General features: G+C 33.1%; 1 protein-coding gene across 1 annotated transcript; it reads right to left on the reverse strand.

Moving 5' to 3' along the window:
• Positions 1-21870: 21870 nt before the first annotated feature.
• LOC143047267 (NADP-dependent malic enzyme-like) lies at positions 21871-59284 on the reverse strand. The gene is made up of 13 exons (XM_076220292.1): positions 59133-59284; positions 57373-57495; positions 53613-53896; positions 53045-53120; positions 52492-52653; positions 51290-51393; positions 38168-38277; positions 36538-36635; positions 35643-35756; positions 28375-28486; positions 25805-25947; positions 24061-24231; positions 21871-23791 (listed from the first exon to the last, which is right to left on the reverse strand). The coding sequence occupies exons 2-13, from the start codon at positions 57460-57462 to the stop codon at positions 23537-23539; spliced, it is 1719 nt and encodes a 572-aa protein (XP_076076407.1). The 5' UTR covers positions 57463-57495; positions 59133-59284; the 3' UTR covers positions 21871-23536.
• Between the last annotated feature and the right edge of the window lie 4605 nt (positions 59285-63889).

Genomic DNA, 63889 nt, shown 5'->3' on the forward strand with positions numbered 1-63889 from the left:
TTCCATTGGTGCCATATAACTATTCAGATGCCGCAACAGCATTTCAATAAATGCTATACAAGTAGCTCTTACGATTAATATAAACGGTGGCTAATATTCCACTGTTTCATAACAATCAAGACTTTATTTTTAGAATTTAACTTCTAAGAACAAACGTAATAAACCTGAATTTTATGTTAAAGTTAGTCTCTGGTAAATCTTTTGGTGAAATTAACCCCTTGTTTAATGGGAACTGAAAAGCTAAGTGGCTGGGTGGTTTTTTTTTTGTGTCGTTGGGTTACTGCATCATTATCGTGTATAATTCTTGTTTTTTTCTTCTTCATAGAAACTTACTATAGTTTTTTTATTTGATATTTATTGCCTTTTTAATGAACGGGAGTTTGCTCGATTCTTTAGTTTCAATCTATATTGGTGTTTTGTGATTATAAATTGATTTAGTTAAACATTACTTTGGTCACATTATCTTCAGCTTTTCCCGTGTCCCATTAATCATAGTCTGTCCAACCTTCAACAAGCATGCGCATCCTCTATAGTCACGTTACAATGCAGTTGACGTCAGCGTGCAGCAACAGGGAGCATTTCGGGATCGCGCAAAGCTCGATCTGTTGCATGAGATTAACGACGTGAAAAACTGCAGCATAAAAAATGGGAGCTAACTGTGGTAAGAATTGTAAATCAGGCAGAAAACAACAAGAAAAGGAGATTGCTTTGATGAGGTTTGTACGGAGACTCAGACGTATCTTTAATAAGAACCGAGTTGTGCCCTTTAGTGAGCCGGGATCTGTATCAAGTGTTATAAGTAACGCAACAGTTATAACACGAGATAATAAGAATAAGAGCAGACGTCTCTCTAAGGAAGAAAGAAAGTTTCAAACGGCACTGATCAAGCCCTATATAGATTTAAATTCAACACCACTTTTAGATGTTGAGTTCAACAACGATGACATGCAGGGAAAAGAAGGAGAATTAAAAGAGGCCAACAAAAAGGAGACAATCATCGATATAAAAACATATTATGCAAAATTTGAAAAAGATGTAGATGAACTGTTGGCTTGTACAAATGAAACACCAAACAGAAGTCGGAGACCGAAAGCAGCGAAGGGTGTCAGAACATGTATGACTGTAATGTTGGCAGCCAACTCAAACATGGATATCATATTACCAGGAGAGGCCTTTCCATCCTTAAACACATCAACTGTCTCAAGACCACAGTTGACAGCCCCTGAGCTACCTACCAAAGAAAAAGTTTACTTGGACAATTGGATTGAGCACCAGAACAAGAAAGATAATTTGAAAAAATAGAATGTTATACTTTATTCCTACGTTTGTCTAAGTTTGTATATAATTGAAAACAAATAAAATGTTATGCTTTATCCCCTTGTTTGTGTAAGTTTGTATATAGATATAAGAATATGTGGTATTTGTGACAAGTGCGACCATTCTCCAAGTAAGTCATCATTTGCAAAAAAAGTACACCATTATATGTCAAAGTATGGTCTTCAACACGGAGCCTTGGTTCATACCGAACAGCAAGCTATAAAGGGTCTCAAAAATTACTAATGGAAAATCAATCAAACTGGAAAACCAACGGTCTAATCTATATTAAAAGAAGACATGACTTTGAGCAGCAACCTTACATAAAGATAAGCACATCTCTTCGTAAAACAGAGTTTGTGGGAGTAGATAAAAAGTTTACTACATTTGTTCGTCAGGCTGTCATGTACGGTTGATATTAAAAAAAAAAGTGGTATGCTTGTTTATAAAACTGAACTCTCCACAATAGACAAAATGACACAGACATTAACAACTATAGGTCACAGTACGGCCTTCAACAATGGGCAAAGCCCATACCGCATAGTCAGCTATAGAAGGTCACAAAATGACAAACGTAAATTATTCCAAACGAGAAAACAAACGGCATATTTTATGTACAAACAAATGAACGAAAAACAAACAAAAGTCATGTAACACATACACAAACGACAACCACTGAAATACAGACCCCTGACTTTGGACAGACACATACATGTGTACGTACAGAATGTGGCGGGTTTAAACATGTTAGCGGGATACCAACCCTTCCGCTAACCTGGGGCAGTGATGTAAAAGAACAACATCGAACTATAAAAATCAGTTTAAAAAGGGGCAACTCGTCAAATGGATACAAATATAAATACATCTAACAAAAACAGAGTGAACGTGGCCGGGTACTTGTATATCCCAACTAAGTACTGATATGAGAGTACTTGCAGTACTGACAGCTATTTCAAAGCCACTAACAACTAATAAGAAAATAAATCATGCATCTAAGTTTTGCATTTAGGTAAAGATTAAAACAAACTGTGAGAAAAAAAAGAATGATTTACTATTATTGGATAGTTATGATTGTCCTTGAAAAAAAAGATTCATCTTGATGACCTAAATTAATTCTTGTTTAAGTTTTGCATTAAGATACAAAATCTAATCAACTACAAGTCATAGAAGAATGATATCTTTTAAATCGCACATCTTTGATAACAAAGGACCTTGAAAAAAAGCTGGTCGCCTCGACCTCCTTTTTACGCACAATTAATTCTGATTAACATTTGTGTTAAGGTCCAGCTGAAAGCAACAACACATGAAAGAGCATTACTGTTACTGACCATTTCTTTGATTTTATTGATGGTCCGCACAAAAATTTTGTCACCAATACTGAAGCACAAAAAAAACGACACTCGTTATAATGTCATTATATAATTGTAAAATTGTCGAAACAATTGGACTTTTATGTATAGCATAGTCCTAATTGTATACTTAAAAGGATTTAATACAATTCACAAAATAGTTTTTGCACTAAAAATTGCTGTGTCATGCCTTTTTTTTTAAATAAAATTCATTATCGTATATATATTTAAGTAAAACATTGGTTTTGCTCATTGTTGAAGGCCGTGTTGTGACCTATAGTTGTTGAATAAATGTGTACAAAACAACAGCAGATGTTTCCAATTTCCACATACAAGTAGTAAGTATGAAAAACATAAACAGTCATTTTTTTTTATAAGAACACTTTCCAGATGGAACAATTCAATTAAAATATTGATCTCTGATTACATATGACGAAATCAGAGATCAATATTCTAATTAGATTGCAAATGGAATATACTATCAGACAATATCGGTGTGCCAAGACAAAAGAGAGCTTTAAACTTTTGGTTACACCGTTTCCATTGGTGCCATATAACTATTCAGATGCCGCAACAGCATTTCAGTAAATGCTATACAAATAGCTCTTACGATTAATATGAACGGTGGCTAATATACCAGTGTTTCATAACAATGAAGACTTTATTTTTAGAATTTTACTTCTAAGAACAAACGTAATAAACCTGAATTTTATGTTAAAGTTAGTCACTGGTAAATCTTTTGGTGAAATTAACCCCTTGTTTAATGGGAACTGAAAAGCTAAGTGGCTGGGTTTTTTTTGTGTCGTTGGGTTACTGCATCATTATCGTGTATAATTCTCGTTTTTTTTTCTTCATAGAAACTTACTATAGTTTTTTTATTTGATATTTATTGCCTTTTTAGTGAACGGGAGTATGCTCGATTCTTTAGTTTCAATCTATATTGGTGTTTTGTGATTATAAATTGATTTAGTTAAACATTACTTTGGTCACATTATCTTCAGCTTTTCCCGTGTCCCATTAATCATTGTCTGTCCAACCTTCAACAAGCATGCGCATCCTCTATAGTCACGTTACAATGCAGTTGACGTCAGCGTGCAGCAACAGGGAGCATTTCGGGATCGCGCAAAGCTCGATCTGTTGCATGAGATTAACGACGTGAAAAACTGCAGCATAAAAAATGGGAGCTAATTGTGGTAAGAATTGTAAATCAGGCAGAAAACAACAAGAAAAGGAGATTGCTTTGATGAGGTTTGTACGGAGACTCAGACGTATCTTTAATAAGAACCGAGTTGTGCCCTTTAGTGAGCCGGGATCTGTATCAAGTGTTATAAGTAACGCAACAGTTATAACACGAGATAATAAGAATAAGAGCAGACGTCTCTCTAAGGAAGAACGAAAGTTTCAAACGGCACTGATCAAGCCCTATATAGATTTAAATTCAACACCACTTTTAGATGTTGAGTTCAACAACGATGACATGCAGGGAAAAGGAGGAGAATTAAAAGAGACCAACAAAAAGGAGACAATCATCGATATAAAAACATATCATGCAAAATTTGAAAAAGATGTAGATGAACTGTTGGCTTGTACAAATGAAACACCAAACAGAAGTCGGAGACCGAAAGCAGCGAAGGGTGTCCGAACATGTATGACTGTAATGTTGGCAGCCAACTCAAACATAGATATTATATTACCAGGAGAGGTCTTTCCATCCTTAAACACATCAACTGTCTCAAGACCACAGTTGACAGCCCCTGGGCTACCTACCAAAGAAAAGGTTTACTTGGACAATTGGATTGAGCACCAGAACAAGAAAGATAATTTGAAAAAATAGAATGCTATACTTTATTCCTACGTTTGTCTAAGTTTGTATATAATTGAAAACAAATAAAATGCTATGCTTTATTCCCTTGTTTGTGTAAGTTTGTATATAGATATAAGAAAATGTGGTATTTGTGACAAGTGCGACCATTCTCCAAGTAAGTCATCATTTGCAAAAAAAGTACATCATTATATGTCAAAGTATGGTCTTCAACACGGAGCCTTGGCTCATACCGAACAGCAAGCTATAAAGGGCCTCAAAAATTACTAATGGAAAATCAATCAAACTGGAAAACCAACGGTCTAATCTATATTAAAAGAAGACATGACTTTGAGCAGCAACCTAACATAAAGATAAGCACATCTCTTCGTAAAACAGAGTTTGTGGGAGTAGATAAAAAGTTTACTACATTTGTTCGTCAGGCTGTCATGTACGGTTGATATAAAAAAAAAAGTGGTATGCTTGTTTATAAAACTGAACTTTCCACAATAGACAAAATGACACAGACATTAACAACTATAGGTCACAGTACGGCCTTCAACAATGGGCAAAGCCCATACCGCATAGTCAGCTATAGAAGGTCACAAAATGACAAACGTAAATTATTCCAAACGAGAAAACAAACGGCATATTTTATGTACAAACAAATGAACGAAAAACAAACAAAAGTCATGTAACACATAAACAAACGACAACCACTGAAATACAAACCCCTGTCTTTGGACAGACACATACATGTGTACGTACAGAATGTGGCGGGTTTAAACATGTTAGCGGGATACCAACCCTTCCGCTAACCTGGGGCAGTGATGTAACAGAACAACATCGAACTATAAAAATCAGTTGAAAAAGGCTTAACTCGTCAGATATATACAAATATAAATACATCAAACAAAAACAGAGTGAACGTGGCCGGGTACTTGTATATCCCAACAACAAAAAGACACTAAGTACTGATATGAGAGTACTCGAAGTTACTGACAGCTATTTCAAAGCCACTAACAACTAATAAGAAAATAAATCATGCATCTAAGTTTTGCATTTAGGTAAAGATTAAAACAAACTATGGGAAAAAAAGAATGATTTACTATTATTGGATAGTTATGATTGTCCTTGAAAAAAAAGATGCATCTTGATGACCTAAATTAATTCTTGTTTAAGTTTTGCATTAAGATACAAAATCTAATCAACTACAAGTCATAGAAGAATGATATCTTTTAAATCGCACATCTTTGATAACAAAGGACCTTGAAAAAAAGCTGGTCGCCTCGACCTCCTTTTTACGCACAATTAATTCTGATCAAAATTTGTGTTAAGGTCCAGCTGAAAGCAACAACACATAAAAGAGCATTACTGTTACTGACCATTTCTTTGATTTTATTGACGGTCCGCACAAAAATTTTGTCACCAATACTGAAGCACAAAAAACCCGACACTCGTTATAATATCATGATATAATTGTAATATAATTATATTAATGGAGAACTACTCTTATTGTTTTAACGTGAATTCTTCTCGTTGTTATTATTGGTGTTCTAATTCTTCTCACATACAAGCTTGTCTATAGTCGTTCGGTGGATTTCTGTTGGTTTTTTTGGCAACTAAATACTTTTCCATATCCCATGTGATAATCAATGCCGGAGGTGGACAATTTCATATCTAAATATTTTTCGTTATCTGATACGGTTACAGTTGACGGTGGATTTTATTGTTTTTTGGAGGGCTTCAGTATATGGACCACTCACGGGGTAAAAATTGGAAAATTGTCGAAACAATTGGACGTTTATGTATAGCATAGTCCTAATTATATGTGCATATAACTATTCAGATGCCGCAACAGCATTTCAGTAAATGCTATACAAGTAGCTCTTACGATTAATATGAACGGTGGCTAATATACCAGTGTTTCATAACAATCAAGACTTTATTTTTAGAATTTAACTTCTAAGAACAAACGTAATAAACCTGAATTTTATGTTAAAGTTAGTCTTTGGTAAATCTTTGGTGAAATTAACCCCTTGTTAAATGGGAACTGAAAAGCTAAGTGGCTTGTTTTTTTTGTGTCGTTGGGTTACTGTATCATTATTGTGTATACTTTTCATTTTTCCTTTCATCAAAGTATGCTCGATCCTTTAGTTTCAATCTATATTGGTATTTCAGTGGCGGATCCAGGGGGGGGGGGGGGGTTCCGGGGGGTGCGCACCCCCCTTTATTTTTGCCGATCAATGCATTTGCATCGGGACATATGTTTTGCACCCCCTGCACCCCCCCTTTGCCCTGGGTTAGCACCCCCCCCCCTTTCGAAAATTCCTGCATCCGCCCCTGTATTTTATGATTATAAATTGATTTAGTTAAACATTACTTTTGTCACATTATCTTCAGCTTTTCCCCGTGTCCAATTATTAAAAGTCTGTCCAACCTTCAACAAGCATGCGCATCCTCTATAGTCACGTTACAATGCAGTTGACGTCAGCGTGCAGCAACAGGGAGCATTTCGGGATCGCGCAAAGCTCGATCTGTTGCATGAGATTAACGACGTGAAAAACTGCAGCATAAAAAATGGGAGCTAATTGTGGTAAGAATTGTAAATCAGGCAGAAAACAACAAGAAAAGGAGATTGCTTTGATGAGGTTTGTACGGAGACTCAGACGTATCTTTAATAAGAACCGAGTTGTGCCCTTTAGTGAGCCGGGATCTGTATCAAGTGTTATAAGTAACGCAACAGTTATAACACGAGATAATAAGAATAAGAGCAGACGTCTCTCTAAGGAAGAAAGAAAGTTTCAAACGGCACTGATCAAGCCCTATATAGATTTAAATTCAACACCACTTTTAGATGTTGAGTTCAACAACGATGACATACAGGGAAAAGGAGGAGAAACAAAAGAGGCCAACAAAAAGGAGACAATCATCGATATAAATACATATTATGCAAAATTTGAAAAAGATGTAGATGAGCTGTTGGCTTGTACAAATGAAACACCAAACCGAAATCGGAGACCTAAAGCAGCGAAGGGTGTCAGAACAAGTTTGACTGTAATGTTGGCAGCCAACTCATACATGGATATTATGTTACCGGGAGAAGTCTTTTCATCCTCAAACACATCAACTGTCTCAAGACCACAGTTGACAGCCCCTGAGCTACCTACCAAAGAAAAGGTTTACCTGGACAGTTGGATTGAGCACCAGAACAACAAAGATAATTTAAAAAAATAGAATGTTATACTTTATTCCTACGTCTGTCTAAGTTTGTATATAACTGGAAACAAATAAAATGATATATGCTTTATTCCTTTGTTTGTCTAAGTTTGTATATAGATATAAGAATATATGGTATTTGTGACAAATGCGAGAATTCTCCAAGTAAGTCATCATTTGTAAAGGTAAACCATTTTATGTCAAAGTATGGTCTTCAACACGGAGCCTTGGCTCATACCGAACAGCAAGCTATAAAGGGCCCCAAAAATTACTTATGGAAAATCAATCAAACTGGAAAACCAACGGTCTAATCTATATTAAAAGAAGACATGACTCTGAGCAGCAACCTAATATAAAGATACAAACATCTCTTCGTAAAACAGAGTTTGTGGGAGTAGATAAAAAGTTTAATACATTTGTTCGTCAGGCTGTCATGTACGGTTAACTGATATATATATATATATATATATATATATATATATATATAAAAAAGTGGTATGCTTGTTTATAAAACTGAACTCTCCACAATAGACAAAATGACACAGACATTAACAACTATAGGTCACAGTACGGCCTTCAACAATGGGCAAAGCCCATACCGCATAGTCAGCTATATTAGGTCCCAAAATGACAAACGTAAAACATTCCAAACGAGAAAACAAATAAACGAAAAACAAACAAAAGTCATGTAACACATAAACAAACGACAACCACTGAAATACAGGCCCCTGACTTTGGACAGACATATACAAACAGAATGTGGCGGGTTTAAACATGTTAGCTGGATCCCAACCCTTCCACTAACCTGGTACAGTGATGTAACAGAACAACATGAGATCGAACTATAATGATCAGTTGAAAAAGGCTTAACTCGTCAGATTGATACAAATATAAACACATCTAACAAAGTGAACGTGGCCGGGTACTTGTATATCCTAACAATAAAAAGACACTTAGTACTGATATGAGAGTACTGACAGCTATTTCAAAGCCACTTACAACTAATAAGAAAATAAATCATGCAAATTTTGCATTTAAGTAAAGATTAAAACAAACTGTGAGAAAAAAAAGAATGATTTACTATTATTGAATAGTTATGATTGTCCTTGAAAAAAAAGATGCATCTTGATGACCTAAATTAATTATTGTTTAAGTTTTGCATTAAGATACAAAATCTAATCAACTACAAGTCATAGAAGAATTATATCTTTTAAATCGCACATCTTTGATAACAAAGGACCTTGAAAAAAGCTGGTCGCCTCGACCTCCCTTTTACGCACAATTAATTCTGATTAAAATTTGTGTTAAGGACCCAAATGAAAGCAACAACACATAAAAGAGCATTTCTGTTACTGAGCCTTTCTCTTATTTTATTGATGGTCCGCACAAATTTTTTGTCACCAACTGAAACGAAACGACTGTTTGTCAACCAGATATAGATAAGGCTATTTAATTTGTATGCTTTACTTGCATAATTGAAATAAAAGTTTACCCCAGCTCGACATAGTTATTTTTATGTAAAGCAGTGCATTTTCCCCATCTTGAAAACAATAAAATTGAGAACGAAAATAGGGAATGTGTCAAAGTGACAACAACACGACAAAGAGCACAAAACAGCCCAAGGTCACCAATGGGTCTTCAACAAAGCGAGGTAGACAGACTGTTGGAAATGTAGACACAGCTTGCATGGTAGACACACACACATATATATATATATATATATAATATTTTTTTAAAATTTGCAAACTAGATTTCACATCAAATATTATTTGATGTGAAATGTAGTTTGCAAATTTAAAAATATTATTATATACATTCTGTACACCGTGTTTATTTACTTTTGCTATATATATATATATATATATATATATATATATATATATATATACAACTCGTCTAAACATCAACCCAACAATGTTAGATCTGTAAATTTGCTTTCGCAAATTTTTGGTTCTTCCCTCGCCGGGATTCGAACCCATGCTACTGTGATATCGTGACACCAAATCGCCTGCACTGCAGCCGTCCCGCTAGACCACACGACCACCTGGGCTCTCAAAAAAAGAGCTTTCGCTGGCCGTGTGTTACCTTTCCACGTCAGTTTTATATATATATATATATATATATATATATATATATATATATAAGCATGGGTTCGAATCCCGGCGAGGGAAGAACCAAAAATTTGCGAAAGCAAATTTACAGATCTAACATTGTTGGGTTGATGTTTAGACGAGTTGTATATATATATATATATATATATATATATATATATATATATATAACAAGTCTAAAAGGGTACAACATCACCATAAAATAACTATAAAATGAACAAATATTAGATATTTCGGATAACAGATATATCCTTCATCGGTAATAGCACGATGTAAATTTAATCATGTCAATATATTGAAATTAAAACACTTTCAAAATCTTGAAATTTATACAATTTAGGCGAACTTCACAGACGCTGGTACAATTTCCAAACACGACAAAAAGACTGCCAAAATAAAACTAGTTATTTGCGATGTGAACTGGCACAACTCTAAATTTCCAAAGGTGGTGACAGCTAAGGTGTTACAACAACTGCATGGATAACAGTCCCCAAATAAAAAAATAAAAAAATGCCCTAACCGATCCAAGTTGGTATAATATTTCAAATTTGACAACGGTAGGGCAATTACAATAGAAACTACATATTTAAGCCGCCCAAACGAATAGCAGTTTAATAATTAATAGAAAAATAAGTGAAATTTTATTTAATAAGGTAAAATAATTGAACGTGACTACGCACTTGTACATCCATCCCAAATGAATGGAGCCCTGTAATTAAAACTGGTATGATTTATATTAAAAATCTTCAAACTTTAAATCCAGTAAACTGATGGACACAAACATAGACTGGTGGACATATACACAGACTGGTGATCACGTACAAAGCCTTGTAAAAATGTTGCCTATAGACTAGTGAACACGGGGACAGACTGGTGAAAATATGCTGGTTAACATGTAGACAGACTGGTGGAAGTATGCTGGTTAACATGTAGACAGACTGATAGAGGTATGCTGGTTAACATATAGACAGACTGGTGGAAGTATGCTGGTTAACATGTAGACATACTGGGGGAGTATGCTGGTAAACATGTAGACAGACTAGTTGAAGTATGCTGGTTAACATGTGGACAGACTGGTGGAGGTATGCTGGTTAACATGTAGACAGACTGGTGGAAGTATGCTGGTTAACATGTGGACAGACTGGTGAAGGTATGCTGCTTAACATGTAGACATACTGGTGGTAGTATGCTGGTTAACATGTAGATAGACTGGTAGAAGTATGCTGGTTAACATGTGGACAGACTGGTGGAGGTATGCTGGTTAACATGTAGACAGACTGGTAGAAGTATGCTGGTTAACATGTGGACAGACTGGTAGAAGTATGCTGGTTAACATGTAGACAGATTGGTGGAAGTATGCTGGTTAACATGTAGACAGACTTATGGACACATAGATGGACTGATAAGAATGTAGACAGACTTTTGAAAATGTAAATGGACAAAAAATTGTCAGCATGAAATTCAAACACTGATCGGTAAAAATAATCAGACGTTTATATATTTGGAAACATTTTAATATATATATAATCCAGTTGCGGAGCCAGTTGAAAACTATTTTGTTAACACATACGCACTATTATTCAAAAGCAAGTTAAATTTTAATATTTTCGATTTTTTGAGCTATGAGATTGACTTTGTCATATTGTATAACGTTTAACCAAATGTATGATGCAACGAGATTTTTAATTAGTTTTTTATAACGCCGTTAAACAATCTGAGATTTTATTCTTATGCATATACACATATGCACTATAGACTGTCACTTACTGGTTTTAGAAATAATTTCAACTACATGTTTAGGTATGATTTAATTTCAATAAATGGATGCTCAATATTTCTATTTTGTTTTCTCTTTGTTATAAATTCTTAATAGTTATTGTTACTTTTACTGATAAAAGTTTAAACGGTTATGTGTGTCTCAGATATTGTTAGATGTTTTCTTATTAAACTACTGGTACATCAAACATTATTAGATTCTTTGTTGTTGACAGTGAACATTCTCATAGTACTTTTCAAAAGTAAATATTTAAATTTCAATTTTTACAAAACACCTGCAAAAAATAAAGGTAGCTATATTGCTTGGTACCGGTAAAATAGCCATTTCTACAGAAATAGCGGCTGATGGAGAGTTGTCTTATCTTCCTATCTGTTTTGCCCGCTTGAAAGGGGATATTTCAATCAGAGCCAGCAAAATGGCAAATTAATTTGCTCTATTTCCGGTGCCGACACAACAGATATAATAACTACCTTTAATTAAACATTCACAAAATCTTTTAGGATTCTCTCGTTTCCAGTCAATCCTCGACCAATGCATGCTTCCACATCCTCTACAGTAACGTTACAATGCAGTTGACGTCAGTGTTCAGCAACATCGAGCATTTCGGGATCGCGCAAAGCTCTGTTGCATGAGATTAACGACGTGAAACACCGAAGCATCAACGTAGTACGGAGCCCCGCTAGGGACATGCAAAGAAAAAAAAATATATTGTGCGCACAAAATAATATAGTGTGCGCACAACTTAATTATATTGTGCGCACAATTTAAATATATTGTGCGCACAACTTAAACATATTGTGCGCACAATATGATATGGTGTGCAATAGTTCTTCTATATTTGGTTGTACGAAACGATTTTAATGTCTAAATGTCACCAAAGTTGTTTTGGGTGTTTTGGTGTATTTCTCGGATACAATAAGCATTTAGCTAGATATATTTGGTGAACTTTATTTGTTTTATGGAATGATTGTAATGTATAATATATTTGTCTGACCTTGACTTTATTTTCATGGTTTATTGGTCAATTTTAAATATCTCAGAATTGGTCTATTTTTTTTAGATACGATAGTAAAGGTGTAGTTTAACTGTATTTAATGTACAAAATAATTATAAGGCGCGCATGTTTTATAAGGTTTGTTTCTCAAATACATTTGGTTCTTCAAAACAGCAGGAAAATCTCGCACCCAAAGGCGCGCTTCAGCTGGCCCATAATCAAAAATATGTACTAGTTCAGCGATTATGGACGTCCTACTAAACTTCTTAAGTGTTTCTCGTTTCTCGTTTTTTTATATAGATTAGGCCGTTGGTTTTTCCGGTTTGAATGGTTTTACACTAGTAATTTTGGGGACCCTTATATAGCTTGCTGTTTGTTGTGAGCCTAAGCTACTTGTTAAAGACCGTACCTTGACCTATAATGGTTTACTTTTATAAATTGTGACTTGGATGGATAGTTATCTCATTGGCATTCATACCACATCTTCCTTTATCTATCCAAAATATATAAAAGAAATTAAAATTAAAATTCATAGAAGACCAAGTTAACACAAAGGCCAGAGGCTCCTGCATGACCTTGGACGGACACAAAAATGCGGCGGAGTTAAACATGTTTTCTGAGATCTCAACCCTCCTTTTGTACCTCTAGCCAATGCAGATAAAAAAAAACCTAGCAAAACCCAGCAATACCGACAGTAAAACTCAGTTTAAAAGAAGTCCGTGTCCGAGGTCCGATGTCAGAATAGGTAACAAATGAAACTAAACAAAATGACAATGATACATAAATTAACAAAGCACTACTAGCAGTTACTGATATGCCAGCTCCACACCTCAATATATTGTTAGGTTGCCGGGAGAAGTCTTTCCACACTCAAACACATCTACCGTATCAAGACCACAGTTGACAGTCCCTGAGTTACCTACTAAAGAAACAGTTTATTTGGACAGTTGGATGGAACGCCAGATCAAGATAGATAATTTGAAAAAATAAAATATTATACTTTAATACCTTGTTTGTCTAAGTTTCTATATAGATACAAGAAGATGTGGTGTGAGTGCGAATGAGACAACTGATCTCCCGTTACGTTATGCATGATTTCCTTGTTTGTCTAAATTTTAGTGCCTGCTTGCAAATACCTCTTCGGAAGTTTAGCTTTTATAACTGTCTTGCCTCTCCGAAAAAAATGTGTATAACCCTGCCACAGTAACATATATCTATCCGAAGTATGTAGTCTATATATAATTCAGTGGTTAAATTTTCTAAGTCATATTTGTTTTTTTTTTCGTTTATTGATTTTTACCAGGCCGCTCGTTTTTTGTTTGTTCGGATTGTTATATCGGGGCTTTCTGTAGCTTGCTATGTGTTGTTGGTTTTGTTCTTTGTTGAAGAGTTGCTAACATCTTTATAATTTGGTCCCTGGTGGCGATTTTTCACATTTGCAATCTTACCCGATTTTCTTATTTCTATTAAAAATATCCGTGAACGAGACATAAACCTTATAAATGCTTAAGAAATATAACACAATTCGAAGCAATGAGATATGTGTTACAATGATTGCCAATGAGACAACTCTCCTCAAGAAACCAAATGGTAAAGTACATGTAGCTCTTTTTATTAATTTGAAATGGTGGCTAATATATAACAGTGACACTTTTGTGTAACTTTTATTACATTATAACATTTATATATAGATGAAATGTTATAATGCATGACTGTTGATCTTTATCTTTAACTTCGATTTATGCATAAAATAATGTTGTTTTCAGAAGCAATCATCGAAATCAGTTCTATTTTATTCAGAATGGAAGATTCTAGATGAACTAGATGAATTTATAAGTATAATAAACAAATGTACTCTAAATGCATCATAATAGTTGCGGAAACAATCTACTTGAAACAAGGGTGTATCCCCTTAAATATTTTTAACAATGGATAAATGAAGCTGCATATTTATTTTCTCACGCAGATAAACAATTAGTTATTTAACATGTAATGGAACTAAATGTTTGGATGTCGGAAGTAACTGTCAATGTGTCTGTAATAGTGGTAAAATGCTTGCTTTTAGCAAGATATATAAGGGTAGAAAATTTGAACACCTCTAAGATGGAATGACACAACACCAGTCCATAGATTTAATCACATAATAACACTGTCACAAAATGAAAAGATAGGATAAATGAGTTTTATCTCAGGAAGAATATTTTATTATATATTGAGGTTATTATGGTAAAAACTGATGAACAACTTGCTACTAAAAGCTGACACAAAACCAATAAGATAATTATCTCTACTTGAACGATGATGCATATAAAAATTCTAGTTTTGATTGATGGTTGCTTAATCAACGTCCATCGGCAAGTATTTCATGTATCTTCAAGACGATATAAACATAATGCATGATTAAATTACAAGACAGAGGATACTTGTAATGAAATAGGAAGAGTAAAATTGATGTTTCGTTGCTGCTCGAATTATTTATCATTTAATCGTTACCTCTTTTTGTTACCTCTTAGACACTGACAGGTAAAAAAAATCCAACCGAACCTGAATTACTAGTAATTGTAGCCATTGAAATAAGAAGATGTGATATGAGTGCCAATTAGCAATTAGACAATCTACATCTAAAACACAAGTTATGAAATTTTAACAATTATAGGTTAAAGAACGGGCTTCAGCACGAAGCCTTGTTTACCATTTTTATTATTTTTTAGAATATATGAATATTTTTGCTCCCCGCTTTAGTCTGACTGAAAGAAACAACCACTTATTGCAAAACCAGTCTGCATTAAATAGACGTGCAGATCATTTCGAGGTAAAATTAACTAAGAAACGTTAGGTCTCGCACAATAATTCGATATATCAAACTTGTACAAAATGTAACTACTAGTATATACTATAAGACAAATCTGCCACATTTCCGATTTTTTCTACTGACTGTAATACTATCATTGACATGGTCATTATTCTGTTAAGTTTGTATGTAGCGGCTTATTTCGATTAATTTAAGTCACCTTTTCGCATTTACATCTAAAATGGGTAAAAAAAAAAAAAATCCACAATTTTAAATACTATGTTTTTTTTTAAATGGAGACATCCTATATATCACTGCATGTGATACACTGAAACCAGTCTCAATATTCTTTTCCCCGTGCTATGAATTCAGCAAAGTCCGTGCCAATGTTTTTCAGACTTGTAATAAGCAAAATTCAAGATATATCTTGCTTTGAGCCTCTTGTTTATTTTTGAATAAACGACAAACTTTAATATTGATATCTGATCAACTATTTTCACTCGTTTCGACTTGTCATTTAAACTCCACACTTATATTTACATATTTCAATTTAATATATCTATTTATATCTATTGATTTCGATATACACAAGACATATAATTCGCTCGCATAAATGAACCTTCTGCGTAAATAAATGTGTGTCTACTAGTACTACTACTGACAATTTAAAGAATGGATGGTCATTTGTCTGCACGCTTAGGTACAGTGAGATGTAGCAATCACAGAGGACAGAGACCGGAATATTTTTGTTGTGAACAACTCATCTGTAGCCTTTGTCAGGTAGGACATTCAAACCACGAATCACTTTGTACAATTGAAACGAAAAGAAACGACATTCAAGAAAGTGTACCTTATTTTCTAACGAAACTTGGCGAAGTAAGAGCTAATACAGATCGGCAAATTTCGAACTACGAATCCATGCTCGAACGGAACTCAAGAGAGCAGACGAACAACAAGAAAAATATTCATAAAAGGATACAAGGAGTAATTGATTATTTAAAGAAAATAGAATCTTCCCTAAAAGAAGACTGTCAAAAAAGACACGAAAAAGTGAGTGAAATCTTGAACAAGATTATTGACGAATGCAAAACAACTTTGATTGAAGTTCAACAAATAAAAACGTCTTGTGACCGGATTCCATCGTTTAACTCTGCTTTAGAAACTGTCCGTGTTGGAGTTCGAGTAAATCAGCAGTTGGGAGAACTCGATTCAAAAGACAATCATCAACCTCTACCACAAATCCCAGAGTTCATATCTCCTCACAATCTGCCAGGTAATGGATTACTCAGAAAAATTATTGGAACTATGAATGATGGACTTGATATGGATTCTGATTGGACAACTGATGAAAATGAAAAATTTGAGATCAAAGAAAAATTCGAATGGAAGCAGAAACGTATAGGAATATCACCTCTAGGAAGAGATAGGGCGTGGTTGTATCCTATGGATACCGGTGGGAATATTTTCTTAATTTCACAAAAAGGTGAATTGGTAAAAGAAATAAAAAACGAAAAACGCAGAAAAATAGAGAAAATTCATACAACGAATCGTATGAATGCCTGGGTAACAGACATAGAAAAATGTAGCATTAAAGTATTGAGAGAAACCGGCGAACTTGAACATAGATTTCATGTTGCACCTTTTCACCCATTTGGAATATGCCCCACAAAATCTGGGGAGGCAGTCTGGATTTGTTTGGCTGATAAATCATCGTTTATTCCAGAGTTGAAAGGACGGACAATGGTAGCAAAAATGACCACTTTTGGGGAGAAAGTGTGCGAAATTGAATCTCCTGGCGGCAAAACACACTTTACATTTCCGTATAGATGTACTGAAAATATCAACGAGGATTTAATTGTCGTTGATCGAATCAAAGAGACTAAAGGACAGATTTTTATTTTTGATAAGAGTTGCCAACTAAAATGCGGTTACATTGGAACTTCTGTTGATCGGGAATTCGACCCACATGACGTTTGCTGTAACAGTAAAGGGAACATAATCATTTCGGACTATTCTAATCATGCAATACACATTTTGTCACTAGATGGGGTTTTAGAAAGACTTTTGAAAATGGACTCAAAGGAATTCTTACATCCGTTGTCAGTAGCTACTGATGATATTGACAGGGTCTGGATAACGTTTCACGATGGGAAATACAACGTAATAATTATCAACAATTATGTTAATTTCCTTGAAAGAGGAACATAAAATAATAATGTAATGTTCTAGTAAAACAATTAATATTTGGCCTTATTCGGAACATATATAGTGCAATTTTAATTATTCAATTAGCACCTAAAATACCCTTGATAACTTTCAAACTATGTTTTTGTTGTTGTGACAATAACTTCCCTGCATCCTGTTAATTTTTTCAAACATTATTAATTGCAATTCCTGGTACAATTCTCAATAATAGGCCACATTTGAGATCTTCTACTTCAAATATATAGTGGCCGCTTTCAACAAACTGAAGAGTATGTCACAGGATGATAAATTAAAACAAGGCATATTCATTTTATAGCTGGCTATGCGATATTGGCTTTGATCATTGTTGAAGATCGTACGGTGACCTATAGTTGTTAATTTCTGTGTCATTTGGTCTCTTGTGGAGAGTTGTCTCATACTAGCAGAAAGTGTGTTAAAAAGAATATGTCCCCGTCTTAAAACAGCTAGATGAAAACAAGGGATATAAAAGGTTCCTCTGTACAACTTCACAAATACTTTGAAACTATATACTGTTGACCAGTAGTCTTTAATTGGCGAATCAAATAGTTTTGTTTATTTGGTTTGTGCTGATCTGTATTTTCAATAGTTTTTCTAGCGATTTGTGAATTTGTTTGTCAAGTCTTTTTGCTGTCATAGTGATGCCAATTTTTGGAGAGTTGTCTCATTGGCAATCATACTACATTTTTTTATATTCAGAAACCCATGGTACCTTCATATCTTCCACCTCTTTTTGTTTAAGTGAAAACATAATACTTTGTTAACTGATATTTGGAAGACTTATATATATATCATTATGAATCATAAATAAAAAGTTTTTAAAACCTGACAAGAGAGATAACCATTATTAACAATCAAATATATACTGCATGTTTATTATTCCAAGAGTAAACCAGAACTGTGTCCTTGTACATTATATGGAAAACTTTATTTTTCTGTGCTTGCTACTAAGATTTCATAATTCAACAATTTTCATTTCACTGCGATGTGCTGTTCTTTTATTTTAAATTGAGATATATGGAAAAGAATGCGAACAACCTATGACATGTTCATCATATTATACAAATTTGAAATCATAGGCGGATCCAGGGGGGGGGGGGGCCTGGGGGGCCCGGGCCCCCCACCATTTCGTAGGAAAAATTTGGTTGATTATATAGGGAATCATTGAAGCATGACTGGAGCGGGCCCCCCTTAGGTCAGTCAGCGGCCTCCCCCTTAGGAAAAGTTCTGGATCCGCCACTGGAAATAGAATCGTTTGGTTTCCCACAGACCATTACTGTACCGATGAGTGTTCCATATTTTTGAATTAAGTAATGTATATGTTCAATTCCCCGTTTTCGACCTGGACATGTTTCCTGAGAAGGGCAAAAACAATGCACCAACTTACTACATAAGAAATTAAAAAAACAATTAAAAGATCAACAGACCAGGTGGTTTAGAATTATAAATCGATTCTTAAAAGAATCAAGAACTGAACAAAAACAAAACAATATCTTTATATATATAGGAGGATTAAATAATGTTTTGATAAATCGAAGAAGATAGGGATGATTCTGAAGGAAGACTGTACATATTAATAACGGTTTAAACGGTACCAATTTTGCTGCACCAGATGCGCATTAAGACAGTGATGCTCGAGTTCAAAATATTTGAAAATCCAAGTCTTATTTATAAAAACTAAACACTTATAAAAGTAGGATTATTAAATGCAATTCATCAAATACAAATATTTTTAAAAAAGGTTGCAATCATAAAATTGTCAGTAATGGAATAAAGGTCAACCAACATATATAGGAAATTGAAACAAAAGAAACGTAAATCTATGCAGGCGCGGATCCAGAGGGGGGGTTCCGGGGGTTGGAACCCCCCCTTTTTTTTGGACGATCAATGCATTTGAATGGGGACATGTAATTGGAACCCCTCTTTGTCCTGGGTTAGGACCCCCCCCCTTTTTAAAATAGCTGGATCCGCCCCTGCTATGTATCAACCACATATAGTTTTTGAAGTAAAAATCATGTATTAGAAATAAGTGATTTGATGACTTTAAGAAGGTGTATGTGCTTTCCGTACAAATGTTTCCCTATTTTGAAAGAACTCAATCAGTAAAATATCAAATGATAAAAGAGATAAGTGTATATATAGTTCAACAAGCCAATAACTAAATTTTAGCAAAATGTGTGACGTAGCTCTCATACATATGAAACTTGACCTTAAATGTTATAGATGTAAGAAGATGTGCAATACAATGTAACTGTGATGGGACCACCTAATGTTGACGTATTTGTCCGTTTGATTGGTTTCTTATTGATGTTTTCCCTGCATTCCTCTGTATCCATAACAAATTAGACCTGACCATTATTAAACCAGGACAAATGTCTAACACCTCTTAACTAAACATTGCTGTTCCTATGGTCAACATATCAAATTGATACAAATGGATATTGTTTTGTTCTGACGTTTGTGCTATTGTCACATCTTGTTATCTACTGACAAATTATCCATATATTATGGTGTTTAATTTCTTTTAATTAAAAATCGATGATGTTATATATATGGAATCGATGTATTATTGTTGGGTTTATTATGTATATATACTATATACTTTTAATGTAAAACAAGGCGAGATAAAAATTCGGGATGATTTAGATCCAAAAATGTTATTTGAGACTATTAATTAAAAATTAAAGATGTCACACTTTTAAAACAGTTCCTTTTCTTTAATAACATCAGAGACATATATATTTGTATATATTGATAACATTGTATGCCCAAAGCACAATCATACATGCAAGACTTATTTGGCAATACGTTGTTTCAACCCATATATTTTCCTTTAAAATTGGAGCTCACAAAAGACTTACAGCACACATAAATAAACGAACTTTGATTTTCAACAGTCTAAAAGATGTTTACTACATCATAATGGACTGGAATCAGAATTGTAAGGAATTACAACATGGGATTTAGTACTTTAATATCAATTCAGCAAAATGAACGTATATATGCATTAATATTCACACCAACCCTAAGTTATCCCAAAGACATTTTAAACTATATGTACCGTAATAATCTAGAATCCTAGTTCTTTTTCGATAGGTGAATATGCTGTTTTATTCAAAATCCAAAACATATAGAGAAATATACATTTGTACTCAATTTATATCAATATGGAATAATCTTTTACATCTTATCTGTTTCTTGACATTACTATACCAGCACCAAACGTCCATTTTGACAATGAACGTTTCTCCAATTGTGTTCCAATACGCAATTAAGAGTCCAAATCTAATACAAAAGATTGAAGGACAAATAAAACAAAAAGGACCAAAAAAAATCTGATATGCAGGAGAGAAATGTAAAAAATAAAATATGACAACAGCAAATTTCATTAACTAGATATCAACAGTTGTATTCCAGAACCAAGTACAGGCTACTTGGCTTGTGTTACACTCAGGGACTAAGGGTCTACCAGCAGAGCTATCTACTCAATAATATCAAAAAAATTTACAGTACCAATTTGACTGATTCTTCAGTTATGCAAGAATCTAAAACCTAAAAGAGCTGATAGCCCTCCCTCCCCCCTAAAAAAAAATCCTATAGATTTTGACTGCATGTAAAAGAATATTCCATTCAAATAGACAGAAGGGGAGGCAACCAAAAGTATTCCTTTCATGAAACCTTCATGTATGGGGTTACATGTATAAAGGAGCCCCGACAAAAGATACCAGAGGGACAGTCAAACTCGTAGATTGAAAATAAACTGACAACGCCATGGCTAAAAATAAAATGAAAAACAGACATATAATAGTAGAGAAGACACACATAGAAAACTAAAGACTAAGCAACACGAACACCACCAAAAACTTGGGATGATCTCAGGTGCTCTGGAAGGGTAAGCAAATCCTGCTCCAGTGGTTCATTTTGTTGACTTTGTATATCTTCATTTACTGTGGTATCGATCATCAAGCCAAAACTACTAGTTCATATGTTTTATTAACTGAAAAAATAGTAGTAAAATAACATTTGTTTCTTGAATTGGAGACCAAGGATGTTTTAACTTGTTTGGTAAAAATTGGTCAGAATTTATGATAACTTTATTCAGAATTTATCTGAAATTACATGCTTGCTTTTCAATAAGTGTAACAACTACCCTTTCCAGGCAACTTTAGTAAGGTTTTAATGCATATTTTTTTCATTTCTCCCCTGGATGAAGTTTGGATTCTTTACTGACTGCTCATCCAGTCATAACAAGACTGGATACAAGGGTCAAATAACTAAAAGCATATATCATAACTACTACATTTATCAACAAAGAAATAATTAATAATAGCTACTAATAACAAAAACAGAGAGGATAATACTACTAATCTGAGAGATCACAGAATATGTATATATATAGAATATCAAATACAATAGAATATCATAAACAATATTATATATTAGGAATATTCGAACCAATTGTCTTTTCTTGATGAATACACCAAAAAGTGACCAAAGGTAAAAATAAAATATTTGACAAAGGCTTAACATTTCAATAAATATGTTTCATACTGTCTAAATAAAGGGAGGGTTTATACTACTAAAGGAAGTCTGGATGATGACACATTAGGAATGTAATAAAATTAATACATTGTTTGGTCGGTGGTTGCTAAATTATGCCACCTCAGCACAAAAAGGGTATATATCCATGATATTAACAAATCCATAATGAAACAGATACACATCACAGAAGAAATAGGATGATACATTGTATGCACACAGCTGCATTTAGAGATTGTGTGATAATCCTAATGATATCTATGTTATCTTATCATCTTATAGTAACAAAATAGTGAACTTTGCCACAAAAGAAAATGTCATGTATGATTTGTCATATGCTGATTATGTGGTAATTATTAACAATTGCTGCACACACTTTTTAAAAAAAGCAAGAAGAAATGAGACAAAAATAGTAAATATGCATGATGGAATAAAAGAAGTTGTAGGGTGTAAATAATTAACATAGCAACCCATCATAAACAAAACCATAAATGATAAGGAATTGTGATTGTGATTTCTTTATGAACATATGGTCTTTGGAATTTGTATTTCTTTATTTTTATTTTTGAAATGTTTATATGCCTTTGGTATTTTTGTAATTCTTTTCAAAATGTATAAATGCATTGCAGATTTGTAAAATAAACATGAGAACATTTTTATTCTACATTTAAACTGACAACAACATAAATATTACATCTTTTTTAATTTAAAAACTTCAACAACAAATCAAGTCAATGATTTCAGAATTAACTTCATGAACATTACTACAATAAGCATGAACATTTGAGATTTCTAGAAACAACTTATTTTTGCAGACTTTTTTTGGCATTTAAACATTCTATTTGATTGTGCAGCAATTTATGTTGTCTTTTTTTAAAGCTTTGTTCTTGTATTTATATAAGACCAGCTCCATGTTTGACATAGTCATGATGAAGCACATATATATTATTTTTATACTTGAAAGTTTGTAAAATGAATTGCTAGTCATAATTAGTTGGTTAGCAGTGTTACAATAAAATAAATAAATATTGTTACTGGCACTAATACTGCTAAAACAAAATTAATATTTGCAGACTTTGAATTTTAGTTACAAACAAAAACAGACTTAGTTAATTTCATCAAAACATAATGTTCTTACATTAAAGTTGCCACATACAAAACAGTATGTGGCTTGCACATATAAGTTGCAATAGCAAAATGCTGTAAATGTTTGTTTATTTTTTCAGTATCCAGTTTCCACAAAGTAAGTCACAGCATATAAGCTGCTATTAAATTTTCCCTATCTTTTTATAATTTATATTCCTAGTATTTCGCTATATCTAAATGTATTATACATGTTAATCACTTTGAAGATGGTACTATTATTCGTACTTCTGATGTTCTATGGCAACCCAATATCAACTACACTTAACCCAGCATTATAAATTGCTGCCTTTCACTGCCGGCCAGTCATACATCTGTGGTATAAAGCTTTCATAATCTGTACTATACTGGTATGCCCGAATGGATTTATCAATGTCTTCAGGTTCAGGGTACTTTAAAGCTAAACCATTTTTGTAAGCATATTGAGTCAGTCCTACGGCTAACTTTGTAGAAACTTCTCTGATCTTAGATAATGGAGGATACACTCTTCCTTGAGCAAGTTCTTCATCTTTCACCATTTCTGATAACATCTGTAATAAAAAATAGGTTAGTTAGAACTTATTAGTAGAAATACAAAATCTTAAAAGAGGCAGAAATCTGAAACAATTCATGATATTGGTAAATTTCCAGAACTGAAATCGTGCAGATGTTTCCTCTTTTTTTTCTCTCACATGTTTGATATTCATTTTAGTTAAAAACATGTTCAAGAACTGCAAAGTAGAGGTTCATGAACTGTGTCTCATTCATAAGGCTAGTGAAAAATATTTACAAAATTCAAAATAAAAATAGCAATGCATACCTCTGCTGACTTAAGAAATATTTCCTCTGTAACTTTTCTGATGTCACTAAGAATGATAGCCAATGCCAATCCAGGGAAGATATAAGCATTATTTCCTTGGCCTGGTACAAGTGTTTTACCATTAATTGTTACTGCATTGAATGGACTTCCACTGGCAAAAACACATCTTCCCTGAAATAAAACAATCCAATAAATTTAACCATGTCATATGTTAATGAGCTTTTTAGATTTATAAAATCTTGTCATGGGATTGCCAAACTATCCATCAAAGTTTAAATGAAGTGGATATTAGCAATTAAAGGCAACCAAACAGCCTTCAACAATGAGAAAACCCCATAGTGTAGTCGGCTAAAAATGGCCACTGACAGGAAAAAATAAGAAACAATTCAATCGAGAAAACTAAGTTCTAAAAATATGAATAATCAAAAGTGAAATGCTGATCCAGAATATTGATTTTAAGGTTCTCTGATGAGCATCCAACAATATATTTTATCATGAGCCTTAAAGTTTTATAGTCATTCCTCAAATATAATTTGTTAGGTACAGACAATAAATTAAATTTCTGGGCTTCCAAAAAATTTTTGAGCCAGCCGGACATTTCATATCTGATCCCGATTTTAATCCCTTAAGACTTAGTCACAAAAGGCAGTTATGGTAATCAGATGGCCATTCCAATGATTGACATTACATTAAAAAAAAAACGATTTTAAACTTTACTTTAATATGATATGAATTTGGTTTTCGGATGTAACTGTTAAATTGGCAGTGCATCATTCAAAGTGTGCACATCAGCATGCTCATATCTGCCTTAGACTTTTTATTTGTGCAAAATGACAATGTCAAAAACTTAACTTTCGTTTTCAACCGGATGTTGACTTGACAATGGTAAAACATGGACCATAAACGGATACGTAAAATCCGTGTACGTGTACAAAGCACGACTGAGAGAAAAAGCTCTTTCCACGTTATTTCTTCAACAAAATACTTGAATTGAACGTTAGATACAGGTATCAATGATAATTTTAGCATTTTTGAAGAAATGTGGGGTGCATTATTAAATTTCCCACCTGTGCACTAGCGCACACGTGTTCTAGTTCATACGACGTAGTTCTGACAATTTTTTATTTAAAACCTTTTAAAATTTTTCATCAAATCATGTTGATAAACTAATTTCTAATAATTTTAATCTTTTGGACTAAATAAATTAGATACAAACTGCTGAAATGTAAGAAAATAATTGTAAATAAACGGATCAATTTATACGATGTCCGGTACTGAACATAGTTCACCTGTCACCTGAACAGGTAGATTTCAGCTGTCCAACTACTAATTAGCCTTGATTAAAATTAGAAAGTATTGAAGTAGGTGTTGTTTTGATAGTGATTAATCATCATGTCACATTTATGACCGGAAATGTGTTGATGTTAAAGGCAAAAGGTTGGGTCAAAAAGATCGTGAATTATGTAAAAATGACCGAAAAAGCCTTCAAAACTAAAAAGTATATGACCGTTTCATGCTTTGCCCAGCCGGACTTTTACCGGACATTATACAAATGACCGGAATATATGACCGTTTTGGAAGCCCATAAATGATAAATTGATTACCGCATTTGATGCTTACTGTACCGTACAGTAGGCATCAAATGCGGTAATCAATTTATCATTTACATCATTTTGATTAATTCTAACATCATAAATCATGTGAGATACCCCATTTCCTACCCTCTGAACTAGTACTTTCTCACCTGTGTAGCTGTATAAGCCTGTTCTGCAGTACATTCAGCTTTACTGGTAGGATTACTCAGGGCAAAGATGATAGGTTTATCATTTACCTCTCCCATAAATTTTAATATTTCTTCTGTGAATGCACCCGTAACTGCTGCTGCCCCTGTTAATAATTATTGTAGAAATACAGTAGACTATTCAAAACAATGCTTAAGGTGGTACCTAATACTACAGGGAGATAACTCTGTAAAATAAGCAGAACATTTTAATTAAGGGTGCAATCAACAGTTTTTTTCTATGACGTCATATTTTGAGGGACCATGTATAAGTGACCCTTAGTGGTGGACTGATTAATAAAGATACCTGTATAAAACTAGATATCACTGGAATCAGAATGTTCTCTAGTTTATAATGGAATAAAAAAAAAGTGTACTTTTAATAGTATAAAAAAGTTTTATCCAGAGAAACTGGGAAAAACATTGCCTAATTTAAGCTTAAAAAACCTGAAATCAGGTCATGTGCACACCCCTGAAGACATGATACCTGCACATTTTTCATAATCAAAGTTGTATGAATTTCATAGATTTTTAACTGGTCTTTCAAAAAATTCATGCTTCAGGCTACGTTCGCCTGCTCCGTAAAGAGCTACAGTGGCTGCAAATAAGTTTTGAATTTTCACTGCCAAAAAAACAGACTGTTTACAGTGTTGTCTCCCCTCAAAACATGAATATTTAATCTAATTTTTTTAATTATTTTAATCATTCAACCTGTTTTAATTGAAGTTAATTAACATATCTTTACAACCAAATACAAAAAACATGATACTTTTTCACCAATTATGTTGATAAAAAGGGACTTCCCTCCATGTTTATTTTTAGTTGGGGAATAACCCCTAGTTTTTTATACGAAACTGTTTATAGCACCCTAAGTTGTGTTGTAAAAGGAATATTAAGTTTCTCAATGATCAAAATTGGTGTTTGTCAAACTGCTATATAACCAGTGTTTTTTTTCTGACAAAACGGTTGGTTCAAAACTTTTGAAATTTTTTGATATTTTTGTTAAAGGGTTAAGGGTCAAAGTACTTTGACCAAATTTTATGATAATTAAACGAGCCGAATAAATTTTAGTGAAAGTGTTGGGTACCACCTCTAAATTATTTCTTTTATTTTTTTTTGCTTTTCTCTGACCCTATTTAAAGGATTAGGGGAAGTAAGTGGTATTTTTTGCTGCTTATTGAACGGTTAACCAAGAAATTAGTCACCATATTGGGTCAATAACAAAAGAAGCTGTTTTCTCCATGAGTACCTGTCTATATGGAACAAATAGTTTCAAGGTGATTAAACAAGGATATTCTACGCCAAGGTATAGAATGCTTTTTGTAACTTTGGCTTTTCAGTGCTCTTTAATTTCATGCAGAAGAAAAGAGACTCTGGCATACATGATTATCATTGATAAGTTTAGTATGATCAATAAATACCCTGGCTCATTGTAATATCACTGACAATAAAAAAGGATTTTCACTTAAAAGTTTGCTACCTTTCAGGAAGTTTATCCTTTGAAAATGGGAGATGATAAGTTTGCCTTAATGCAAGTCAGAAGTTGTTATATGTCATATCTTTGGTGTTTTTTTAACACATTGTTTTTTAATAATTTGTTTTAACTTTTGTGTGACCTAAGGCCTTGACTTTGGGGAACTGTAAGATGTAAGATAAAATTCACAATTTATGGGTCAGATTATAAAAATAAATAAGAGAATCTTAAATAAGCAACCTCATTTACCCAACCACCTTGTATAAATGGGGAAGCTTATAGTGACCTTATAGTGGTTATATGTTGCCTGCTTTAGTTTCTGTTTACTTTCTGGTGTGATTATGTTCTAGCAATATTATCCCACACAACACTATTGTTAGTACCCATGACCATAACCTTAGACAATGTAACCTTAGACAATGTGACCTTAGACAATTTGAATCTTATTATTGTGACAAAACTCAATATTGTTACAATCATATAAGAAGCTATTAAGAAAGCACCAGAAAACTGCTCTTTTCACGAATTTCAATCTAATTTTAGCAACCTAGAATTTGACCTTTGACATTGTGAACGCATAAGTAAAGGGCTCTTCCTCTTGTCATATGTGACCGTATATCTTAGTCGTAAGAAGTATTTCAGTTATAAAGTATCCAGTAAAAAAAATTACTGTATGTCAGAGACAGACGGGGAAAAACTTGACTTTTCCTGATTCTTTGTTTGGTTCGAATATATTCAAATCAATATTTATGAATATAAAACATTTATTAAACACTTAAAAAGTACGGAATTGAAACAGGATTATTTAACAATGATAACAATGATAAAGCTTTAATTTTTGCAGATATATCAAAAATACTAAAATAGCCCTTTCAATTTTGAAAATGTTAAACTGAGCACTTCTATTGCAAGTAAGCAGGTTATAATAACTAACCAATTATTGCTGTAGGTTTTACTGTTTTGATTACTAACCTATAACTGCTGTAGGTTTTACTACATGTATTTTAATGACTAACCTATAACTGCTGAAGGTTTTACTACATGTATTTTAATGACTAACCTATAATTGCTGTAGGTTTTACTGTTTTAATGACTTCTGTTAATGTGCTGATAGGTTTAAAGTCTCGTGCAAATAATTCTTTGTGTCCAGTTACACCACCTGCAGGTCTGTCCTGTAATTTAAAAACTTGCAGTAAAATAAATTCAAGATGTGGTATGGCTTCCAATGAGACAATTATCCATTTAAAAGACAAAGATATATATATTATTGTTCACAATAACACCATAATTAAGATCAGTTGCCACTTGTCAAAGGTCAACTTTTGAGCAAAAAATTATCATAAGAAAGTATTTATGAATTTGTATCCAACTTTACGATTGAATTTGATAAAACCATTCAATAAGTATCCTAGTTCTCCAAAAGTTTTCAGTGTTTAACACTTGGCACTGATATCAGGCAAGCGTTGTTGTGTTCATGCTATTAAGTGAACATCTGAATTTGTTGATTTTAGTTTTTTAAGGGGAAATCAAAATATTCTATAAAAAATTTAATTGCTACATGGACATAATTTAAGCAGCATATAACAGCTGAATAATAAGAGAAATTAGTTGGTTTTTTTTTGCACTTTTCATGCCAGCCTGTTTTATTCCATAAGAAAGTATTCATTTCTACTCATATTAAAATAAGAAAATGTTAATTTCAAAATAACTGCCAAAGAGAAAAATGATCCACAAGGAATCAAAGGAAATAGATGTCAACCGTATTCATATCATAAAACTAGAGGCTCTTAAGAGCCTGTGTCGCTCACCTTGGTCTAAGTGCATATTAAACAACGGACAAAGATGGATTCATGACAAAAATTGTGTTTTGTCATGAATCCATCTGGTGATGTGTTTGTAGATCTTACCTTACTGGACATTCTTGCTACTTACAATTTTCTCTATCCATAATAAACTTACCCCTTTAGTTACAGAGGAAAATATTTTGTAAAAATTTACAACCAGATGCTCCGCAGGGCGTAGCTTTATACGACCGCAGAGGTTGAACCCTGAACGGTTGGGGCAAGTATGGACACAACATTCAAGCTGGATTCAGCTCTAAATTTGGATTGTGATTAAATAGTTGACACAGCATAGGTTTCTGACACAGAATGAATGTGTTCTGATGAACTTAAAATTTTTGTTTTCTCTTAGAGCAATTCACTATGCTGTTGAATATTAATCCTCTCAAAAAAATGTTTGAAGAAATTTTCTTTTTTATTTATGAAATTTCAAATGAGAAAAATTGAACCCAATTTTTTTAACTTTCCCTTATTCCAAAACTAATCTCAATTAAAATTTCTAATGGAGTTTGCAACAATAACTACTCATTTAAATACATCATAAAATATTAAGATGTAAAAAAACTGCTTGTTATCACTGAATGGTAAAGATTATTTTAATTTATCAGTTGGTAGTAAAAAGTGAATATACATTGTATATTGTATATAACAAAGATTTAAGTTGATTCTGGACAAAGAAAGATAACTCCAATTAAAAAAAAATCTTGCTATTGCACAATATTTTGCAATTAGATATTTCTTGCTTACTATTCTGGACAAAGAAAGATAACTCTAATTAAAAAAAAAATTGCTATTTCACAATGTTGTGCAATTAGATATTTCTTGCCATTGCGCAATACTGTGCAATTGAAAAGACTTGCTATTGCACAATACTTTTAAAATATAATAATTTTAGATCCTGATTTGGACCAACTTGAAAACTGGGCCCATAATAAAAAAATCTAAGTACATTTTTGGATTCAGCATATCAAAGAACCCCAAGATTTCAATTTTTGTTAAAATCAGACTAAGTTTAATTTTGGACCCTTTGGACTTTAATGTAGACCAATTTGAAAACAGGACCAAAAATGAAGAATCTACATACACAGTTAGATTTGGTATATCAAAGAAACCCATTTATTCATTTTTGATGAAATCAAACAAAGTTTAATTTTGGACCCCGATTTGGACCAACTTGAAAACTGGGCCAATAATCAAGAATCTAAGTACATTTTTAGATTCAGCATATCAAAGAACCTAACTGATTCATTTTTTGTCAAAATCAAACTAAGTTTAATTTTGGACCCTTTGGACCTTAATGTAGACCAATTTGAAAACGGGACCAAAAGTTAAGAATCTACATACACAGTCATGACAGTTAGATTCGGCATATCAAAGAACCCCAATTATTCAATTTTGATGAAATCAAACAAAGTTTAATTTTGGACCCTTTGGGCCTCTTATTCTGTTGGGACCAAAACTCCCAAAATCAATACCAACCTTCCTTTTATGGTCATAAACCTTGTGTTTAAATTACATAGATTTCTATTTACTTAAACTAAAGTTATTGTGCGAAAACCAAGAATAATGCTTATTTGGGCCCTTTTTTGGCCCCTAATTCCTAAACTGTTGAAACCAAAACTCCCAAAATCAATCCTAACCGTTCTTTTGTGGTCATAAACCTTGTGTCAAAATTTCATAGATTTCTATTAACTTAAACTAAAGTTATAGTGCGAAAACCAAGAAAATGCTTATTTGGGCCCTTTTTGGCCCCTAATTCCTAAAATGTTGGGACCAAAACTCCCAAAATCAATACCAACCTTCCTTTTGTGGTCATAAACCTTGTGTTAAAATTTCATAGATTTCCATTCACTTTTACTAAAGTTAGAGTGCGAAAACTAAAAGTATTCGGACGACGACGCCAACGTGATAGCAATATACGACGAAAATTTTTTCAAATTTTGCGGTCGTATAAAAATTGACCAAATTAATGAAAATTGTTAATCAAAGCGCTGTAAGCGCTGAAGGCAGTTAACCAAAAACCAAGGCAACCGTAATTATGAAAACTGTGGCAAAGTTGCCTCAACATTAAACATTCATATATAGTACATTTATGTTTATCTAATGATTTATTTATTAAGGCAAATAATTTATATGTTATCAAGGTTTCAAAAGCAATGCATATAGCAATGTATATTTTTTATGGTGAGTCTGCAGTGGTACAAGTTCCCAATGATTGCAGTTGTTCTACTTGGTAGTTAACCTTGGTTTCATTTGACTGCTAGAAGTTCAAGTTGACTTAGTATGAACATGTAATAGTATGAATGGACTGGTTTCCCTGGAAAGAAAACTGAATTTGTGTTCTGTAGTACAAAAGTTATGAGACACGAATCAGACAAATGTTCACTACAACAGGGATCAAAGGTGAGGTCTGACTGACTTGCCCATAGTAAATGTAAATGATTGGTTATTTTGTCCCATACATATGAATATATATAATTTAGGGGGTGGGGCCACCCCCCCCCCTTTTTGGAAAAAAATTGGTTGCTTATATAGGGAATCACTGAAGTGTGACTGGAGCGGGCAACCTCTTAGGTCAGTCAGTGGGCCCCCACTTACACAAATTTCTGGAACCGCCTCTGGGGGTAGGGTGACCCTAGAGACTTCCCCTACATTTTATTTTATTTGTTATATTGTCCCATACATGAATATATATGGTTTAGGGGTGGGGATCTCGGCCATTTTTAAATTCTAGAACAGGAGGGTTGGGGTGAACCCCAATGACTCTTCCTATATTTCATTTGATTTTTCATATTGTCACAAACATGAAAAGGGGTGTGGATCTCGACCGTTTCCAAGTTCTCAAACAGGAGAGGGTGGGGAACTCCAGGACTCCCCCTATATTTCATTTTATTTATTATATTGTCCTATACTTGAATATATGCAGGGGCGAATTCAGTCGGGGGATTGTTCTCAGCTTAATAATGAATATTACGATAATTTTACCTCAAATTTTTTTTAGCCTCGCTCTGCTCGGAGAAAATTGAAGTTTGCGCCCCTCCTAACCTAAAATCCTGGATCTGCCCCTCATATGGTTTAGGGGTGGGGAGCTCGACTCTTTCCAAGTTATTACACAGGAGGGAGTAGAGTGGCCCAAAGGATGCCACCTATATATCATATGATTTACTTACATTCAGGTATATATAATAAAGTTGCATTATTTATGAAAATAAAGAAAGAAACTTTCAGCTACTTTAATTGACCCTTCAAAAATGAGATAAAAAATAACCCTTCGAAATTGCAGTAATATGTTTACACCTTAAAAGCATCTCACATGCATTATTATCATTTATCACTGATAAAGAAAATTTAGACTGTGACCATGAACATGAACTCACACCACATCTTCCTATATCTATATATTGTTAGATATACTGTTCCCAGTTGTCACGTTGTATTGGATTTTTAAATTAAAACTTGTCAAAAAGAATTTTGAGTTTCTGTATAAAATATTTTTCTGCTTTTTCTTTCTTTCTTTCTTTTGGTTTACAATTCTAGTGTTTATATTCATTTACCATGCATAGATGTATGTTTTCACCTGCTTGGATCGCCAAACCCGGAATTACCCTTATCCGCTTCCGGAATCGGATCCGATATTGTAAAATTGTGTCTTCACGGCCGCCATTGTTATGTGTTTACAATGTTGTTTTTGTCAATCAGATACGATTTTACTCGAATTTATACAATATTTGTCGGCGATTTTCTGTATAAAGCTAGCGGTTGAACAAAATGAACATCGCTGTCAGGAATAGTAATGATAAAAATAAGTTTTTAGCTCGTTTAATTGGAGACTTTGGTTTGGTGAACATAGTGAAAAGGTTTGCAAAGTTAATTCTTATTTTCTTTAAAGTGGAAGGTGACTACGTCGGGCGTAGCTAGAAACCAACTATCCTAGTCGAAATTCCGATTGCAAAAGTGGAAGGTCGCGGACCTCGGACCACCGCTAATTTGCACACCTGCCTCCAAATTGAAAAGATACGAAAATTTCTTTTTTCTAATTTGAAATTGCCGCCAACAGCATGAACAGTTAAACTTATTATAATGTTATATAATAGACTACCTACGTATTGATGACAAACAATATTCCTACGACTTTTGCCATTTGGGAAATCTAAACTACTTGTCTTAAAGAGATTTTCGGCGATTAAATATTTCATACAATTGTTCTTTGACATCTTGGCCAAAAGCACAAGTCATAATGAACTACACAAGGATTCTTAATAGGCACTACTTCCTATGTGTAACTTCAAAACTTTTGGATAAATCGACGATCATTTAACGTTTTTCTGGTCATATTTTTTGTAATCCAGAATAAAAAGTATTAAAAAAGTGTTCAATTAGTTATATATAACTTAGTAGCGAGCTAGATAATAACAATGGCAAGTATTTCAGCATTTATTGGGTAGAACATAAGTCTAGAGTGCTCGCATAATGCAGCTTAACTGCATAAAAATTGACTATAAAGGGCAACTCCTAAAGGGGACAACTGACCAATTTGTTCATGTGACTTACTTGTAGATCTTACTTTGCTAAACCTTATTGCTATTTACAGATTATCTCTATAATAGTATTCAAGATAATAACCAAAAACGGTAAAATTTCTTTAAAAATTACCAATAAGGAGGGGGGGGGGGGGGGGGGGGGGGGGGGGGGGGGGGGGGCAGCAATCCAACAACCAGTTGTCCAATTAATCTGAAATTTCCAGGGCAGAAAGATCTTGACTTTAACCCAGTCAGAATTGCTCTAAAAGCTTTGGTTTTAGAGTTATAAGTCAAAATCTACATTTTACCCCTATGTTCTATTTTTAGCCATGGTCGCCATCTTGGTTGGTTGGCCGGGTCACCAGACACATTTTTTTAATTAAAGAACCTTAGTGAGCACGCTCACATACCCCACGTCCCCACATTGTCATTGGAGAAATTAAATAAGTGTAAGAAAAAAAAATTGTATAAGAAAAAATATTGAATAATAATTTCCTGTCAATATGCACATCAACATAGTATGTCCTTATTATCTACAAAATTTCATGAAATTCTGTTGTGTGGTTTCAGAGGAGTTGAGATGACAAACTGTTGCAGAAGTACATTGAAGCAAATAAGTTCAAAGGGGCATAACTCCTAGAAAAAAAAATTGAATCGTAATTTCCTGTCGATATGCACATCTACATAGTATGTCCTTATTATCTACAAATGTTCATGAAATTCTGTTGTGTGGTTTCAGAGGAGTTGAGATGACAAACTGTTGAAGTAGTACCTTAAAGCAAATAAGTTCAAAGAGATGTAACTCCTAGAAAAAAAATTGAATCGTAATTTCCTGTCGATATGCACATCTTCATAGTATGTCCTTATTATCTTAAAAGGTTTCATGAAATTCTTTTGTGTAGTTTCAGAGGAGTTGCGATGACAAACTGTTGCAGTAGTAAAATAAAGTAAATAAGTTCAAAGGGGGGTAACTCCTAGAAAAAAAATTGAATCGTAATTTCCTGTCGATATGCACATCTACATAGTATGTCCTTATTATCTAAAAAGGTTTCGTGAAATTCTGTTGTGTAGTTTCAGAGGAGTTGCGATGACAAACTGTTGCAGTAGTACATTAAGCAAATAAGTTTAAAGGGGCGTAACTCTTATAAAAAAAATTGAATCGCAATTTCCTGTCGATATACACAACTACATAGTATGTCCTTTTCATCTGAAAAGGTTTCGTGAAATTCTGTTGTGTGGTTTGAGAGGAGTTGCGATGACAAGAAACAGGACTGACGGACGGATGGACGGGTCAAAAACATTATACCCTTGATTTTGGCCATGTGTGGTTAAATTTGGCCAAGTAGTTCTGAGGAGAATATTTTTGTAAAAGATTAAAAAAAAATTAGGAAAAAATTGGTAAAAAATGACTATAAAGGGCAGTAACTCCTTAAGGGGTCAACTGACCATTTTGGCTAGATAAATTATTTTTAGATCTTACTTTTTATCTATAATAATACTTCAAGATAATAACCAAAAACGGCAACATTTCCTTGCAATTACTAATTCAGGGGAAGCAACCGAACAACCAGTTGTCCTATTCATCTGAAAGTTTCAAGGCAGATAAATTTTGACCTGAACAACAAGGTTACCCCTGTCAGATTTGCTCTGAATGCTTTGGTTTCAGAGATATAAGTCAAAATCTACATTTTACCCCTATGTTCTATTTTTAGCCATGGCGGCCATCTTGGTTGGTTGGCCGGGTCATTGGACACATTTTAAAACTAGATACCCCAATGATGATTGTGGCCAAGTTTGGTTAAATTTGGCCAAGTAGTTTCAGAGGAGAAGATTTTTGTAAAAGTTTACGGACGCTGGAGCAGGACGACGGATGCCAAGTGATGAGAAAAGCTCACTTGGCCCTTTTGGCCAGGTGAGCTTAAAAAGCAGTTATTTATCCAATAGTTCTCAATTTTTAAACTGCTTACTTTTACAATCAAGCCTTTAGAATCTACCATCCATATTTTTTTCAAACCCTCCTCTTCAGGGATGCCTTTAGCTTTCATTGCCATCACTAGCAAATGGGCTATTCCTAATGATGCCTGAAAAAAAATTATGTGAAAGACAAGTGATCATAGAAAAATAGTAAATAAATCAAATAAATTTCTTGTAAAAAAAAATCTTCATTAAATATTCTGTAAGTTATAATTTATACATGACTTATTATATCATGATATAAAAATTTACTTGATACAAATGCTCTGAGTTAGGAACAATTATATATTAAAATACTCAATTAATTTTATTGTGTTGTGTAATATGTAGTTCTGTCATTAAAAGAAAGGGATTTAATATATTATAGTTACCTCCCCTTCCCCATGGAATACAAATACATTATCTTTAAGTGTTTTCTTGTCATTAAAAGGAAGGGATTTAATATATTATAGTTACCTCCCCTTCCCCTTGGAATACAAATACATTATCTTTAAGTGTTTTCTTGTCATTACAAAGGAATGGATTTAATATATTATAATTACCTCTCCTGTCCCTTGGAATACAAATACATTATCTTTAAGTGGTTTCTTGTCATTAAAAGGAAGGGATTTAATATATTATAGTTACCTCCCCTGCCCCTTGGAATACAAATACACTATCTTTAAGTGTTTTCTTGTCACTACAAAGGAAGGGATTTAATATATTGTAATTACCTCTCCTGCCCCTTGGAATACAAATACATTATCTTTAAGTGGTTTCTTGTCATTAAAATGAAGGGATTTAATATATTATAGTTACCTCCCCTGCCCCTTGGAATACAAATACATTATCTTTAAGTGTTTTCTTGTCATTTTTTAAAAAGGAAGGGATTTAATATATTGTAAATACCTCCCCTGCCCCTTGGAATACAAATACATTATCTTTAAGTGGTTTCTTGGTGATTTTGATAGATGACAGGATACCAGCTACTGCAACTGATGCTGTTCCTGTAAAATGAAATACATATATTTATTCTTATTACATAAAACCCCAGCATTGCTTCCAGTAAATGTGATGATAGTATAGTTAATCTAAGAATTCAAATATTGAAAAATATTCAACAAGTGACCAAACAACACATTAATTCATGAATGTCCTTATAAACGTCTTGAAACGCCTATTTTTGTATGACATTAGAGAGTGAAATAACCATGTTTTTCCATATTGATAAAATTTTAGTAGGTTCTTTTATTTGAATGGGATTTTGAATAAATAAGCATATTTACCTGCGGAAAAAGTATATTCACCGCACAAAACATTGCATGTTTTAGGTGTATGATTTGAAACATTTGATGTACAATTGGTTTTGGTAAATAATTGCCATAACATACATTTCTCTCGGAATATGGAATAAAACAATTACTGTCTTTTGTTTCGGTAAATATGTGGTTTAATTGACTTTTGACAAACTGATATTCAAGCTGGCTGTTGGCCTCAGTGAATATCAGTTTTTCAAAAGTCAATAAAACTACTTATTTACCTCATCAAAAGACAGTAATTGTACATTAATTCACATGTGAAATTATCAGTTTTTATTTAACTGGGAAATAAATGTAATTCATAGCAACTAATTTAGTTATATCATTTAAATTCAGTATAGAAAGAATCGGCTATTTTACTTTAAAAGACCTTGTGGTTATGAAAATTTGAGCATGATTTGCAAACTCAGATTCAGAAATCTACCTGTCGAAATCTTGGATTTAATGTTTCAAGCTCAGACTGTATTACTGAGTAAAATTTGATGAGCAAAGACCCTATAATCATGTAGTATCTCGAAACAGACTAGTCCTGAATATGTATGAATTATATCTCATGAATGATGTCCGATAGAATGACAGATTACAAAACAGTCATAATGACCTGAACGAGACTTCAAGAAACACTGTACTTTTTAGTATTGTATTTCAGAACAAGAATGTGTCCAAAGTACACGGATGCCCCACTCGCACTATCCTTTTCCATGTTCCATGGACCATGAAATTGGGTAATAATCTAATTTGGCATTAAAATTAGAAAGATTATACTATAGGGAACATAGTGTACTAAGTTTCAAGTTGATTGGACTTCAATTTCATCAAAAACTACCTCGACCAAAAACTTTAACCTGAAACGCCCACTTTCATTTTCTATGTTTAGTGGACCGTGAAATTGGGGTCAAAAGTCTAATTTGGCTTTAAAATTAGAAAGATCATATCATAAGCAACAAGTGTACTAAGTTTCAAGTTGATTGGACTTCAGCTTCATCAAAAACTACCTTAACCAAAAACTTTAACCTGAACGGATGCACAGACGACCGGACGGACGAACAAATGGAGCCACAGACCAGAAAAAATAATACCCCTCTACTATTGTAGGTGGGGCATAATAAAAATATAATGAAAAGTTTCAGAAAGTGTGGCATCTAAAAAATATTACCAAGTCATTTGGGAATTGTTGCAAATAAAGTTTCATAAGCCATAATGACACAAATTTGACTTACCTTGAATATCATCATTGAATGTACAAAAGTCATGTCTGTATTTTTCAAGGAACCTAAAAGCATTGTGATTGCCAAAATCTTCAAACTGTACCAAAACATCTCTTCCAAATCTGAATAAACAGCTGCGCCACGAGCGCATGATACGCCCGTCGTCTTAAGGAAAAAAACATAATAAATGTTTTTTGAATAACATGGGGGTTGTACAGGAAGTCATGCTAAGTATACCCTGACTCATTCCTTATTCCTGATCCATAGGAAGTTAATATAAGTGAAAGAAAAAAATTTGCTCACAACAAAATTGTTTTATATGATACGGTTCTGATTATTTTACATAATTTTGCATGTCAATAGATAAATTGAAAATTTCCATAAAATAGAAAATTGATGGAACAGAGAAACAAAAATTGTTACATCATGTTTCAGTGTTCATGGTATAATGTTACTCTAAAATAAATTCTCTATACTAGTTCTTTCTAATGGCTATTCCATCAATAAATGTATGATGGGAGGGTTGCAAGGCAGGTTTTTGTGACCCAACCAGCCATACATTTTTTGCTGGAATAGCCCTGAAGGCAATCTTTAATTAATATCAATTGTAGATATCAAATCAAAAATTTGTCAAGTTTCTATGTACAATGTATACAAAAGAATCATCAGTTTATGTACTAAGTAGGTTCCATCACAAGTCAAGTTTATATTCATATGCAATTTACAATAATTATACATTACCTACAATTGAGACACTCTGATTTATATAATAACTAATTCAAACTGATCCAAATGATTTTGTGGTCAGAATAATATGTTTCCATAGTTCCACATTTGAAGTCCTGATCCGTGTTTGTGAAAATAAGATCTATTGTAGAGTTGTTGTCATTTGTTGGTCCTGTAATCACTTGCCTGTATTTCAATCTACCAACCATTAAATTTCTCAGTTCACCTTGTTGGGTAGATTGTTTTTGCCAGTCAACATTGAAATCCCCAAGAATAATTGCCTCTGAATCTTGGACATATTGATGGTGCAGTGACAGCAGCACATGGCAAAGATCTTTCACGTCTGTTTTTGGTGGTTTGTACACAACCAGAATTACAACATTTGGTAGCAGTTCTGTCTTCACAACAGTCACTTCTATGGTTTTGTAAGTTTTATTCAAAGGATACTCTTTTACAAAGTCTTCTTTACTGTAAACAGCTAAACCATGCACTGGTCGAGTAGCTTTACCAGATGAATTTTCCTTTTGTTTATTGTTCTGGAATGCAAGCCTATTTGTATTATTAGTTACATCAGAAGAATTTTCATCTTGTCTATACTGTTTAAAACCTGGAAGACTTGTTTCATTGATAGAATCTTTCTTGTGAAATCTTGTTTCTGCGAAACAAGCAATATTTGTGGCCAAAACACTATTGTCACAACGTATGTCATCAATATGCCTACTCAAGGACGATGCATTTAAGAAACATAGCTTCATGTCAGATTGTTCAATCTTGTATAGTAACTGAAGAGATGGTTGAACCGGGTTTTCTCTGAGTCGTTCCATTTCTTTCCGGACAGACTTATCTATGCCAATTTTGTCTTCTTGCAAGTTTGTTATATGCAGACCATTCAGAGTTTGTACACGACTGATAGCAACATAGTGAATATGGTCAACCTTTCTTTGGGTTGTTAAATCAACAACAGCTCTCTGCATAGTATCTCCTTGACAGCGATGAATTGTTTTGGCATGAGCAGCTCTCAATGGAAACTGATATCTCTGAATCTGCGCTTGGCCTTTTGTGCCTGCACAGAAAGTCTTACCAATAGGTTCTAAAGGGGTCCATTCTTTTTTGTGACAAGACTTGTAAAATCTTCTGCTGTCTTTACGAAGTTGCTTTCCAATTTCTGGATCATTAAACTGAACCCAAAGTTTCCCAGAAGCAAAGAATGAGGCATCTGTAAGTTCCACTTTAACCATTTTACAAGAAGCCCCATTTATTAATCCATCAGATGTGTCCAAATTAACTGTTATTTCATAATGAACACCAACTGACACTTCAAGAATTGTGCTGAGCTGTTTTGTTTGATTTTTGCTATTTTTGAATGTCTCCAATATTTTTGTCTTCATTGAAGGTGGTGCAGACCCAACAAACTTATCCTTAGCCTTTATGGAGTAAACTGGATTAGGACTTCTGTGAATGATAGTACAGTTGTAGGAATCAACTCGCTCATTAGTTGTGAAAAGATGAGGAGCATCCCATGGATAATCTTCTGAATCCACAGCTATACCTTGACCTTTAAGTTCATCTATATCTTTTGTAGTCTGCTTTCCTTCACGAACACGATTTAACAGCTCGGCAAAAGTCTTATTTTCTGCTTGTCTCATTATTGTATGAAGTTCAAACATTTTGAAACTTTCAGTCCAAAGATTAGTTGATAAAGGTAAATATCCTGTCCTAGGAGTTGAGAAAATATAACTATCCATAACAGGTTTGAGTTGAAAGAGGTCACCTACTGCAATGACCGATATGCCACCAAAAAGTTCCTTCTTCTGAGTTACCTCCACAAGCCGTTGATGAATGCAATTAAACATGTTAAAACCTACCATAGAAATCTCATCAATGAAGATTAGTTTTACATCTCCAATTTGGTTTCTTAGTGTATTGAGTGCACTAGAAGACAGCGGTTTGTGCTGCAGCTTTTGATTTGCAGGGAGTTTCAAGGCACTATGGATTGTATTTCCTTTGATGTGGTAGGCAGCTTTACCTGTAGGGGCCATAAGTAAAATTTTCTTCAATGCAAATTCCTCTCCTGCTTTTTTGTTGAAGAATTTCAAAGCGAACTGATAAAGAGCATTGGTAACATAACTTTTACCAACACCGGCTCCACCACTAAGGAATCTATAAATTGGCTCTTCTTGTGTTTTGAGCAAATGGATAGTGTCATACACAAACTCTATTTGTTCTTTATTAAGTCGACGCATGTGTTGTCGAAACTCTTTATCAGGCATATCATACTGTTTGCTGATCTCGTCCTCAGCATTGGAAGGTGGTAGTCCTAAATCTAAACCTATATCATAGTTTTCTATACCTTTATCAGGTTGCTTGGAAGAATTAGCAAGGTCTTCGGCATTCTCACTCTCTGTCTGGGGAGCCAATTCATCCCACATCTCTTCAAGTTGTTCATTTTCATTTAAAAGACGTTGGGCTTCATCAACAGTGTCACTAAAAGGTTCGTAAATCTTTTGTTGCTCTTCTATTGTATCTTTGAAATGTTGATACGCCTCTGAATATGTAGGAAAGTTACATTTAAGTGCATGTTCATCTCTCCAAGGATTGTACAGCATTAACTTTTCTCTATAATGTTTCTCTGGATCAGTATCTATGTTGAAATGTACAGATCGAATAACTCTTGCTCTTTTCTTTCTTTTGTACGGTCCTGTTGAAGTATCTTCCACATCCTGTTCATCGTCATTTTCAATGATGTTTGGTTCTGGTAAACATACTTGAGTTGCATTATTTTTTGACTTGCTTCTGTTAATTGTTCTGGAAGGTGGCTCATCATAATATGCTGCAAATTCTGTCAAAGTAACCTTTTCCATTGACTTTGGACGATCACTATATCTAGTCAAAATGTTACTGCATTCAACATCGTCATCCTCATCTTTCATTGTGTCTAGAATGGAATTTGGTTTTAGTAATGTTACTCTTTCTTCAGGAGGGCTGGTGTTTAAAAATATAACTTGTCTGGATGACTTTTTCATTGGAAGTTGCAAACATATGTAAACCGCTTCCTGAGCTGATATCTCAACAGCATTTAGAAATTTGTTTCCAACCATTTTGATCTGGTGTTTAATTGTTTGATTGCCATGTCTAACTTCTTCAGTTGCTTTCCTTAACAATTCACTCATTCCACGTTGAGATTTGGTTATGTATGATGCTACATAGGTGGCACATGCGTATACATCTAGCACAAATTGAACGTCAAGATTAGCTCTCCAAGCACGCAGAACATTAGTGTTATAGCTATTTATCCTAACTTCTTTGAGAGAGCGTTTCAGGAAAACTGTTGCGGCCGATAAAGAAGCTCGGATTGCCAGGATGTACTCACTTTCTGTGATTTGTAATCTTTGAAGAAATGTTTCTATTTCTTCATCGTCATTTTCAATGCTATCTAATTCCTTTGAAATTTTACTCCAGAGATTTTTGTATTTCAAAATCTTTTCTTTTGAAAAGTCTGCTTGACTGAGTGGATGCAAAATTCTTGTAGTTTTTAAAGGAGGTTTCGGATATCCAAATCGACACTTTTTTTTACGTGGTGATTTGCAGGTATGTGTATGCTTGTGTGTTTGGAATTTTACTAACTCTGAGATTTCACTTTCCTCTTCCGGTTTATGACATGTAATGTATCGATCGATGTATTCACAAACATCCTCATCAGAATCCTGTCCAAAAATAGGAGCATCTTTGCAGTAAACAATCATGTGTACATGGGGGGATCCCCTCTGTTGGTACTCTATACGGTAAAAATAGTCAGTCACATTACCTAGAGGATTTCCATCAGAGAGCAGAAAACCATTGATGAACTTCTGAGTTGAAAAATCGAAATGGCGTGCACATGTGACAGGATCACTTTGAATCAATCGACATTTTTCTTGCCATGACATATTGTTCAGTTCATCATCACTGTAATCCTTTTTATCAACAATTCTCCCAAGAAGTCTTAATAAGTGTAACCATCTTGTTTCTGCAGCTGATAAAGTGACAAAAAATGTTGCTGGCCCAAGTTGACGGATAAGTGCAAACAGTTCCTTACTCACTTTCTCGAAATAAGGTGGTGAGCCTCGAATGTTGGCAAGAAATTTATAGGCTTTGTCCTCATGAACCATATCTAATGCTGCATCTCCTCTTACATCCTTTGCAGTTAATCTATTATCTTTTGTTTTCACTTTTCTTACTGCCAATTGAGTTTGGTCTATCAAGGTCTTCATCTGAATTTTCTTTGTTTTAAAGAATAAATTTTCAACTGACTGAGCAGCCCTTCTGTCAACATTTCTTAGTTCGGCCTTCACTATTTCTCCATAAGTGATTCTGGTTTGTCGATCCTTATTTGGTGGACGCCTCTTTCCACAAAAGATACTAGGAAACGCTAGCTCTTCAGAATCCTCTTGCATAAAAACACTGATAGGAATTTGGCCTTCCCCTGGGGCAAAGTTATAAACAATATCTCGTTCTGATGGTTCAACAAACCCAGGTGCAGATAGAAGAGTGTCTGCCTCTCCACTCATAAGTTCGCATTCATCAACTTCACTCCACTTGTCATCTTCGTCATCACTGGCATAATTAGCATTTTTCATTTGGTCATTATTTGATATATCATTTTTCTTAGGGTTTTGATTTAATTGTTCTTCTTCACTGATTACAAGGTCTTCCTCAGTGGTATCAGTCTCCAGAGATGTCTCATTGTACATATCTTCCCAATCATTGTTTATGACCACATTGTGTTCTTTATACAAAGGAGAATCTGATAGAAATTTAGCAGCTTCTATTACCAACTGTGGCCTTATATTAAGGCAATACACATGATGTTTGTATTTCAAACGACGTTTTAAAGTGGCCTTGATGGTAGCAGTTTCAGTTGTAAGCCTTGGTAGTTGTGTAACAGTCTGACAAACATTAGCTGGAACCAGAACCATGTTCCCTTGAATGAACTTTTGCCTACCTCTTGGTTCTTGGTGGATCTTCATAAAAGGCAGTATGACAGAAACAAGAGTTTGCTCCAAAGGGTTTAGATCTTTCAAAATCTCTTGATCTGGAAATGTCATTAGGTTCATCACTGAGGTGGGCGGAATTTTACCTTTCTTTATGTAAGTCTTGCAAGTGTTGCATATCCAAATTGTATCATTTATACTCTTTATTCGTGGACATTGTATAATTATGTTTGCTACTTTCTCAGAATGTTTATTTGCAAATATGACTTCAAATCTAGATACACTGTGCTTATACCAAAGTTGTTTACAAGATGTACATGTATATATAGGTCCTCCAGAAACAGTTCTATGGAAATCACTGATTAATTCATTAATGTCTTTAGATTTGTTCTTTTTTCTTTGTTTTCTTTTGGCCAATTTTCCTTTCTTAGCTTCTGCACTTCTTTTTTTTTTGTATAAAGTTTTTCGTCTTAAAGTTTCTCTCCTCTTATAAACACTGTTAATTCTTTTGAATAAGCGTAACTTCTTTTCCCGATTGATTTCTTTTTCTTTGTAAGAAGAATCAAGTCTTTTTCTCTTACGAGCTTTACTTTCCCGCTCAGTTTCATTGCTTTTAAACTCAACATCAAGTCTGTTCAATTTTCTAGCTTTCGCATCAATGTCTCTTTCCTTTTGCCTGTATTGTTCATCAAGTCTGTTCAATTTTCTAGCTTTCCCATCAATGTCTCTTTCCTTTTGCCTGTATTGTTCATCAAGTCTGTTCAATTTTCTAGCTTTCGCATCAATGTCTCTTTCCTTTTGCCTGTATTGGTCGTCAAGTCTGTTCAATTTTCTAGCTTTCCCGTCAATGTCTCTTTCATTTTGCCTATATTGTTCATCAAGTCTTTTTTTCTTACGAACTTTAGTTTCCCGCTCAGTTTCATTGCTTTTAAACTCAACATCAAGTCTGTTCAATTTTCTAGCTTTCCCATCAATGTCTCTTTCCATTTGCCTGTATTGTTCGTCAAGTCTTTTTCTCTTACGAGCTTTAGTTTCCTGCTCAGTTTCATTGCTTTTAAACTCAACATCAAGTCTTTTCAATTTTCTAGCTTTCCCATCAATGTCTCTTTCCTTTTGCCTGTATTGTTCGTCAAGTCTTTTTCTCTTACGAGCTTTAGTTTCCCGCTCAGTTTCATTGCTTTTAAACTCAACATCAAGTCTTTTCAATTTTCTAGCTTTTGCATCAATGTCTCTTTCCTTTTGCCTGTATTGTTCGTCAAGTCTTTTTCTCTTACGAGCTTTAGTTTCTCGCTCAGTTTCATTGTGTTTAAACTCAACATCAAGTCTGTTCAATTTTCTAGCTTTCCCATCAATGTCTCTTTCGTTTTGCCTGTATTGTTCATCTTGATGTTTGTCCTTTAGAGCTTTTGATCCTCTTGCATTTTTATCTTGATTGTAATTATCATTCTTTCGTTTGTTCCTTTTATCCAACGCTTGTTTGAAAGTGAATCTCCTACTTCTCCTTCTATCCTGCATATAAGTCCTGAAGTAATCTTCTCTACTCATGGAAGGCTGAAAAAGATAAAAATATTATTTTTAAGGGATGAGAGAAAAGTTGGGATACTACTAAAAATTTACATAACGGGTCTAGAAAAACCAGAAGTTAACTTAATAGTAATGACAACCAGAGAAATAAAAAAAATGATCCTTATTGCAAACCAAAAATTTAAAACCCTCAAAATTGAAAGGCTTTATGCTCTAAAAGTGGTTGATGTGACAGAATGACATCAGAAAATCTAATAGCAAAACAGTAGCCAAAGAGAGATAGCAAAAGTTATCATGACCACACCATCTAAAATTCCTAGATTCTTGTGTACATTAAACCCAATCAATGTGACTTTGATTTTTGTTCATGTTTCTTTTGATAAGAGGTATTCATCTCAGTATCGGCAATATCCATAAGAACAAATAACAAATTATATCAGGACGGTGAAGTCTTTTGTGTGAGATTTGACTTGCAAGAGACAAGACAGATCTGTTATATCAATAGACATGATTTTCATAACAATAGATATTTACAGATTCCCTGTAATTTCTACATGAGGGTAGAATAAGCTCCTGCTTCAGATAAACATGAAATGATTTAACTAATACCTTATTTTCATCTTTATCCACTGGACTTTGTTTTGGTATTTTGTAGTTTTTTGGGACTGTATGAACTTTCAAGATCTGAAATATAATCAAAGACATTATATAAAAACAAATACAAAGTATGTTTGATAAGATGTAAATAAAGATCATCATAAACAAGGATATATTATCTATCATCTGAAACCAGCAATTAAACATATTCCAAGACTATGCCTCTCACAATGTACTCTTCTCACAATCATAACTCACCTTCCAATAATGGGCAACAGTATCTCCAAGTATCATTAAGTACATCTGATCAAGGCATTTTTGGAATATGAACATGACATAATTTTTTCTATTTCTATTTTTAGTTATTTTGTGATCATATTTCATTTCGTTATTGAATGTTTCTTGTTTTGTTGGAGGGTGTTTTTCTTGGTCTTCTGATTTTCCATTAAATTTCAAGTTAGAATCTTGGTTGCCTAGTTTTTACTTTCTACACAGATAGACAGACAGATGAATCATTTGAACATAAAAGAGCTTTCAATACATGTTTATACCTCTTTAGGAAGTGCCACAGGACTTGGTTTGGTTGCCATTGCAATGGGTTGTCTCACAAAGGAGGGTACTTGTGCTTGTTTCATGTAACATGGCTTTATTGAACGTGGTTTGGATGGACCTCGTTGTTGATCCGGTTCTGTTTTCGCTGGATATGGTTTGGATGGACCCTGTTGTTTACATGGTTCTGTTTTGGCTGCAATTGGTTTGGATGGACCTGGTTGTTCATCTGCTTCTTTTTTTGCTAGACGTGGTTTCGATGGACCCCTTTGTTTATGTGGTTTTGTTTTGGCTGCATGTGGTTTAGATGGACCTGGTTGTTTATCTGGACCTGTTTTCGCTTGACGTGATTTGGATGGACCCAGCTGTGTCACTTCAAATGGCTTTTTCATGTTCTGTTGTTGCTTAGTTGAAACTGGGACCTGCTGTTTGGTGGTAGAAACCTAAAAAAAAAACATATGTTCTTGATTTATACTTCAGAAAGAATTATCTGCATAAAGGTATGAGAAAACCTCAAAACATTTCTAAGCCAGTTTTCAGATTCATACAACTCTTTCATTCCATGAGTATGTTAAATATTTGTAGATTTTTACTGTAAAATGGGAAATTCTTAAGATACTTAACACAATTACCTTGTTGGAATATTTCTCTGGACCTGGTTCTGAAGCCATTGAGTTTTGTTGTCCTCCTTTAATGGAATCAACCTAAAAACAAAAGCATAGACAACTAACTATACATGTACATGCAATTTTCAGGATACCTTTTACACAAGTTTTATATTGTAATGCATTGTTATCTTATATTGCATAACATGTATTCATAGGGGGCATACCCACCACATGCAAAAGTGGCAAAAATAGGTGTTTTTAATGAAATTTTCACATTTCACTTCACTGCAGATTTTAACAGGGCACATCCTCTCTTAACTTAATTTCTTAGAACCCCCCCCCCCCCCCATTCTGCTCCTCCTTGGTCGCTTTTAAAAATGTTTGATGAAAGAGCCTTGAAAAGGAAACATTTGAGGTACATACCAATGACTCTCTCTTCCGTTTTCTTTCCAATTGTAATGTCTTTTCGGACTTCTTCTTAAACTTCCCCATGATAAATAGTGCGATTTCACAAAGTATTATTTCAATATAATTTGAGTTGCCACTATATTCTGTTATTTGCACCAATCAATTCCATACTTCTGGATTTAGTCATGAAAACATCACTGGGTTATCCATTCACTAAAAAAAAAAAAAAAAACTTTATTATTATCAAATACATAAATTTTACAAAGTACATTCTTTGTGTACTAGTATATAAATTAACAACACATCAAATACATAAATTTTACAAAGTACATTCTTTGTGTACAAGTATATTAATTAACAACACAAAAAGTAAAGTTTGCAATGTCAGCTCTGTAACTAAGTTTTTTCTATTAATTATTTGTCTTTGGTCTTTCCATCAACATTCTTTGTGACTGCACTCCTACAGGCTTCATAATCTTTCTTTGTGATGGCACTTGTAGATGCTTCATCAGAATTCTTTGTGATGGCCCTTGTAGAGGCATCATCATTCTTTGTGATTGCACTCATAGAGGCTTCATCATTTTTCTTCATTGGTGTACTTGTAAAAGAACACTCTTCAAGTTTAATATTCTTTTCTTCTATTGAGTCATCCAAGAGTGACATTTCCAGTTCAAATTGTTGCTCTCTTTCATATCTTTCACATTTTCTCTTCATGTCAAATTTTTCTTTCTTCAAACTGCAGAGTTCAGTTCTAAATTTTTTTTCATTTTCTGCCATTGTCTTCTTTAGGTTTGAAAGTTCGTTATTCAGGTTCATGGCTTCTTTCCTAACTTCATTCCCTAGCTTTCTAATCTTGTCTGTTGATGAGTTCATAAATCTCCCATGTTCATCATTTGATCTTGATACCTTTCCAAAGCATCCATTTATTTGATATGATACAGCAATTATATCATCAGCAATTTTGTTAATCTTGTCCATTTTTACCTACATAAAAAACAAGTATGGAACATTAAGTTATACCCTGCCACTTACCGATTGAAAAGGGGTGGATGACAATAAAATGAAAAAAATGGCATAACTCAAAATGTATATTTTGGATTAAGCCATTTATACTTTCTCTAAGTTATCATCTGGAACCTGCCATGAGAGGACAGATCAACGGCAATTTTTTTTTAGTGAAATCACATAATACCGTAATTGGCAGGGTATGAAAATATTTCAAAATTGAAAATTGATCCAAGAATACATGTACTTGAGTAATGGTATATCATTGAAAATGCTGACGCACAGACACAATGAGAGTGATTACTGTAGGAGGTTGCCGTTCTCACAAGACCCTAATAATGAATATCCCAGCCACTGCAGCTGATGTCAATGCCACCAGGCGAGGCCATGGTCACATTCCAAACTAGATTGTATTAACGAATATCCCAGCCACTGCAGCTACTGTCCATGCCACTGGGCAAACCCATGGTCCTTTTGTCATTCCAAACTTAAACTTAATTGTACTAGTATGCGAATATATTTAAAGATAGGCATGCAATTTATAGAAAAGCATGATGTATGTTACAACATTTAAATGATACATTGGTAAGAGTTAAAGCTACAAAACATGCATAAACTATGTTTTATTTGTGATGAAGCATACTAATGATTAAGTGTGGAAGGTCCGGCAACACTATGAGGGAGCGAACCATGGAAAGGGTTACATTACAGGCAATTTTTGTTTGTTAATCAGAATTATAATTGATACCCAATGAAATTGATCTGTATGTGTAAAAGTGACATAATTTAGCAGCATTAGCCAAACATCAGATGTAATGAAACCCTTTTTCAAACCAAATGTTTTGTCTTTAATGAAGGAATGTTTGCTGAATTTTTACAGTTTTGACACTGCTATTAAAAAAAAAAAATTAATAGTGAAAAAAACATTTGATTTGAATGTTGCCATATGAAAGCTGTGCAAAGATTTCACTAAAGGATTTTAATCAATATTTACCTTTTTTTTCAAGCTGCAATATACTCCATTCTAGCACATCTGAAATGCTGACTGAAATCCCCCTATATTTAATGGAGCGGCTAGTGGGATGTTGAAAACTCGGCAAAACATAAGCGTGTAAACGGTCAATAAAAGTTCAATAACTTAAAATAAAAAAAGAAAGAATTATCATGAAAAAGAAAGTGTTACATGAAATAATGATAATAATCATTAATAGTTTCTGAGATACAGTGTGACATGTGACCCCCTTTACAAAAAAAACTGACATCCCTCCCCCCTTTATTTTTATATATAAAAAAATTTTGAATCATCACCAAAAAGTATACAGATATTGAGATAAATATAACAAAGACATGTGTAAAGTTTTAAGCAATAATCATAAATAGTTTTTGAGATATGGCGCGACATGTAAAAAAACCCTCCCCCTTTTTTACAAAATACTCAATAACTCAAAAATGAAATTTTGTATCATCAACAAAAAGTATACAGATATTGAGATTAATATAACAAAGACATGTGTAAAGTTTTAAGCAATAATCATAAATAGTTTTTGAGATATGGCGCGACATGTAAAAAAAACCTCCCCCTTTTTTACAAAATACTCAATAACTCAAAAATGAAATTTTGAATCATCACCAAAAAGTATACAGATATTGAGATTAATATAACTAAGAAGTGTTTAAAGTTTTAAGTCATAATCAGGAATCGTTTTTGAGATACAGTGCGACATGTGAAAAAAACACACCCCTGTTTTAGTTATAAAGTGCCGTAACTCAAAAAGTTTAAATCTTATTTTCACCAAAAAGTATACAGATCATTTGACCATCATAAGAAACAACTGTATTAAGTTTCATGACATTTGGATAAGTCGTTCTCAAGTTACGGTGCGACATGTTTACGCCGGACAGACGGACAGACGGACAGACGGACAGACAGACAGACAGACGGACGGACACCGGACATTTGTATACCATAATACGTCCCGTCAAATTTGACGGGCGTATAAAAATTAATTAAACAAATTGTAAAAAACAAGCAACAAAAGTAAAAGTTAGCAGATTTAAGGTAATCATGTTTTGAAACTTAGTTGAAACAGGCAACTTTTTTATTTTGAAGTTTAACTTGGCAAAAATGAGAAACTTTTTGATTTTGAAACTTAAAAGTCACACAACATTAAAAGAAACCGAGTTTTTATAAGGGGAGATAATTCAACATTAATTTTACAAGTTTAATTTTAGTGTCTTTTGTATGTTTTATCTATTATCCAGTCAGATTTATTTTCTTACTATTTTAAAAATTCTGGCCTTTACATTTAATTTAAATGAACAAAACAATTCAATTGAAATTGTAAAAACAAGAATGTGTCCATAGTACACAGACCCCACTCGCACTATCATTTTCTTTATGTTCAGATGACTGTGAAATTGGGGTCAAAACTCTAATTTGGCATTTTAAGATCATATCATAGGGAACATGTGTACTTAAAGTTTTAAGTTGATTGGACTTCAACTTCATCAAAAAGACAACAACTGCCTTGACCAAAAACTGAAGCGGGACAGACGGATGGACAAACAGAAGAACAGATCAAGGATGCACAGACCAGAAAGCATAATGCCCATAAATGAGGCATAAAAATATCTGATATTTATCCCAAGATTGAATAATTTATGAATATGCATATATATATATTATCATAAACAACTTAATCAACTGTAAAAGATTAAAAGTATATTAATTTCAAAACAGCCTTTACCTTTTTACAACTGCGTCCATGAACTCATCAATAAATTCATCATATTGTGGACCATTATCCCTCCTCATTCTTAGGCCAGTGTAGAGAGGATCTTTTAGGAGACTCTTTTAACAAAAAAAGAAAATAATTATATAAAACATACTTATTCTTTTTTAACTAATTGATATATTTTGCATATTATGCTTCTTAAGGGGCAACATCAAAAGTTTAATGTAGGATAAAAAACTTAATTCAAATAGTTTTTTCAAAGATCCCCATAAACCCCTCTTAGCTTAATATGGGAAAAATTGATTGGACAATAAGGATATATATAAAATCGATGTCTATTTAACAAAACTTGCAGCAATTTTGACCCCCACCCCCAAACTATTTGAATTAAGTTTTTTTTATTTTGTCCTTAAGTGATATGGAATTTTCTCAGACAAATAGAAAGAGAATGTACGAGTCTATATCATTGACATTGCCTTGGAAAACAGTGATAAACAGATCATCAATGTTTCAAACTTGAGGATGTTTCACACTACATTTTATAATTATAATGTCCTTTGATGAGATTGTAGTTGAGAAACGATCAATAACCTACTTAAAATCATTCCAGAGAAAAAATAAAACAATGCCAATTCTCAATTCAATGTTATTTCGTGATCAAATATCAATTATGTGTTTCAATCTAATTAACTGATTATTGGTTGCTAAACGCCCAGTGTATGTTTCAGTCAAAAATAGCAATCATATATAAAACTGAAATTCCAGACAAAACTAAAAGATTGTGTCCATAAACTAAGGAAAAAAAGAAAAAAATACGTAATTTTTATTAGTATTTTTATCACAAAATATATTATGAGTACATATTTCAGCTAGAAATTTAATTTATCTCCCCTTGCACAATTATCTGTTTTAGCCATGATTTGAAAAGTGTTTATTTTTTGTAGGTCAAGAATTAAATAAAAAGAAATGATGCTGTTATCCTGGGTTTAAGCATCCATTTTTTCTTTTATCTTGGGACTTTCTTCATCATTTGATATATATTTCACATTCACTGCCACATAGATGTTAACATCCTTGTACTTTGGTCCCTGGCAGATAGTTCTCTCATTAGCAATTATACAAATACCATATTGCTTTATTTTCATATAGGTTGCATCTTTTACCATTTTTTTTATTTCAAACTCTACCAGAACAAACTATTAATATTGTCCTACCTCATTATTTGTTCCTACGTCGAGTAATATTGGCAGACATTGATGTGGTTGTATTCCAGCTAATGCTGTGTAGAGTGATAGCTTTCCAACTGGTATACCCATACCATAACATCCTAGATCTCCTAAACCTAAAATTCTCTCTCCATCTGTTACTACTATTGCCTGTTTTGGAAATAAACACAAATCATTTGGAAGACTTTTTGTAATGTCAATATTGTAGCATAAAATGTAATGGAATGAGTTTAACAAATAATAAAAACTCATTTAAATTTCTGATACTTTGTGTAGCAGTATTTCCCTATAGCATTTAGGAGTAGATATCCTTTATAAAGGGTTGCATTTTACAGTATATCAAAAGGTTATTTTAACAAATATTCTAATAGCTTGTAGGCAATGTTGATCTTGTTGTTTGTTAATCTGTTTAAGGTCATTTTAAATTTTATATTCTCAGTGTAAGATTTTAATATTTGGTCTGTAATAATTATCTAAAAAAGTTATTTGAAAAATTTGGAGTAGTAACACAAATATTTGCATAGCCATACATTGTACAAACCTTCACATCGTCTATAGGCCAGTTACACATTACATCATACACATGTCCTTTGTCATTTATTGTGATATAAAGTCCTCTGAAATCAAATAAATAATATATTATATGTACATGTAAGAATTTTCCAAATCTGTTCTAATCTAATATGGAAGAAAATGACTTGTGTCATATGTAAAACTCTGTCATATTTTTCTAACATTGCAAAAAAAAATTCCTGTTCATAAATCAAGTAATGTAAAAAATAAATGAAAAATGTGTCCATGGATGGACAAAGAAATGTACAGATAGACAAAGGTAACACTTATTGCCTCCCTCTGGTGGAGGCAGACATAGAAAAGATGAATTGAGGGTAGCATGAATTTTTTTCAACCTCCTGCTTGAAATGGCCCCTATTTCAGAATTCCACTATTGTGCTGATTGTATTGTATGTATTTTTGGTTAATAACAGGTTATCAAACATATGCATACAGAAAATAACAAAATCTGAGCTCCATATTAAAATTTTCTATTGCTTGTAATATACAGTCATCTTTGTATTTTATCTTATCAAAAGACACTAATTCATAAATACCTTGGTTTTCTGAAAATTAGGCCATACTTCAAACAAGCTAAACCAACAGTTGGTGTATAAATAATAGGCATCATCAATTCTGTGTGTTCACTGACCACTCTGTAAAACAATTTCTCGTTCCTGTCCTGAAGAGCCATCAGATAAATGTATCGGTCAAGGTCGTTCTGCCAGCGATTAAAGTTCTCCATGATGGTGATTACTTGTTCTGGTTGGTCCATCACTCTGGGAGGTAACAAACCATGAACACCAAGGATTTGTCTCTCTTGTAGAGTGAATGCCATACCCTGAAATATATATGACACTGGAATCAGAACATTCAAATTTTACATAGATTTAGAAATATTGCGGAGTCTGCATCGCTCACCTTGTAAAATATGATATATAGATATTTACTTAAATACCTTTATTCATTCAGTTATTTTTGCTTGTAACAATTAATTTCCTATGTAGTACCAATTTAAAGGGTTTTGCATTGATGATCATTATTACTTTCTTGTAGATCCAATCTTGCTGAATATTTATTCTTTTTAAGTTTTTCTCCATAGTTTTTGACCCCAATTTTAATATCTTGTGCCTTTTGTGGTGAAGATCTTTTGGCTGTGAAATGTCTCCCTCTATCTTAAATATCTTGGGGTCTACTGAATATTTTGTTAATGAGGACTTATTTAAAATTTGTACTTGTAGATCTATATGTAATTTGCCAAAAGACTACATAGAATTTTTCTATTTAGTCTGTAAGAATACAGACCATTGTTTTTTCCATCTACAACTTTTAATAGGATAGTTTTCCTAAAACAAAATCGTGTTTATACACTTCGTCAAAAAGTGCATATCTTTCATTTTAGCCGTGAATTGGACAAAATGAAATAATTATATGCATTACCCTAACAAAAGAATATTTTGAAAAATGTAGTCTTGGACCCGAGTCTAAGATTTGCCTCACATTCAAACTCATAGGGCTAAGTCTGTTATTGCGAACCCTATCATAGTTTTCCATAGATTCACCTGCAAGTTACCTGTCCATTTAAACTTTTGGCAGTTCTATTGTCCCATCTAACAAATACAGCAGGTATTGTTCTCTGTGTAGTTTATTCACTCAGACCTTTAAATTTCTTCTAGGAGAAATATATCACTCATTGATTAATCTACCTGAGTAAAAAATTGAACTGTCAATGAAGAAAAAATACTTATACCAATACTAAGTAAGGACTCACAAAACTGCATGTGGTGTTGTATTTATTCGATACCTGGAGTAACTCGTTTTTAATGTGTTCAATATTACATTTGTAATACTGATTAAAAAATTAAAAGTTGATTTCTGATCAAATATTCAATATTTTTGTGTTTGATAAATAAAAAATTGAATATTCTTATTTTTAAATTAAAGTCTTCATAAACATAAGTCTATAAATGAACAACAACAAAAACATGTAAATTCATTGGAAAATACTAAAAAATGTGTCTGAAATAAACTTTTTAGTATTAAACCAGATTTTATATTGAACAGATTGAAAATACATTAATGATAATATTGAATAAATACAATATTGCATACAGTTTATGTGAGTTATTAGAAGTATTTCAATAAAAAAGAATATAATTTTTTGGTCAGGTAAATTAATCAATGAGTGATATATTTCTCCTAGAAGAAATTTAAAGGTCCCAGTGAATAAACTACACAGAGAACAATACCTGTTGTATTTGTTAGATGGGACAATAGGACTGCCAAAAGTTTAAATGGACAGGTAACTTGCAGGTGAATCTATGGAAAACTAAGATAGGGTTCGCAATAAGAAGTACACATAAATCTAATTTTTGTCCTTTTGTAACATATATGAAGGTTTAAATATTAATTACTGGTATATTGACACTGTCTATCTGATCTGTAAACTTTAAACATCATTTTTCTCTTTCTCAGTGACAAAAAAATGAGATATCTGACACGAACTCAATTATATGTATACAATGTACTAGCTTTATAATTGAACTACATATATATACATGTATATTTAAAAATAGCAGACAAAACTTTAGAAAAATAAATGTTCAGCTAACATTGCTGACATGGTAATGAAAGTTAAATTGACTGATTCATGACAGATCACTTTATTTTAGAATTAAACATAGCCAACGATTTATTGCTTTGCCAGTCCAATAATTACTTTCTCAAGTGCTAAGTATCAAATTATTCATTTTAGTATTGAATGGCCAAAGAAAATCAATTTTTAAAAGATTTTCACATTTTTTGGTGGCCATGTTAAACAAAGTGAACGCATTTAATTGAGACATCAATTGCTTGATGCATTGATTTTGAATAATTTTGGAATATAAAGTAATACAATTGGTCTTCAACAAATAATAAACTAATTTTTACTGAACTCTAAATACTATAAAATTAAGAAGTTTTATATCATCTGATTAACTAGGTTAAAGACAATTCTTCTTATATATTGTTATTTCTAGATTTTCTTGCTATCAATTTATTGACAAAAGAGCCAAGAAAATTTCAATTGACCAGTATTTATAAACAGTGTTGACCACTGTTTATTGACCAGGGCAGTAAATACCACTGGTAAAATATTGGGGACATAAATTAAATTTTCTTGATTAATATTATTTCTATTTCTAGACAAAATTTTAACTTCATAATTATATGTTTAATATACATGAAATAGGCAAACAGAACCAACATGGTTATCATTTATGTATGAAATTTTATTACATATTAATATTCAACCCTGCCTACAGAAATATGTTAAGTTTATTATTTATCAAATTTACCATGGTATCAATGGGAAATTACACCAATTCAAATAAACATCTCTATAATAAGCTACTGCCTAAAAAAAACCAGTTAAATTCTATAAAATTCTGTTTTCTTATTCTTTTTGAAAAGAAAGGAGGGGCAATAAAACAAGAGCTAGTTTGGTATATTAAATCATTTGTTTGCCTAATGAAGACTGAAGCATGTATACCAGAACTTTCCCATCTCCTCCAATTTGCACCTGCACCAAATCTCATCACATATGCTAAATTATGCACATGGATACCATTACTTTCTTTTGGATATAGATCTAGACATACTTATATACAATTTTTTACATGTACATTTTTCAGCTTTTTTTCCCTACAAATTAAAATTATGATGCAACATTTTGCAGAACTTATATGATTTTATGTATATATAATGGCAGACAAATTTGCCTACAAATGAACATTTTATACTCTTGGCAAGTCTTGCTTATAATGGAAACAGGAAAATCTAATGGCTAATTGTTAAACATGTTAAACAGGGTTTATAGTGACATGCAAGTACATATAAGTCGATATGGACAGGACATATTGAACTATTGAACCATATCTTGTTTATCTATTGACCATTTGGACATAAGAATGACCTAGAAAATTGACACACTGATTAAATTATATCATTAAATATTATAATAAACAAATTACTTACTATTATGATACCAGCCTAGCCCTAGCAATAATGCCAATATAAGTGGTCATTGTTAATTTTACTGATGCATTTAAATTCAAAACTGCTTCATGTTTCTTGTTTTTCAACAATATAAGCAAAACAATATAACATTTGTTCTTATAGTTCCATTCATTTTTTTTGCAAATTCATCTCGGATGATATTTTTAAAAGTCAAAATTGAGAACAAGAATGTTTAAAGGGTATTTTACAATTGCCATTGCAATAAGCGACTGATAAAAAAGAAAACTTCCGCATTAAACACAGAATATTATATTGTACCTTATTTAAAAGAGGGTCTCTCAACAAATCAACCCCTCTGACCCTGGGTCGGGCAATTTTTTCATCTGTAGCAGACGCATTTTTCTCCATGTTGTTTGTAAAATCAGCTGGAAATACTGCCCTCTGGAAATAAAGAACAGATAACTCATTTCCCGCGGATTTTATAACATAACCTAGTACCATGACTATCGTACCACAGGAATAAATATTACAGTATATGTTTCTAACAGAATAAATGGTATAGAATATTTGTTCCAACAGGAAAAGATATTATGACAATGTTTATAACAAAGTTCCCATTAGAACTTCTGTTATGCCAAGGATTTATATCGTTAGTTTCTAACTATACAAATCCTTGGTTAGCGGCGGAACAAATTATACGTTGACACACGAGGGTTTGAATCGGGTCTACAGAACAGAGAATAACTGAGCTAGGGCAAAAAGTATAGGTCCTACACTGAAAAAATATGATCTTCAAAGGTCGTTTTGCATAATTTTAATGTCCAATCTTATCTTTTCTGTAAGATGTTTTGGATACTGTTGTTTGTCTATTACTAGTATATATATATTTTTGCCTTCGGTGCTGCCCTTCTTTTTTTCAAAGATACTTTTATTTCTACTTTTCAATGTTTTTTTCATCATTTATTTCCATTATATCTTCTTTATGTTTAGTAATTTTCGAAAAAAAAACTTGAAGAAGGAGATGTGAGTACATGTACGTCAACGAGATGGCAACCAACTTCAACAAAAGCCATTATGAGAGGGCAACCAACGAAAGACAGGTGTTTATACAAACTTTCAAGCCGGCCAAAGTGGTCCACATTGTTAGACGTCAAACTAGTAAAAGTCGTGCATACCAAAGTTTACAGAAACAATCAAACTGATACATTTATCTTGGATTATAAAATTGATCAATATTTTATTTCCAAAAATGTTCTTGGAAATTTTTACACATAAAATTGACCGGACTCGTAAACTTAAAAATGCCAACATAGTTGCAAAATAGACTGTTTTTACAACTGTGCTGTGCCGGGAAACCCATGCTTAGAATGGTGACATAAATGCACTAGGTGTCACGTAGATGAATTTATCTTGTAAATTGATATGAAGACAAAGTATACTATACATGAGATCATGTTTTTTTTTCTCTTTCATCGGCTTTAAATCATCCCTTGCGCTCAAAGCAACTGTTCAAATCTATCGTTATTAGAAGTAAATAACTTTGACAGGGACCCCGGTTTCGATTCTCGACTGGTGCATTGTTGCGTATATCTTGAAAGGAAAATCAAGCCCAGCTAGCTGTTATATTCGGCATCTTAACTGAAATTTCCGCGTTAAATAAAAAGGACCACTATGACAAGCCCTTTCAACACAAGATTTACTGTATAAAATACGCATTTGTGCAATGTATACATCATATATATTAAGATTCAACCTTGAAATAAAAAATATAAAATCCGACAAGAATTGTATACATAAACGTATTTTGGTAATTAAATAGATATAGGAAGATGTGGTATGAGTGCCAATGTGACATCTCTCCATCCAAGTAACAATTTATAAAAGTAAACCATTATATGTCAAGGTCTTCAACATGGAGCCATTGGCTTACACCGCACAGCAATGGGCCCCAACAATTACTCGTGTAAACCCATTCAAACAGGAAAACCAAAGGTCTAATATATATAAAAACGAGAGACGAGAAACACTTTATATGAATCAGAATATCGCATCTCTAGCTACCAAAACTGACAACTAACCTTGATCAATGCTGCTCCGATTTATATCCCGTGTCTCCTTTACTTCATTTTTTACACAGTCGATGACTAAACAGTTTTTAAATTTATACAACAGATTGCATGACTATAAACTATAAAGATACCACTGTAAGATGGACGGATACTCTCAAGTGTCCAGGAAATACTTTTCACGGTAAACTGTGACAGACTGAAGTAAAATTGAATAATTTACAATATACGATTGTTAATTTATATAAACTTCCTTGCTATTATTCATTGAAATCATAATTTACATCAACTATTACATTAAGGAAAACTTTACTGAAACCATGATTTACATCAAATAAAACTTTACTGAATTCAGTATTTATATTTACAACAGATATTACAACAAAGAAAAACGAACGAGGGTGTCTGTGGAAAGGAATGAGAATTGTCCTTCATTTCTGCATTCTTTATATGTATAGGCTAATTTTTGTTTATTTTTCCCGCTATGTTTTGCCTATTATTCTCTTTTCTTTATAAATCAGCACCCCATTATTCTGTACTCTTCCGTATTTGGTCCATATTACTGTTTTACTTTTTTTTTAATTTTCGTCCGATATTCTCTGTTCTGTGACCCTCTATACAGACCCTTGATAATCATGAATATAAATGAAGTTATCTCGCTTTGGTTATCCAGATCTTAAAATGAAATTCGGCTTTAGAAGGTCCCGAAATGATTTATTTTGATCAGTACATCAACGTTTTGTTTTGTTAATAAATTTTTATATAAGATCCTGAATTGTAAATAAGTGTATGCACACACCATATTTTGGCCAAAAGTGTATCAGAAATAATGACCATTACTTGCGACAACCATGCAAACGGCATAACTTGAGCAGAATACTTCAAATCGAGTTTGGCTTTGACCTTACCATCGCAGATACAAGTCTAACATTTTCAAAGAAAGGGTGTTTCATCAATTCTGCTAATTTCAGAAAATTATAAATTTTTGTTATCATCTGTCTGTCTGGCATGTCGCCATTACTTTTGCTATCTTTTGTCTATCCGGCATGTCACCATTAATTACAACTATGACGTTACTGTGATTTTTAACCCAAACGTAGGTTCTTAAAATTTACATGACTCACCGGTTCCCATAAATTGTCTTTTTAAAAACAAAAGCATGTTGGGTATGAACAAAAAAATGAGTTTTTGCGACACGTTAGATTTTTTACTTATCAAGTTTTCTTTTAACGTGTGGACAGTGTATAACACACCTGCAAGCGATCCAAACCCGAAACTGTTTTTGTTAGATGTATTTCTATGTTTATCCTTCTGATGAGTTAACCGTGCCTTTTTCAACTGATTTCTTTAGATCGTTCTTCTGTTGTTCTGCCAGAGTTAGGGGAAAGGTTTGAGATCCCGCAAACATTTTTAACCCCACCACATTCTGTAAGTCTGTGTCTGTCCCAAGTCATTAGTCTGTAATTAAGTGGTTGTCGTTTGTTGATGTGTTACATATTTGTATTTGTTCCTTTATTGTACATAAATAAGGCCGTTAGTTTTCTCGTTTGAATTGTTTTACATTTGTCATTTCGGGGCCTTTTATAGCTGAATATGCGATATGGGCTTTGCTCATTGTTGAAGGCTGTCCGGTGACCTGTAGTTGTTAATTTGGTCTCTTGTGTAGATTTGTCTCATTGACAATCATACCCCATCTTCTTTTTATATAGACGTGCATGCCTCTGCAGGTATTTTTGTATCTTAATAACGAAGCGGACACCCCTTCAGTCGGGGTAATCCAACCAAACGAGAGAAGTCGCTTTAGCGCCTGCAGTATTTGTTAAGACTGCCATCCTACGAAATGAATAGTAGAGAAGCTCATTCTTTGTACATATGAATAGATATATAAAAATAACTTACCATTGTGGTTTCAAAAAATATTCCTTCTTTTAAACACAACCATGTAAACTCTTACGACGGATTAAAACAATTGTTGATACTAGTGTGCATTGTAAAGATTAATTATTTGTCCTGGAACTAGAGCTTAATGTCACTAAAGTACTTTTCATAGAGTTGTTTTATATTGATACATTTTTCGCATGTTTTGATATATAGAAACGATTCTTGAGACATCCGATAATGAAGCATTGCTATGCTTCAAGTGTCCTGATATTAATAGTCTTCCTTTATTAGAAAAAAATCTTTTCATGAAATTAATTAATTTTAAGAAACTAATTTCAACTTCTTTTTCTCCTAGGAAATTGTTTTGCTTCTGGATTCATAATTAATTAAAACGGGAAATATGTTTGATCTAAATTAACGAGGAAAATAACATAATAATAGGGGATATTTGGAGGTTATAATTTGTCTGTTTGTCTTTTTCTTTTTTAGCCATGGCATTGTCAGTTTGTTTTCGATCTATGAGTTTGACTGTCCCTTTGGTATCTTTCGCCCCTCCTTTAATGATACTGCAAACCAACGACCCGAGGAAAATGACAAGAACCGCCTATTGTTCAACATATTGCCTTCAACATACTGCCTTCAACAATAGATGAATGTCTATGCAAAACGGCCAACATCTTACAAATCTACACAACATCTTCAATTTACGACATTTCTTCAAAAGGTAAAGCAGCGTTTTTAAAGTTGGTAAGGTGTTGATGGCGATAATATTGTCTTTGTATTACTTACATCTAGTTTGAAAAAAATCCACAAAAAACTGACTAGATTTCAGTAACTGCGAGTACTCTCAAATATGTATTTAGTGTCTTTTTGTTGTTGGGATGGACGAGTACAGGGTCATATGTCCACGTGTTTTTGTTACATCACGGTACATATATTATAGTATGTGTATCCATCTGATGATCCAAGGTAGGCTAGCAATGCACAGTTAAGGAAAAAAACTCACAATTTTTACCCACCTCTTTTCCTTCCTTTATGACAAATACAGCTTTATAGTTGGGTTATGCATGTGTATACTTATGGAAAGAGTATCTTCCATAGATTTGATATCCAATAGTTATAATGATAAAGTATATTCTCTTTTTGGAGAAACAATCTGCTTTTATTTGAAACAAAATATTGCAAAAAAAGGGTGATAAAATTATCTTAAAAGTCCCCAAAATTATGTCCAAAAGACAATTTCTAGAGTGATAACTTTCCCGAAACCATAGACATTTATGTATCAAGAGGTAAAACAAAATCATATACATTTCTGTTTTTTTTTTAAATGTGAACTTGATGATTTTTCTTGGATTAACGTTAATTTTAAAATAAAATGAAGAAGAAACTATGCTTAAGCTTACCATCTATAGTATATTACAGTAGCACTTAAAAGTCTGTCTATAATGATACAATGACTTTCAAGTGTATTTGAATGTTAAATATTAGTAATAAAAATTGTGACAAATCTTGTTAAACATCACTTTTTATTAATTTTTGGATACATGTATTAGTTATGTTTGATCATATGAAAGTAATTCAACGTGATTAAACATTTTGAAATATAAAATTGCTTGTTGTCCTATTCTTAACAGGGGAAATCTGTCTTTAATGATCAGGAAAGTCACTTGAAATTATATTAAAAAACACACATATGAAGTTGTCCACTGGCCCAAGTGAGCTATTGTAATCACTTGGCGTCGATCTTCATCTTTCATATACGTCGAAGTTTCCCTTATATACCTTTGTGTTATATTAAGGTATATAGGATTTTTTTTTTGAGACAAGTGCCTGTGTGTGGACGCTATAGCTAGAACATTGAGCGTTCGGGTTAAATGTTTCTAGAAAACAGATAACCAGAAACTAATAACAGCAAAAACATCCCATTTGCAATCATACCACATCTCCTTATTCTTATATTGAATTACTTAAAAGTGCTACATCATGAGCAGGATTTGCTTACGCTTCCGGGGCACCTGATATCGCCCCTAGTTTTTTGTTCATGTTGTTCAGTCTTTAGTTTTCTATGTTGTGTTTTGTGTACTATTGTTTGTTTGTTTGTTTGTCTTTTTCTTTATTTAGCCATGTATTTTGTCAGTATATTTTCGACTTATAAGTTTGAATGTCCCTTTTTGTATCTTTCTCCTCCATTTTTTATACAACCAACAGACTAATGACTTTTATCTTGAAAGCTATAACAGATAGACAGAAACCGTTAATAGCAAATATGAACAACAATTTACTGAAATATTTTTGTTCAATTTTTATATTTATTGTCCTTTTATTAATCACAATTCTCAGTGTGTTGTTGAGCTACTGCATTTAAATGGGGGTTTTGTTATCAAAAACTTAGCTTTAAACCCTGTTATCTAGAAAACAAAACTAGAAGACACTGCAAGTGAGCACTATATATGGCAAAAAGAAATAAGAATAAGTCATATGATCAGAATTGTCAATTGAACGCTCAGTGGAGTAATGGTCCTTTGATGATTTGTGTTTTGTGTTTATTCTAACATTTTTGTCTATATATTATCTTGAAAAATATGGATTGATAGATAGAAGATATGACCAATTGAATACTTACTTGATAAACACAGAAATTTAAAACAAATCGTTTCATTCGTTTTTGGTGGGATTATGGATTAGTGATGAGCCATGTCATTAAAAAAAAGGGGGGGGGGGCTTTGAAAATGTTCTGATATAATAATATCGTGATTTCTAATTTCGAAGATGACTATCATGGTCTGGGTAATGAAGAAAAACACAACTGAATTGCTTTGATTTTACTTAAATTCACTGGAAAAACTTTTATTTTTTGAAAATAAGTAACTGTAAATATATTTATATGG

This window comes from Mytilus galloprovincialis, chromosome 10 (assembly GCF_965363235.1).
Source record: "Mytilus galloprovincialis chromosome 10, xbMytGall1.hap1.1, whole genome shotgun sequence".
In the NCBI taxonomy this organism is placed as follows: Eukaryota; Metazoa; Mollusca; class Bivalvia; order Mytilida; family Mytilidae; genus Mytilus; species Mytilus galloprovincialis.

What these genes read in the sequence shown, in the direction of transcription:
- LOC143047267 (XM_076220292.1), bottom strand. Translation starts at nt 57,462, where the DNA reads ATGGAGAAAAATGCGTCTGCTACAGATGAAAAAATTGCCCGACCCAGG. An exon ending in GGCCTATAGACGATGTGAAG is followed by an intron (nt 52,654 to 53,044) that starts GTTTGTACAATG and finishes TTTCCAAAACAG; the next exon opens with GCAATAGTAGTAACAGATGG. An exon ending in AAAACCTACAGCAATTATAG is followed by an intron (nt 25,948 to 28,374) that starts GTTAGTCATTAA and finishes AATTATTAACAG; the next exon opens with GGGCAGCAGCAGTTACGGGT.